A 70,426-nucleotide genomic window follows, 5' to 3' on the forward strand; every position below is an offset into this window, starting at 1 on the left:
TGGGGAAAGAGTGGAAAGGGACGGAGGGGGGCTATTCAGCTGTGGCTGCCATCTAAGAACTACTTGGGAATTTGGTCTGAAACTCCGAAGTCAGCCATGAAGACAGCCCAGAGCCCAGAGCCATGGGTTCTTCACCCCCTCCGCTCCTGTGCCTCCCCTGGTCTCTTCCTGAGAGAACGAGGCACACGTCTCACAGTTCGGTTTCATCACAGGCACAATCCCTCTGCTAGAGAAAGGCCGGCCGGCCTCTTTGCTGAACCTCTTTGGCTCCCCCTTCCCTTTGCTCTGGGAGTATCAAGAGTTTTGCAGTTCTGCAAGCCTTCCGCATAGCTGTTTGCATCACAAACAGCTGTTTGTGACACAAATCGAGGCAAATGGAAAAAGGACTGGGGCGACTAAAACCCTAAAATGCAACTGGTTACAAAACAAGCCCAAGATTGCCTCTTCTTTATCCCCTGTGGTTTCTAAGTAAAATCCAACTGTGAGAGTCCGTGAATATGCAATTCAGATAACCTTGTATTGATGGGAGTCTCCGGAGATCTCTTACCTGTCTAACAGAGACACAGCAGAGCTAGCTGGCAAACACACAGGTGAACGGGCTGAAGAGACAGGACCTGCAGCTGATCCCTATGCCTGGTCCCCCAAAATGTCTGCAAGACAGGCACTTGAGACCATTGATTTTCAAGATTTTCTTAAAAAAAATACAAACAAAATGAACTTGAGGTCAGTACAACTCAGGGAAAGAGGAAAAAAAGGAATTTCAGAGCAAAGGGAAAATGCATCCTTCTTTAGGTGATCACGTCCCCACACTCCCAATACCCACAGAGCAGGAATGTCACTGCACAGCACAGGGGAGCCTTGGAGGGACAGCGCGTACCGAAACTAACAAAAGGATTTTAGTTGTCGCTGATGATTCTGTCCTGGGATGAACAAAATCCACTTTAAAGACAGGGAAGGGGCGTTCTAATAGCAAAGAACTACATGTACAAAACACAGCAGTAAAAACCACACCTTAGCAGAAGTATGTCCTTAAAAGAATGAGGGAGTAATCAGGCAGCTGAACTTCTCGGCAGCTGCCACCCCGCCCCTCCCCCGCCCCCTCTAAACAGTATGGATGCATAACAGTGGAGTGAGTAGCATTTGATTCAACAGAGGAAGACCTTCACAGCAGGGAGGACTACTGTGAAATCACAGGAACTTCTGGCTTATCCCTGGCCCACTGAAGGCCCGCTTCTCCTCCACCTCTGCTCACCTAACATGTGCTGGCTCTGTCACTCTCTCAGTCCCCAGGGCCCAGAAATACCAGGGGGCCAAGGAGAGACCCTCAAATAACACTCCCTCCTCAGCCTTCCAGCTGTCGCAGGTTCACTCACATTCCACCACGTCCAGCTCCCTTCCCACACTCTACACCCAGGTCTGACGCCAACCCTGTCCCCCCAAAGTTTTGACGGGGCTCTTCCCTCTGTTTTCCTCCAGAACGGAACTGTGTTGCCCCTGCTACCTGTAGACTAGAAAGATATTTATTGTTGTAAAACAAGAGTTGGTATCCTTCCAATCATCGAGGCTGGATACTGCCCACACCCCGGCGCTCATACTCACCTTAATTCTCTGCAACACGCGAGGCACAACTTAAATGTATATTCTCCCAAGCACACGCTGAGTCAGAAACGAGGAGAAAGTGCCCCCGCGGCCGGGAGGAGAGGTGCTCTGGCCTCTCACACCCACTCAGTGTGCAGTCTCCTCCCTTGAGGGTCTGCTGCCCACCCTCCTCGGGGACAACCACCAGCGCGAGGGGCGTCAAATAAGCACAATCATCACGGCACTGGTGCCTGTAATCGCTCTGTGCACACAGTGAGAAACAGACATTCTGGAAAGGATCCTTGGTTCCCTGCAAACTGTCTCTCGGACCGGTCACTTCTCGCGGAGAACACACACGCCAGCGTCGCAGCGCTGAGTTCCCATGGAGGTCACGACCTCCCAGCTGTCGATGATGGGGTCGTAGCACTCGATGCTGCTCAGCAGGGAGTTCCCGTCGTAGCTGAGGGGAAAGAGGCGGGACTGAGCTCTGCAGCCACACGGCCCCCTCCCACACAGGCCCCCTCCCAAACAAGCCGTCTCCCTCCCGAACCAAACCCCATCTCCACCCCAGATGCTGCTCAGATCACACCGCCCTGGATGCCTGGTTTAACCCTCACCCTGCAATCGCATAAAGTCTCCCCCGAAGCACCGTGGCCCCGACGTAGCATCGCGGGGTGGTCATGCTAGTGACGGTTGTCCAGGAATCGGTGCGAATGTTGTATGCTTCGACAGAAGAAAGGTGGGCTGTACCATCGAATCCCCCCACCACATAAATATGGTCATTCAGCAGGGCTACTCCCGCACCTGGGGAAGAAAAGGTACAGCAAATGAATACTGCTAAGCTCAGGATCTGACTTCTAGAAACAGAACACTGTCACTGACGGCTAGCTGAATTCCAGAATGGCCGAGGGATGGGGACGGGGCCAGACAGGCCTGGAAGAATCTAGTCCAGCACAGGTTACCCGCCTGTAAACCCTCTTGAACTGGCTGTCATCTTCACCTTTGTTAATTCACGGCCCAACCCTTATCAGGAGAAAAGAAGGAAGTGGAAAAAAGAAGGCAATAAAGGGAGGAAAGGGGTTGTGACTGGCTCTGGAGCACATCTTGCCCAGAGGAAGGGCGCTCTGCTTACTGTGCCCCAGCCTGGGGGCTCAGGAAGCCCCTTCGCCGCACACGCACATTCCCTCAGGCAGTGTGCACCGCGTGCACAGAGCTGGACTGGCTGCTAAGATGCAGGGAGGGGCCCAGATGCAAAACACGAGTAAGACAGGAAGCCTTCGCCCTCAAATTGTACCCCAGTCAAGGTTTAGGCTGCCTTTAGTCTCACTGTATTTAGAGACAACAGGCTGGAGGAGAATGGACCTGACCCATGTTTCCCTCCGTCTCCAGGGAAGACGGGGCTGCAGCCCTGGCCCGATGCCTGGCCTGTGGCTGCACCCTCACTGCACATACAAGGTTTGGACCGCTCCATCTGTTGCCCCCCAAGATCTGACTGGTCTTACCAGAGCGCTTGGTGGCCATCGGTGTGACATTAGTCCAGTGTCCTGTATGGGGATCATATTTCTCAACTGAATTTAAGATATTCAAGCCATCATATCCTCCTGAAAGACAAAGCAGAGACCACTCCAGAAAGAATGGTAAGTCCTCATGCCCATTCCCATTCTGCCTTTCTCGAGTGGTTCAACTAAGTCTTTTAGTTCCAGTTCTCCCTCAAGGGTTCCAATAATCCAAAAAGAAATCTGACAGTACCCTGTTTTCTGCTTCCATGAAAAGGAGAATCCCAGTTAATGCAAAATATACTGCGACAGACCGGGGTTTTAGTGGAAGGACGTCTACGAACTTCATTCTGGTAAAAAGGATCCCACCCCGAGGCTGCCGCCCATCAGTTCTCCCCGCGTCCCAGCCCGCACACCTAGGCAGTAGATGACCCCGCTGGCCACCACGAGGCCTGCGCCTTCCCGGGCCGTCTGCATGTCTCCCAGCATGCTCCACTGGTCGATGTTTGGGTCATACCGCTCCATACTGGTGTGACGCCTGCTTCCGTCAAAGCCCCCAGAGACATAGATCATATCTGCTCAGAATGAACAAGCCACAGCTGTTAGAGAACGAGAGGCTTCTGATAACTCTTTTCTCTACAAATCTCCCACAACTCTTTCCAATGTTTGGGGGCAAAAACAAGTGTTTTTTTAAGGGATAAGTCAATTAAGTCCTTTTTAAAGAGGACAGCACAATCGAGACATGTAAACAGAATGGGGTAAGATGGAATCTTCAGAAACATTCCAAGACTAGATGGGAATTTGCAAAACTACAACTAGTGCCAATTCCCCACTCAGCACGCCGGGACTTGATTTACCAACTCTGTTGTCAGCGTTGAGACACCCATGAGTATTTCTGAAAGCACAAAGGCATATCTGATCTCACCAGTAGCCTCCACATTTCATAGAGAGGTGTGAACCCCGATCCAGCCACCCCGAAATGCAAACACTGCCCTGTGCACCAGCCTACCTCCTAAGGTGGTGGCTCCAGCCAGGCCTCGTCGGACATTCATAGGGGCCACAGAATACCAGACCCCATCTTCGTCTGCTGTGTAGTCTAGACACTCCACTGAGCTGAGGCGGGAACGGCCATCGTAGCCGCCAATCACGTAGATCCGGTCGTGAAGGGACACTGAGGCTACATAGCGTCTCTTCCGAGTGATGCTCTAGGATTCAGGAGAGAGGAGGTACCTCTGTCATTTCAGTCATGCCAGTCTTAGGCCTGCCCTTTTGCTGTCCTTCCTGTTTTTATCTATGCACCTCTGCTGCTTCACCTGTCACTGTGAAGCCTTCTGGGCAGAGGTTCATCTGCTGTCTGGATGAAAACCTCTTGCTTGTTGTGATGCTCTTACAGGTTAAAGCCTTCTCTACATTTGCCTCCTTCCAAGGCTTCCAAAGGACCTAACGTCCTTCTGTTATCCAGTATCCGATTCCTTTCTATTCCATAAGGCACTGGGCTAAAGACCGGTATCCTTCCATAAAGTAGAAAGTGATTACCACCGTGCTATCTAAGGGCCAGGACCCAAAGACCCAAAAAGTTAGGAGAAATGATCAAAAGATTTCCAAGTTTTCTCAGAATTACTACTGTTCATTCAGCACTGAAACAGACACGCCGAAGGAGAGAGATACAAACTTCCAAGTTCCGCTGGACGCCAGTTCAGCTTAGCACAGTTTAACACAGTGTGCAGGTCAACAGGGCACGAGGGGAGCGCCCTGGGAGTTGCACAGGCAGCTCGGGAAGGCGCGGGAATGGTGGCCGCCAGCTGAGTGTAACGTGACACAGGGTCATTAATATTTCTGATGTCTAATTAGTCAGTAACTAACTACTGTACCTAATGCTGTAAGGAACACGATGCTGTTACCAGGCTCTTCTAGTCCAAGGGCTGGACTAGTTATGATCCGGAGCCAGGGACTGCATTTAAGCTCTTTCCCCAGGCTTGGTTCCACCACTACTTACTGGCAAAAAGCTCCACTCCTGAGTCTTGGGGTCATACTTCTCTACCACGTCGATGGGAGACTGCTGGCTTCCGAAGCCCCCAACCACCAGAAGCACTTCGTTGGCTCCTGAGGACAAGGGAGAAGGAGAGAGGTCACTTCCCCATCGCTGCTGGGTAACTCCTCCCAGGGAAGGAGAAGGAGAAACGGGGCTAGGATACCTTGTTGTCTGCAGCGCAGAGAAGCCACCTGAAGTAGGAGATTCATCATACGGCTGCCTAACAGGAAATTATTTCTTCCTGAGAACCCGAATCTCTGAAATTTAAATTTCTGGACAACATTAAAACTCCGGAAGGCAAGCGTGAACACACCCTACACCATTTCAACCCATCTAGACAACTTGGCTGATTTCACAACGGGCCCCAAGTGCAGGCTGGAGGCTGGAGGGGCTCTCTCTGCCCTTCTCACCCTGTAAAACTCAGAAGGGGAGATTTTTTGCAGTGGCAAAGAATGCTCTCCTAACCTTGTCCCCAAAAAGTTGAGAGTTGTGGCTTAGGAACCAAATGATAGATTAAAAAAATCTTTTCCATGACTTTTATTTTTCCAGATTAGCCAACTATACGACCACATTCCCTGCTAATTCATCAAAACTGCCAGGTAATCATAAGACTAGGCTTTTAAAAGGGAGTCTTTTTCTCTACTATTTTCCCAAACAAGACATTTTGATAGCTTTTATATCGTCCCCTTTCCCCTAAGGACTTATTTGGATAATCTTATTCTGATAATGTTTCTTTTGAGGAAGTCCCCCGTGTATTGTTCTACTGGAGAGAACACTTAGCTGGAGCATCTAGGGAAATTCAGTCACCAGGAGGGCATTTTGTTGACCTGGACTTGAAAGAGCAAATGCAGTGCCTTTAAACTGACAAGAAATACAGACAAGCCCCTAATGAAGTCACGGCTGTGACAGTCACCCACAGCTGCTATGACCATCAGGGAAAAGCTCACATACGCTTCACAACACTCAGCAGGAAGCACGCCACCATCACTTACGAAGTATTCTTGCCGAAAAATTGAGGCTGAATCTTGACTCTTATCAAGCGTCTAGTCTAACCACCAGTTTACAGGAGATTCAGGGGACAGAAGAATGTGCTAAATGAGACTACTTGGATGCAGTCAACAGAATCTAGACTGTGGGAAATTCTACAGGTTTCTTTAACAGATAAATTGCAAAGGAAAACCAAAGCAGGAGGGAAAAAACTATGGATTAAAAGAGACTAAAGAGGACTTCCCTGGTGGCACAGTGGTTAAGAATCTGCCTACCAATGCAGGGACACGGGTTCAATCCCTGGTCCAGGAAGATCCCACATGCCACGGAGCAACTAAGGCTGTGCGCCACAGCTACCGATCCTGCGCTCTAGAGCCTGCGAGCCACAACTACTGAGCCCACACGCCACAACTACTGAAGCCTGTGCGCCTACAGCACGGGCTCCACAACAAGAGAAGCCACCACAATGAGAAGCCCACGCACCACAACGAAGACTAGCCCCAGCTCGCCGCAACTAGAGAAAGCTCACGCGCAGCAACGAAGACCCAATGCAGCCAAAAATAAATAAATTAATTAAAGCCCAACAAAAATATGTGGAAAAAAATAGTTTCAAAATAAAATAAAAGAGACGAAAGAGTGCTCTGAACTCAGTGCAATGTGTGGGCCTTGTCTGGATCCTGATTGGAGCAACTGAAGTGTCAAAAACAAAGAAAAATCAATTACGGGAAAACTGAGGAAGTGTGTATGTGTACTTGATATCTGATGAAGATAAATACTTGGTTGTGTGTTTCTTATCTTTTAGAGATACACACGAAAGCATAATATATATGGATGGAATTTTACCCTGTCTGGGATTTGCTTCAAAATACGTAGGCTATGAGTTGATAATTGTTGAAACTGGACAATAGGTATGGGGGAAATCCTTATATTATTCTGTTTTTATACATGTTTGAAATTTTTCTTAAACCCACACATAAAGCATGGACTTTAACCTCCCCCTCTGAGAGGGCACCTGTCTGTGAACTTGCCAAATAAAGTACGTGGCCCCTTCTCCAAGGTGAGCAGCCATCTCCTTTTAGAAAACAAAGCATTTGAACAAAGGGCCCTTTTGTATGATGCAGATTTTATTTCTGAAATGCCTCCAAGCTGGGGGAGGCCAGGGCCTGCGTTGGCAGCACTTCCCCGCCATCTGCCCCTTTCTCCCCCTCTGACTTGAGCAGAGGAGGTGAGACAGTGATGAGTCCCGAAAGCACCCACAACAACCGAGGGGATTTTCTATGCTTCGCACATTAAAAAAAATACCATTGATTTTCAGCTTTAATTTCAAAATCTGGAGGACCAATAGCACTCCCGTTGGCTGCAAGTTTCTCAGTAAACCTCCTGGTAACCCTGCATCCACAGAGGAACGTGGACAAGGTGTCAGCGTGAGTCGCTCAGTGATTTATGGCTCTGAACCCTGAGGCTCCTAGGTCACTAGAGGCTGGGGTGTCCGAACCTCTCTGCAAGGAAGGCCTGTTTTCATTACTTTCCCTGAAAGATCCTGTGTTTTGAAAGACTGCCTGCCGCGTGAGTTTAAGTGGTTAACTTCCCCACTGCAGCCGGAGTTCATGTCAGTGCCAACAGAGCTTTTGATAAGGATGAGAGGGCCAGTGTTTTCACACTGAAAACATGTAATTTTAGTCAATTCTGATGTCTGTTTAGCCTGTGTAGCTTTTTCTAGCACAAAATTGATTTTCTTTTAAAAAGTTTAAAAAATAACTCAAGGGCTAGTATGACTGTCATCCTCACTCACATGTTACCCACCCTTTGGTTAAAAAGATTTAAGAATTTTATGTCTTGTGATTATAAAACATATAATATATAAAATACATTATCAGTGTTAAAAAGCTTAAAAAGATTTAGCTATAATTCCAGAATACAAAGACACAGCGAAGCGTAAGATTATTTCCTTCCAGTTTTGTTTCTCAATATTTATAGAACATCAATGGGACCATGTTGTAGTGCGTCCTGTTTTATCTCATTTTCTCGAGGTATTAACAAACTCCTGTAATATATGATTTTAATATTCTTAGGCATTTCAGGGGTTCGTGATGTGGGGTTATACATCATCGCATATAACCCTATGATGAACACCCTTGAGTATGGCACTTTCCCCGGTCATTTTCTTCACACAGTAATGGGAGGACTGCCTGGTGGAGGATGTGAACCGTAAGGGGTCTTTTGACCTGCAGCATGCGGTGCTGCGGCCGACACGAATCCCACCCCCACCAACACTCCAAGGCGCCACCATTCTGCCCTGTAGCACTGGTTCTGTCTTTGTATTCCTTGATACGTCGGTAGGCGAACAATCGGATTTATTGACTCAGTGCTTGCCTCATCACTGCTAAGCCTTTATAACTACTTCGGCCGAATCTCGCCCCTTATATTTAGCAGGACTCCCCTTCTAGGAGCCGTACACTCAAGTCTCTAGTGTTTCTTTCTTGCATGCATTTTTATGAGCTCTTTGCATGCAAACGACTTTAACCTTTTGCTGTGGCTGCAGCAGATTTATTTTCCTGATTTGTCTTACAGTGTTGTACATGGTTTTTATTTAGTCAAGTACACTGGCCTTGCCTTTTGCAACTTCTTCTATTGCTTTGTGCCTAGAAAGTCTTCCTCCCTCAGAGGAACTCCTAGGGTTTCACTGTTTTTGGACCCTCAGCTGGGACCACTACTCCAGCAGACTTACTAATGTGAGAAAAAGCCAGGGAAAGGGCCGACCAGAAGGAAGCCTGTTTGTTCTCTGCCAAGGAATGGGGCACTTGCCAAGTTAGATTCTTATCTTTATGATGAGGAAAATGTGTCCAAAACACCTGATAAGAGCAGTGTGAAAAGGCGCATTACTCACACCAAGGCGTCCCAACAGTGCCAGTCACTATTTTTTTGGGGGGGGGAGGAGGGGAACGTGTGTGCGCTGGGGTGTTTTGTTGGAGGAAAGTGCAGACAGGCTGCAGGACTGCTAAGAACAGGTTCAGGGACCGACATTTCCATGTGCTCGGAAAAGAAGCCAGTGACAAAGTAGGAACTACAATTTCTATTACATCTTTTATGAGAGAGTAATGGGTAAGATTAACAATTAAAACAAAATCCCCACACATTATTTGGCATTGCTGTTTTTCCTCAGCTGTATATTTAATTTCCTTATGCTGTATGCAAAGAGCCATCATCCTGGTAACTGACTTAGCAACCTCTATGAATAGAGACGGGCAGAGAGGACAGGATGGCTGGAACAATTTACTTCTAAGGTACTAACGTGGAGATGCTAAATTAAGAATCTGGTAGGGAACAGTTTCATTATTTCCTTCCTAGAACTTTTGAAAAAATGACCTCAAAACTATGAGGGCGTGTAGAATCATATTCTAATCCCTCAAGGTCAGGACAATAAGCAAGTTCTCTGAGCAAGCAGGAGCTTTCTGCTGCCTGTTCAAAGAAAAGCAGGAAATGCACTCTAAAGAACCTTCTGGGTTTGGTGGTTCACACAAATTTTCATTGGACTTAGTTCGATTTAAGAAGCAATTATGTACTGGTTGGGACACTTCTGGCTCTACAAGAAAGAAACACATCTTCTGTATTGGAAAGAACTCTAGTTGGTGAATTTAACTCCTTTCATATGCCGAAGAAGAAATGGTAATCCAGAGAAGCTGAAGGACTTGTCGAAGTTCAAACAGCACGTTAGCAGAGTAACAGAACCTGGAGTGAAAAATCAAAGTAAGCGAGATGTCTTACCTCCTAGTGCCAGATTCTTTCCTCTACATCGCTGGCTTACCTGGTACTTCCAGAATATATATTTGTTATCTTCTCTGTAAGCTTATGGTAATAACACGGAGGTATATAAACAAAACCCTAGTAGTTAATATTCCCCCGCAATCTCACTTTATTAAAGGTTTGGTGTTTATCCTGCATACATATCGTGTGTTTATGCTCAGGCAAACGCACATGTATAGGAGCTTTTGCCTCTTTCTTTTCCCCCACTCAGCGTACACAATTAATGTTACGTGTGTCTGACTCAAGGCTTTTAACAGTTCCGTGACATTCCATGGTACAGCTGTGCTATACTTCAGTCAACCATTAACCCCCCTTTACTTGGCATTCAGGTTGTATTCATTTTTTTCTGGATATCAGCGATTTACAGTAAACATTCTTATGCATGTATCTTTCCTCATATGTGCTTACTTCCGTACTGACACACTGTCTCTACAGCACAGATTCCCGGAGATGGGACACACAGGGTGCGCCCGTTTTAAACTCTGGTGACTACCTTGGTCTAATCTGTGGCTCCAGACCTCCTAGTGGAGCATCTTTTAAGCGCACGGTGTTCCCTCACGCGTCCTCCTCTGTGTGCTACCTGTGCGCCTCGCATGCCGGCTTCTGTGGGGTCACTGCTCTTTTCCTTGTTGATACATATGGGTTCTTTTTACGTAGAAATGTTAACCTTTTGTCATACATATTGAGTATATTTTCTCCCAGTCCCCGTCTTTTGACTGTACGTCTTTTGCCAACAATTTTAAAAAACCAAAAAACCCCAAAAAACGGATGCAGTCAAGTAACCTTGAATAGTTCTAGGTTTTTCTGTTTTAGTTAAAAAAGGGGAGTAGAGAGAAGGGAGGTTGCTCTCTCATGGATACAGAATCCCAGTTTTGTAAGATGAGAAGAGTCCTGGACATGGCTTGTACAACCGTGTGAATGTATTTAACACTGCTGATCTGTACACTTAAAATGGAGAAGATGGTAAAGTTTATGTTATGTATATTTTACCACAATTAAAAATAGAAAAAAAGGCTCCCACCCAGAAGTTATACAAATAATTTTCGTATAATTTCTTCTAATATTTTCAGGATTTTTCACTTAGTCCTTCAATCTTTTAAAAAAAATTTCCTTTTGTATTTTCTCCATTTATCTTGTGTTGATTACATATCTCTGTATATAACAAGCAATACAGATCACATTTTGTCATCTCCCAGGAATTAACAGAACAGCATCCCTTTAAAAACAACAATAACAAACAGTAGTATCTCTGGGTGGTGGAATTATGGATGACTCATTTATTTTTTGCTCCTCTGTATTTCTAAAACTTCTACAGATATGTACTACTTATGCCATTAAAAAATGAGATAAATCATCATTCTACTTAAATCTATCAATGAAAGGCTTAATTATCCATTAACACCTTAGCACACGAGTCCACAGTCAGATAAGAGCAAAAATAGGAAGTGATAAAAATGAGATACCACCCCATATACACAGAGTAATTTATAACCTATGAAATGCTATTACTACATACAGTATCTAGGATCCTGGGACAGTGAAATGGAAGTGACGTAACATTTGAGCACAGATTACGTGCCAGCTGCAATGTCAGGCATCTTACATGCGTGATGTCATTGGGCCTCCACAACAACCAGTGTGATAAGACATTAGTGTCCTCATTTCAGAGGCGGAAGTGTCGGCTCAGACAAGTGGACACCCTGCCCAGGCTCACAACCAGCCAGTCACTGGCTGGGCTGGGATCTGAACCCAGGTCTGCCTGCCGACATGACAGCCTCCGTGCACAGCACTCACGTGTGCCGAGAGCCGTTCTCAGCCTTTCACTTGCTCTTCACGACAACCTTCAAGGGAGGAGCTATGATGGCCCCCATTTTACAGATGAGGCAACTGACACAGAGAGGCTGAGTTTCCTGCCGAACACCTGGCAAGTGGTAAATGGGGACCTGCACCCAACCCACAGTCTGGCTTGAGTCCAGGCCCTTGACCACCGCATGCCATTGCCTCTGACCACCCGGGACTCCTCTGCAGGTCACCACGCTGCTGCTTCCCCTTCCTCTTTTCTCTTCACGTGGAGAAGGGCAGAGGTGGGGGAAGCAGACCACTTACTCACTACATGACATTTGAGATATTTCTAATTCACAGGCTCCAAATATACTGAAATACAGTGATAACTTATGTTGCATGATACTTGACAGTTTATGAAGTGGTTTCACACACTTTATCTCATGTAATCCTCCAAAGAGTTATGTGAAATAGAAGGGAAGATATCCTTGGTTTATAGGAAAGAAAGCTCAGGGTGGTAAAGGGACTTGTACAAGTTGACACAATTAATACAAGATGCCAGCTTACCTAGACGCGCCCTTGTCCTGGGTCCCTGCATCTGACTGCGCAGCTCAGGCCTCAGATGAAACTTCTTTGCTTCATCAACGAGGTCCCTGCACTGTAAACTACAGCGGATGAAAGGCTGAAATACAGCAGGTAGGAGAGTGAGCTGCAGGACCACCTCTAATAAAAGCATAAATGGCACATATAAAGCATTAAATTCTTAACACGGAAAACCAGTTTCCAAAGCCCTGTGGTTCCAGGAGGGCTGCTGGTAATAATTATGCTACGGGTTTCCGGAATGATTAAAAAAAGATTTTTTGAATAGACGTTACATGATTCAAAGGTATGTGAGGGGTGTGTGAGTGGACTATAAGGAAGAAATTACAAACAGGAGGCAAAGAATTTGAGATGTGACACTAATCACCGGCATCTTTTCTAATGCGAACGACTGCAAAGCTGTGTCTGTAATTAACTTCCAAAGAGACCAGGGTTGGGCCAGAAGCAGGAGCACACACGAGACGTCAGGGCCTCACCTACACATTACAAATCAGCGGCCCCCAGGGTAGCCTCCAGGTAATGCACATGGTGAAGGTCAGAAAACGCACCACCGAGATCTCAGGCTGGAGAAACACTTATAAACAAACACGATATGATCCAAGTTGATATTATTGGGTTGACCAAAAAGTTCGTTCGGTTTTTTCCTAAGCTGGCTCTAGTAGCACTTAGCTGACTTTAACTTCCTTCGAAACCATTTTTTTTAGATTGTATTGTGACAGCTGTCATATCAGCGTGCATTAAAAAATACTTATCAAAATCGTTGAATTTTTCTGTAGCCATTTTAATACTGAAGATGGAAGGAAAAAGCAACATTCTTGGCATATCATGCTTTATTATTTCAAGAAAGGTTAAAAATGCAACTGAAACGCAGAAAAAGATTTGTGTAGTGTATGGAGAAGGTGCTGTGACTAATCAAATGTGTCAAAAGTGGTTTGCGAAGTTTCGTGCTGGAGATTTCTCACTGGACAATGCTCCACGGTCTGGCAGACCAGTTGACAGTGATCAAATCGAGACATTCATTGCGAAAATCAACGTTATACCACGCGGGAGACAGCCGACGTACTCAGAAGGTCCAAATCAAGCACTGAAAATCATTTGCACCAGCTTGGTTAATTGCTTTGATGTCTGAGTTCAGTATTAAGTGGAAAAAAACCTTCTTGACCATATTACCGCAAGCGATTCTCTACTGAAAGGTAACAAAAATGTTCCATTTTTAAATTATGACTGACGAAGAAAAGTGGATAGTGTACAACAATGTGGAACGGAAGAGATCGTGGGGCAAGCGAAATGAACCACCATCAACCACACCAAAGGCCAGTCTTCATCCAAAGAAGGTGATGTTGTGTATATGGTGGGATTGGAAGGGAGTCCTCTATTTTGAGCTCCTTCCGGAAAATGAAATGATTAATTTCATCAAGTACTGCTCCCAGTTAGACCAACTGAAAGCAGCACTCAACGAAAAGCATCCAGAATTAGTCAACAGAAAACGTGTAATCTTCCATCAGGATAACGCAAGGCTGCATTTTTCTTTGATGACCAGGCAGAAACTGTTACAGCTTGGCTGGGAAGTTCTGATTCACCTGCCAGACATTGTACCTTCGGATCTCCACTTATTTTGATCTTTACAAAATTCTCTTAATGGAAAAAATTCCAATTCCCTGGAATACTGTAAAATGCACCTGGAACAGTTCGTTGCTCAAAAAGATAAAAAGTTTTGGGAAGATGGAATTATGAAGTTGCCTGAAAAAGGACAGAAGGTAGTGGAAAAAAACGGTGAATACGTCTTTCAATAAAGTTCTTGGTGAAAATGAAAAATGTGTCTTTTATTTTTACTTAAAAACTGAAGGAACCTTTTGGCCAACCCAATAAATGCATCAAACTCCTTTCATGCTGGCCTCACCAGAAATCAAAAATAGAGACTAGGTAAGCAAAGCACCTTTTCCAAGGCAATTTGGAACAATTGCTGTTTAACAGAGAAGGGGACAAAACTTATCATCCAATGTTGCTTATGCAAAACACTGAGCAGCATGTAAAATGAAAAGACAACAAAGCACAAAATTAAATTAAGCCATAGACTTTCATTTCTGCCAGGAGACTGACCGGCCAAGCGACCGCCTGCAGACTCCCCGCCCCAGGCCCCCTGGGACATGCTTCCCAGGACACTCGTGCCTCCTCTGAGGTGACCAGTTCTGGGTTCACGACACGAAGCTACAAGAGATGCCCACAGCCCTGAGTCCTGTGTGGCTCACCTCGGCATCTATGACATCCGTGATGTACCTGGGCGTCAGCAGGGGCATACGGACGTACTGCAGCAGGTCCGGCAGAGACTCTTCCCGCCCCTCCCTGGCGTGCTTCACCCAGTTGATGACGGCCTCGAAGACGGGCTCTTCAGAATCCACCTGCGGGTGCGTGACCACATGGTGGGGCTGCTCTGTAACCTTGCTTCCCTTCCCTTCCCTTCCCTTCCCGCCCCATTCCCGCCACCGTTATTTCCCATCTCCCAGAAATAAGCAGGCTCTTGGGAAAACAATCGTTTCAGACACAACTTGCTGAGATCATGAAGAGAGTTATAGTCAAATCGGGTGAAAAAAGCCTAAGAGAGAGAGTCCCTAATAGACCATCAGTCACAAATCGGCTTTTAATTCAGAATTTTCCCCATTCCTGAATTTTTTTCTGGTTATTTCTGAAACTTCAGCAGGGGAAGGGGGAATCTGCTGCCCTATTCGAAACTGGCTCTTTTTTTTTTTAAATTTATTTTGTTTATTTTTATTTTTGGCTGCGTTGGGTCTTCGTTGCTGCACGCGGGCTTTCTCTAGTTGTGGCGAGCGGGAGCTAGGCTTCGTTGCGGTGCGTGGGCTTCTCATCGCGGTGGCTTCTCTTGTTGCGGAGCACGGGCTCTAGGCACACGGGCTTCAGTTGTTGCGGCACACGGGCTCAGCAGTTGTGGCTCGCGGGACCTAGAGCTCAGGCTCAGTAGTTGTGGCGCACGGGATTAGCTGCTCCGCGGCATGTGAGATCTTCCCGGACCAGGGGTCGAACCCGTGTCCCCTGCATTGGCAGCCGGATTCTTAACCACTGAGCCACCAGGGAAGCCCCCGAAACTGGCTCCTAAAATAACTTATACTCATAGGTGTTGTCTAAGGACCTCCATGCTCACTCTCGGACCCCTAAGCCAAGGCTGTGAGCAGGAACTTCCCTTAAGGCATCGTGAAGAGTGCAGGGTCTTCAAAGCACTGTCAATTAGGATTTGAGCAACTACTCTGTATTAGGCACCGTGCTATTTGAGATGACACATATAATTAATCATTTGGGGAACTTAGGTCTAAGCTACATGTGACAGACTGGATAAGACACACCCTAGAAAACCTACATTACGTCCCTGGACAAGCATACGGTACAGTAACACCTAGTACCTCCCTGAAACTGACACCTGAGGACTAGGCCTGTGTCCCTCCATCAGCCCCTAGAGTGTGTCTGTTCTGAGATAACTTTCAGAGTGTGACAGTGCCCAGACAAAGACATCACTCTGTGGACCTCTCTCAAGACTTGAAAACACAGAAAATGTTTCAGAATGTTCATTCATTTGATGGATTTACCAAACACCTACTAGTGCCAGGAATTGTGGAGGGTAATTATACAACGGTGAAGTCAGACACGAACCTTCCTCTTAAGTGGGGAGATAACTGTTAAATCAGAAAAACGAACAATCCCACTCTGTCATTATGTACCACATAGGAAACGTACGGGGGCTACGAGACAGAATAACATGAGATTTCATTAGGCTGACGGGACGGGGAATGCCTCCCTGCAGGAGCAACAGCTTTAAACCTGATGGAAGAGTAGCAGTTAGCGGTAGCCTCGGGGCAGACAGAAAGCACTCGGAAAAGCCCTACAACTGCGCTTTCCAACACAGTAGCCATGAGCCACGTGTGCTTTTTACATCTACATTAATTAAAATGAAGTTAAATTAAAAATTCAGCTTCGGGAATTCCCTGGCGGTCCAGTGGTTAGGACTCCACGCTTCCATTGAAGGGAGCACAGGTTCAATCCCTGGTCGGGGAACTAAGATCCCGAAAGCCGTGTGGTGCGGCTGAAAAACCCCCCAAAACCCCCAAAGTCTGTCCTTAATAGCAATGAACGTGGCCAAAAAAAATTCAGCTTCTCAGTCACACTGGCCACATTTCAAGTGCTCAACAGCCACCTGTAGCTAGTGGCCAGTGAACTGGACAGCACAGACACAGGTCCTTTCCATCTTCACAGGACTTTCTATTGGACAGCCTGGGAAACGACAGAGGCTGGTGTTGCAGAATGAATGAGGGAGGGGATGAGAAAGACCAAGCTGGAGAAGTAAACAGAGCATCAGGAGACTGGATTTCACTCTAAACCGTTAACAGGCTTCAAGTAGGCCAGTGTTGGGCCCCACTGACGTCTGGTAAAGATTTCTCCGAGAGCCGCGGGAGGGCGGTTTAGAAGGGCTAAGAGCTGGGAGGCCAGTTAGAAGCTACTCTGGTCCATCAGGCAAAAGGTGATGCTTAGCCTACGGCAGTGATGACAGAATCTGTGTAACCAACTTTATGGGAGGTCGAACTAACCCAGCCTACTCACGGATTACATGCAGGTGAGGGTGCAGGAGGGCGGTCATGGCTTTTTCAATAAACTTTGGTTAAAGGCAAGGACGACAGGCTAATAGTTCTGAACAGTTGCGTGCTAGACTCTGACACGTTCTAGGTTTAAAGTAGATATATCCATTTAAAATGGGGTTTTTCAATCATGAGCAGAGATCCTTTATCTTACTGAGGACAGAATAAACTAGAATTGCAGAGAAACAGCTAAACTGGGAAGAAAAGCCCCCAACACTAATGCTTCACTATGGAGAAAATATTCTCCATAATAAATTTTCCCAGAGACTTCGTTTACGTATCAGGCACTGACATTCTTATTTAATGCTCAGAACAGCCCTACGTAGTAAGTACGACTAGTATCTACATTTTATGGGAGAGGGATCTGAAGGTCAGGGGTTAGGGGACACACGTCACACAGCCAAGCCCAAACCCCAGTGTGACCCTGAAGCCCGTGTTGTTTTAAACAACGTGACAGGCTGCCTCCATTGTTTCAAGTACTATTGTTTTACATGGTCCAGAGGAAGCGTTAGCCCCGGGGCCAGACATCTGGTTCCTGTTTCTGGCTGGTGTATGAAAGACAAAAAGTGTCATTTGCTGAAAAAAAGCAAAGGCCAGTCTCGCTGGACACTTAAGGAAGACTGTACAAAAGAGTTCATCCTGGCTTCTGCAGAGGTCAGTTGTTTGCCCTCCCTGTTCCATCTGGTTTTATCCCCCAGTCTCCACTGTTCTAAAATAAATGGTTGCTGTGACTACTTCCAGATCTGGTCAAATAGAAACACAGCTCACAGCTCCGTGGTGAAGAGAGCAGACTGTGGATGCAGATGGGCGGTGCAAGTCCTGCCCCTCTTAGCTGGGTGAGGGTGATGACTAATCACAGCGCCAGTTTCCTCCTCTGAAAAATGGACACAGTTCTGAGAACTGAACAAGATTTACAAATGCCGGACTTCCCCAGCAGTCGTCAACGATTAAGACTCTGTGCTCCCAACGTAGGGGCCCAGGTTCGATCCCTGGTCAGGGAACTAGATAGAGCCTGCATGCCGCAACTAAGACCCGGCACAGCCAAATAAATAAATAAGTAAACGTTTAAAGTCGTTTCTCATTATTATCTCAGGAGAGTGAGAGAGGAAAAAAAAATAAAAGAACTCTTAGCCTCTTTAGAGAATCGAATGTCTCCTCACTGGGGAAAACAAACCCAACAGGTAGACTCCTCCCCAGCACTTGGCTCTGCTAGGTGTCTTCCAGAAGCTCCTAACCAGAGGGCTGGAGCGCTGGAGAGGAATGCCTGGCTGCGGCGACACGCACAGCCCCCGCTGCACTCACTGCGGCTCCCAGCCTAACTACAGATCCACACGCAACACCCCCCCCCCCCCCCCCCGCGAAGGACGAAGGCTCGCTCCCTGCTGGGCCGTGCCCCTGGGCGCTCCGGCACACGGAGGCGGGCCCCTGCGGCGTCAACGCCCGGTCCGCAGGGCCCTCTACTTCCACGGGCGCTGATGGGCGCTGATGAGCTGCCTCCGGCTCACCATCTCCAACCTGCTGCCCGGTCCTTTCTGATCCGCCCCCTTTACGATCTAGTTTAAATCCAGAAGGTTTTCTTCTCTCCTCCATGGAATTTCCTCCCCTTGAACAGGCTCATTATTCTCCTGACACTCAGTCATCATTTTTGTCTTCCTGTTTGTCGCCACTACTACACTGTGAATTCTCTGGAACCAAGACTGTCTCTTATGCACTCTTGGCTCCCCAGCACCTGGCATGGCGATGGCTATACGGGAAGACATTCTTGGTAAATGTTTTAAAATGCTTATTCCATACTGTTTAATAGTGATTCTTAACCGCTGGGATCACAAATTTCATTGAGGGAGGTAGCGAACTCCCATAAATAGGCAAATACGTTTGGCACGTAATTTCAGGGACATTTAATGAAACCTCAGAGCTTAATATGGACCCTGCTACAGACGTATAACAACTCCACCTTGCTTTCTGATCTTCTGGCCCAGTCCTGAAGAGAGCTAATGCCAAGCCAAGTCTGTACCTGGATCTCATCACACTTGATGAGCTTTTCCACCTCTCCTTGACTGAGAAGAATGAATTCTTCATGCTGCACCACTTCAGGAAAATGCTTCTGGCTAAAAACCTCAGCTGCTTGCATCAGATCAACACAGTTGTGAGTTTCCGCAAAGTCCCTGATACCCAGGCAGTTAGAAGGGTCCAGCTGGCTTTCCAAGAACTCGCAGCAGGCTTGCTTCACGCCTAGGACAGACAAAAACAGTGAGTCCTTGAGGACACTCGGCCAGGTAGATGGGCCTATATTCTTGGATCACAACATCTCCAGGTTGTATCAGAGGAACCCTGGCTCAACACCTAAGAATCAGGTTAGAAATTTTATGCTTTGGGAATTCAAATCCTATTTTTGTCTTATGTGCTGTGTGGCCTTCTGCAAGGACTTTACAAATATCTGCTGCTGCATTAGAACAAGTACAGCAAGACGAATTGCTTGTATGGACACCACCACAATTAAACAAACATGCCTATAAAACTCTTGGGAATCAAGCTATAAAATCAACTTAATTTAGCATAGGGTACCTAATTTCTACTCCACATGAAGACGTACTCAAAGACTCCGGTGAAGGAAAAATAGGAGATACTGATAACAATCTCATATTTGTCTAACTGAAAAGCTCAGAGTATAAAATTAATGTTAGAGCTGTGCACTAATGCAAAAACTTCACACTGTTTCAATCATGTATCAAAAACTGAAAATAACAGAAACAGAACTGGAGGTGAGGACAGACAGGTTGGGAATTGGAAGGGGGATCATCTCCAATCCTGTGAAAACTTTACACTTTCATTTTTGTGTGTCAATTTAAATTTTTAATAGATAATTTACATGATTCAACAAATTAACGGTACAGAAGGGTTTATGTGAATAGTCCCCCCAGCCTCCCGACCCACCTGGCCATCTAGTTCCCTTCCACAGAGGGAACGACGCTTATCAGTTTTCTGTGTTTCCCTGCAGGACTGTTGTGCACATACATGGAAGGAAAGGCATCTATTATCCCCTCCTCCACTTTTTTAAAAACAAAAAGTAAATGCTCTCTTCCAAAGAGCCAAAGACTCACATTTGGAGGCTACTCCATACCGCACTTGAAATCTCAACTTGTGTGCCATGGGCAGTAAACATGAGGCCCACCGTCTGTCTCCTTAATTTTCACGATTAAGTTTACATCACGAATTTTAAACATCTCCAGAGTCACTGTGGCACGAACAACTTTAGCACCTGTACCTTTCAGCTGAAGCAGGCAGGCTGCAGGGAGCAGTTCCTGGACATTCTCCACCGTCACGTGCACGGTCTCCGTGTACACAAAGTCCAACAGGATTTCCATGGTCGAGGCAGTTAAACCCTGGATATCTACATACGGTTTCCCCTTCTCTGAAAGCTGAAAGTTCAAAGGGTATGAAATCATGGTGGTTATAATTCCACAAGATTAAGGCAGAGTCTCATATACAAGAGCTTCAAGGGACATCAACAATATTAACTGAATATCGGAGGAACCCTGGCTCAACGCCTAAGAATCAGGTTAGAAATTTCATGCTTTGGGAATTCAAATCCTATTTTTGTCTATGTGCTGAAAGATCTAAAAAGAAAGATCGACTATTTTGTTTGATTTGTACAAAGCAAACACGGCATATATTTGTAGCTTTTCAAATGGGGGGAGCTATGTGTAACCCAAGAAGATACAGAGGTGACACCTCCCTGGAATATTAATTTTACTTGTGAATAACTTTAAATGCTGCTTTCATATTAAAACAAATACAGACGTAACACCAAATAGAACCAAAAGTTGCCATGAGCATGCCACTAGTGTCCATGAGCTTTTAAGATGAAATACAAACTTCGCTGAGATTTCATGCTTGTAGATGCCCCAGGAGTTCCAGCTCCAGACCCTCCAGGATGAGCCAGCAAGCACTGTCCTATCTGTCCCTAGACTACACGCAGGTCATCTTGAGAGGGCTTCTGCTGTACCACTGAAGACAGCAGGATTGTTTGATACTTCTTCAAATACTGGGTTGACTCTCTTTGGGGATTACCAAATTACTGGTGGTACATTTAACCTAGACTATATCCTTGGAGTTATGAATATAGTTGAGGCCAGATAATCATAGAAAATGGTTTGGCTAAGGGTAGAAATCTTCACTTTTACAGGATAGTCAACTATCTGAAAACTGATTACCTTACAAAAATTTTACTAGATTGTAACCTTAGTTTAGAAATTCCAATTACTTACAAAATTCCAGTGCACGTCCATTATGAACTAAATCTTTAGCATCAGCCCAGAATAATAATCAGAAAGTATTCTCTACCAAAGCCAAGAACAAAATAAATCCCTAACAATACAAAAAGTCACCAGTACATTATTTTGGAAAAACATTTTACTAACATTTAACACAGCATAAGTATTTACAAACAGAAACATGAGTACATTTATGCCAGGAATTTCTTAGTCAATAAACTATATTCCCATTAGCCAAATAGCTTAAATATGTAAATGAGATCACTATGTAATAACTTAGAGCAACTGTAGTATTTCACATTAATATTTGCTTTACAATTTTTCAGGGTGCCTCTCATTTACTATTATTTCATCTGATTCTCACAGCAACCTGGTAAGGCAGTTAGGTCTGATATTGCTGCCCTTTAAGACATAAAGGATCTAAGGTTCAGAGAAGTTACGTGACTTAACCAAGGCCTCAAGTAATAAGCGACAGATCAAAGCCAGGCCTCCTGCCTCACCCTGTGCTCTTTCAGTTGCACCACATTTAAGGAGCAATTTAGGGATGGAAGAGAACGAACAAGCCATCAAGTTCAATCACTCTGTTCTACAGACAACCTAGTGAGGTTAGATGGTCACCAGGGTTCACACAGAATTACTAAGAGAACTGAACCTAAAATCCAGGTCTCTCCCACCTCCTAGAGAAATGAAAATTAAAAAAAAATAAACAAATGGGACCTAATGAAACTTAAAAGCTTTTGCACAGCAAAGGAAACCATAAATAAGATGAAAAGACAACCCTCAGAATGGGAGAAAATATTTGCAAATGAAGCAACTGACGAAGGATTAACCTCCAAAATTTACAAGCAGCTCATGCAGCTCAATAACAAAAAAAACAAACAACCCAATCCAAAAATGGGCAGAAGACCTAAATAGACATTTCTCCAAAGAAGATATACAGACTGCCAACAAACACATGAAAGGATGCTCAACATCTTTACTCATTAGAGAAATGCAAATCAAAACTACAATGAGATATCATCTCACACCAGTCAGAATGGCCATCGTCAAAAAATCTACAAACTATAAATGCTGGAGAGGGTGTGGAGAAAAGGGAACCCTCTTGCACTGTTGGTGGGAATGTAAATTGATACAGTCACTATAGAGAACAGTATGGAGGTTCCTTAAAAAACTAAAAATAGAACTACCATACGACCCAGCAATCCCACTACTGGGCATATACCCTGAGAAAACCATAATTCAAGAAGAGTCATGTACCACAATGTTCGCTGCAGCTCTATTTACAATAGCCCGGAGATGGAATCAACCTAAGTGTCCATCATCAGATGAATGGATAAAGAAGATGTGACACATATATACAATGTAATATTACTCGGCCATAAAAAGAAACAAAATAAGAGTTATTTGTAGTGAGGTGGATGGACCTAGAGTCTGTCATACAGAGTGAAGTCAGAAAGAGAAAAAGAAATACCGTATGCTAACACATATATATGGAATCTAAAAAAAAAAAAAAAAAAAAGGTTCTGAAGAACCTAGGGGCAGGACAGGAATAAAGATGCACATGTAGAGAATGGACTTGAGGACACGGGGAGGGGGAAGGGTAAGCTGGGACGAAGTGAGAGAGTGGCATGGACATATATACACCACCAAATGTAAAATAGATAGCTAGTGGGAAGCAGCCGCATAGCACAGGGAGATCAGCTCGGTGCTTTGTGAGCACCTAGAGGGGTGGGATAGGGAGGGGGGGAGGGAGAGGCACGAGGGAGGAGATATGGGGATATATGTATATGTATAGCTGTTATTCACTTTGTTGTAAAGCAGAAACTAACACACCACTGTAAAGCAATTATACTCCAATAAAGATGTTAAAAAAAAGAAAAAAAATCCAGGTCTCTGGAACCACTCCTTTAAACAACTTCAATGCAAGGGTATGCAGAACAGTATGGAGGTTCTTAAAAAACTAAAAAGAGAGTTATCATTGTAAACAGAGTTATCATACTCCTGGGCATATATCCAGAAAAGATGAAAACTTTAATTTGAAAAGCTACATGCACCCCAATGTTCATAGCAGCACTATTTATAATAACCAAGACATGTAAGAAACCTAAGTGTCCATCAACAGATGAAAGGATAAAGAAGATGTGGTGTGTATACATATATGTGTGTGTGTGTGTATATATGTATATACACAGACACACACAATGGAATATTACTCAGCCATAAAATAGTAATAACAATTGTGCCATTTGCAGCAACATGGATGGGCCTAGAGATGATCATAGTAAGTGAGGTAAATCAGACAGAGAAAGACAAATACCATGACATTACTTCTGTAAGGAGTCTTAAAAAGTGATACAAATGAACTTATTTACAAAACAGAAATAGACTCACAGATATAGGGAACAAATATATGGTTACCAAAGTGGGGAGAGGGAAAATTAGAAGTTTGGGATTAACAGATACACACTACTATATATAAAATAGGTAAACAACAAGGACCTACTGTATAGCACAGGGAACTATATTCAATATGTTGCAATAACCTATAATGCAAAAGAATCTGAAAAAGAATATACAACACACATGTATAATTGAATTAGTTTCCCGTACATGTGAAACTAGCACAATGTTGTAAATAAACTATACTTCAATTAAAAAAAAAAAACCTCAAGGGGATAGGAGGATGAGTTAAATAGATGAGGAAGATGAAGAGGTACAAACTTCCAATTACAAAATAAATGAGTCACAGAGATGACACGTACAGCATGAGGAATAAAGTGAATGATACTGTAATACACTTGAACAGTGACAGATGGTAACTAGGTTTGTTGCGGTGATCATTTTATATTGTATAGAAATAATGAATTACTATGTTGTGCACCTCAAACATAGTGTTGTACGTTAATTATACTTCAGTTGAAAAGGACAAGACCATTTGACGCTTTCTTGCCTGATGTCAGTTTTTAAAGAAAGACTATAAAATAATCACTGGTGAGAAAAAAATAAAAGAGGGTTCTTTTACAGAACTCCACGCTAATTCCTGAACATGCAGAGAAAGAGTGAAGACAGGACGCACAACGTGTGGTGAGCAGCCAGCAGTCCGAGTCCTCAGTGCTTCCTGCTGGCAGCCGTGACACTCGCCCAGTTAAATAAATACCACTGCTTCTGGTGCTCCTTGGGGTACTGTACAGGACAGGGTCTGTAATGCCGCCCTGCACAGGGTCACTTTAAAATTAGCCTGGGGCTTCCCTGGTGGCGCACTGGTTAAGAATCCGCCTGTTAATGCAGGGGACACGGGTTCGAGCCCCGGTCTGGAAAGATCCCACATGCCGCGGAGCAACTAAGCCCGTGCACCACAACTACTGAGCCTGCGCTCTAGAGCCCATGAGCCACAACTACTGAGTCTGCGCTCTAGAGCCCGCAAGCTACAGCTATTGAGCCCAAGTGCTGCAACTACTGAAGCTCGCGCACCTAGAGCCCATGCTCAGTGACAAGAGAAGTCACTGCAATGAGAAGCCCGCACACCGCAACGAAGAGTAGCCCCCCGCTCGCCGCAACTAGAGAAAGCCCGCGTGCAGCAACGAAGACCCAACTCAGCCAAAAATAAATAAATAAAATTAAACAAAAAAAAGCCTGGATCTGCTGGGGCGACGTGTCAGGCTTCCGTGTTCTCCCTACCAGCCATGTGACTGAGCACTGGTTCAGCATCACACATGACTCTGGCTTTACAATTAGAACATCAAAATGAGAATCAAGCTAAGTTAACTTAGGGTTAAATGCCCTCTACCATTTACAAGCTATAAGGCACTTAACACCTGAGACCTTATTTCTTCATTTGTAAAATGAGACGGTAACAGCTACCCCTGAGGTGCGTGGGATGCGACCATCACCTAACACAGCATCTGCCCATAAAAGGCAGTTACTGCCGTTTTCATGACACGGTCTCTCCCGCTCAGGTCAGCAGCAACAGCCGCACTGATACAACACTGGCGGTTGAGGGGATGTCGTAAAAGGTGTTACTGTAATGAAATACGTCGGCCACACAGATCAGCAGAGATAAACGATATAATCAACAGTGGCGTACTCACCATTCAAGCTGAACAAGAAATGAAGACAATGTATTTAAAATTCAAAAATCAGACTTGAGATACTGGGAGCTGAGGTCTGCAGTGCTCCCCTCCGCTCAGCTGAGTCCCTCACGATTCACCCAGCAGCCTCCTTCACATCTTAGCTGTCTTGCCAGGCAATTACTAAGGCAGTCTTTTTCCTAATACTTTGAGAGCAGTACCTCGTCTCTTGCCAAGCCAACCTGTTTCTAATTCCCTTGTTAAAGGCTTGTGCTCCAGAGCCAGCATATTTTTCTAGGTTATACTTCACACACGCACAGAGTCAGGCACTAAGCCCTCTCCCTCTCATTTGCAATTACTCTAAAGCCTTCACTGGTAGAATGAAGACTGATTTTCTCCACATATTGTTAGAACGAATGGGATGAGGACTGAGGCTCACTCCTCTTTCCTTCCCCCCTCCCTCTTCCCCAGTATTCACTTTAAAATATTAAACTTTAGAAGAAGGAAAACAAATTTAAAAAACAGTAAGTAGGGCTTCCCTGGTGGCGCAGTGGTTGAGAATCTGCCTGCCAATGCAGGGGACGCGGGTTCGAGCCCTGGTCTGGGAGGATCCCACAAGCCGCAGAGCAACTGGGCCCGTGAGCCACAACTACTGAGCCTGCATGTCTGGAGCCTGTGCTCTGCAACAAGAGAGGCCACGATAGTGAGAGGCCCATGCACCGCGATGAAGAGTGGTCCCCGCTTGCCACAACTGGAGAAAGCCCTCGCACAGAAACGAAGACCCAACACAGCCAAAAATAAATAAATAAATAAATTTAAATGTAAAAAACAGTAAGTAAAATCCAATAGCTGGTATTTGTCTTACTACATGCTAGACATTGTTCTAAGCATGTCATATGTAATTTTCTCAAGTAATTGTAACAGTAACCGTATGCTATTGTGTATTACTATCATCCCTCATTCAGAGATGAGAAAACTAAGGCACAGTCAAGTGGCAGATCTTATCCAGAGTCGGCCCATTTAACACCATACTATAGAAATTCACCATTACGTCAAACTTCTACTATTTTATTCAGTGAAATGAGACAACTGTGAAGTAACATGTGTGAGGTTTCACTTGTGAGGAGATGACTCACCACTTACCTCACTGGTGAACATGGCACAGAAGTAATCGCTGCAGGCAGCCAACACAATCCGATGGGCAGGGAAGTCTTTCTGTTCCACTCTCAGTGTCACATCACAGAGGGTATTGCTCTTCCTGAGGGAGTTCATGGAATTGAGGATGGATTTAGCATGAGTATTTGTCATTATGTCTTTGGGGGCCATAATGCCTCCCATCAGGCAATATGGAGAGAGAATGAAAGGGATCCTTGGATTCTGCAGGTACAAGAGAGAAAAAAAAAAAAAACAACAATGAGCATATCTGAAGGACTGGAGAAACTAAATATATTCAGTTAGCTTTACAAATTAAGGAGGCTCCATGGGACTCAAACATCCACAGGTAGGAAGCACTCCTATTCCTGGTATTACCAACACAATCTAGCCACTAACTATCCCGAGTAAAAATGATCTCTTCTTCCTCTGAATTCCATTATCATCGAGTGCCCAAACCACTGGACATTTATTGGAATCAGTATGCAACTGTACTGTAAGTAGAAAGAGACGATACATTTCCTGCCTATCTTCACAAGGCTGCTGTTGCACATGATAAAAGGAGAAGATAAAATTTCTTAACGGTGTGACATCGCTCTTTTTAATATAACTCTAATCCTTAAGTAGATTAAGTAGGTAAATACTTAGAGGGTGGGGACCCTGTTTTATGTATTTTTTTCTCTCCTAGCACGTGTATAATAAATGGTTAGTAATAAAACACAAGAAAAGAAAAACTGCGTATTCAACCTAGGGCGATAAAGGCCAGTATCAGTAAAAATAAACTTTTTTTCTAAAGAAGCACACAAATAATTACTTATGATGACGTCCAACTATATCTGGATTTCTTCTTAAAGTGAAACTTCAAATGAGGACGCAATACCTATAGTGAATAATGGAAACCATGCAAGCTTATTTATGAACTTTCTCTTAAGCTACTGAAGCTCTTCTATAGAAGGGTCTCCCTACTCTATTAGTAAACATCAATCAGCATTAACAAATCAATATTTGCAGTAATTCTTCTATACTGAGAGAGAGAGACTTGCTAGGATAGAAACCTATCAAAACTCTACGATTAATTTCACGGCCATTGCCAGTCACTTGTAAAGTTCACCTGTATGCACCAGTTAAATGAACTCAGTAGTATCAATAGGTTACATATAAAAAAGAATCAATGTAAGAAGTACTTTCGTGGTTGTTGACAGGCTTTAGTCACACTATTTTTGTCGTTGTTGTTTATTTGCTTCCAGGAAAATTTCTGGGGAATGAAATGGGGTGGTTATTAAGAGAGTCTGTCTTATGCGCAATCCAAAACTTTCTGAAAGGATCCAAGAAAATAAAATCAATCTACGGTTTTCAAGAGTCCACAACTCACAACCGTAATTTCATATGAATAGGAAAAACCAGATCCTAAATTCTCATCTACCCCTGTTTATAGTTAGGGTATTGTTCTATGAGCGCTCCAACCACTCCGCAAGACCCATTTTACAGAAAAGGTGATTCATCAAAGCATAAGATGATTTTCAAAAAGATTTCCCTTAAGTCAACTTAGTTTCAACTCTGGAGATGTGAGAAAGGTCTGCACAGACCCCCCTCCCCTTTACGGTGAAGACCTTCTCGGGGGGTTATGACCTGGCTCGGCCTGTCAAACCAACGCGACCCCAACGCGGCTCGGTCTCCCTCCCGGGGTTCCCGACCTCCGCCCTCCGCCCCGAGGTGACCTGGCCCAGGGCTCCCGCGAGCCTCCCGGTGGAGCGGCTGCGCCGCGGAAGCCTTGGGCGGCGTCGAATTGCGGAGGGGCCGCCTTCCCGGCGGGCGAGGAGCGATGCTGTGCTACCCGACAGCCTGCAGGCGGAGGTCGGGGCGCTGCACGCCAGGAGACTCCTCCTCGCCCGGAGGGGACGACGGTGGGAGGGGCGGCAGGGCAGGGCGTCGGCCGACGCCCCCGGGCCACTCACCTGCGCTCCGGCCCGTGGGCTGGGCGCGGGGCAAGCGGGCAGCCCGGGAAGAACCCAAGCGCCGCCGCCCCGACCCGGAGGCTCCGGCGCGGTCCCGGCGGCCGCGCGCGGTGATGACGTCACTCCCGCCCTGTCACGTGAGTGGCCACGTCACTTGACCCGAGGTTGCGCATTGCCGGCTTCTGCGAGTCCGGACAAAGCAGCGCGGAGGGTTTGGGTGAATGGGGGCGGGGAACTGGGGGCGGAGGCGGGTACGGGCGCGAGGGCCGGGGTGCAGCCCCAGCCAGGTGACCGGCTGAGGCGATGTTCCCCAGGGCCGCGAGGCGCGGCGGACTGAGAGGATTCCAGAGATTTCTAAGCTAAGGGGCTGACTGCAGGGAGTGTTTTACCTGACAGGTATTCAGGAGCCCTCTTACATCGAGTAAACCCACGGAGGCTTCCAATTTCTTCACTTCCATTGTCCACAATGGCCTTTTCGGGCCGACCATCGCTGTGGTGAGAATCCTGTGAGTCCTTCGACCACGGACTTCAGCGTTCTCTGCATCACAGTCGGGCCTGTCATCACCGCTGGGTGGTTCTCCTCTGCTTCTGCACTCCGAGACAGTTAAGTGGAAGGAACTTGCGGTCTCTAGAAGCTGCACACTGCGAGGGAGATGGCGAAGGATCTTCTTAGGAGTCCCAGGAGTCCTCATCTCCCCTATTACGCTTCTGCTGCCTTTCACAGCTCTTGGATGCTGAGCTTCTGATTGATTTCGGCCCACTTATCTCAGTGGCTCAGAAGGGAATGAGGTTCCTTGATTCAATTCATGTGAAGGTCCAAACCAGTTGTGTTTGTACTGTTTTCCTCTGTGGGGCCTTTGATTCTTTAGGGATAATAAAACTATAGCCAAGTGGGTAGCAGTCTAATTTTACGTAGTGTTTCCATCTCTCACATCGTATCTCTGATCTAAAATTCTCTGATTTACATATCGTGAGTGCAGGATTGGTACAAGTTTTATGGGGGGCATTTTGGAAAAGTTCACCAAAATGATGAATGCAGATATCCTTTAACAGCGATTTTAATAAATCTATCCTGTGTATACATTCACACATACGTAAAATGATGTGTGTGCAAGGTGGTTTGTAGATTGTATTGAAAACAAGTTTAACGCCCATCAGTAGGGGACTGGTTCAGGAACGTATAGTACATCCATACAGTTCAATACCATGAAGTTGAGAAAAGTGTGCATACTTTGCTATTAGTTGAGTAAAAAGGTTGGGGAAATATAAATAGTCGTATTTGCCTGTATATGTATAAAAATTGCATTTGGAATAATACAAAATAGAGTAGTAACATTAGTTTCTTTGGAGAGAGGAACTGGTTGGTTGGGAGACAGGGTGGGAGGGAGATTTTTTCCTCTATATATTTTTATGCCTTTTGAGTTTTGCATCATGTGAATTAAAAATATGTATAATTTAAATAAAAATAATCCCTTGTTTTCTGGTTGCAGAATAGCACCCAGATGCTTTAATGATATTGCCTAATTCCTGGCTGCTAAACTGAGAGTTTTTCCAAATATGAGAGGGAACTTAATAAAAGAGGCTTTGTTTAGAATATGCGCACTCCTTTTCCTGAGAGTAAAAGATGGAGAAACTGCTAGCAAGAAAGGCAGCACACTGTGGGAACTAGTTCAGGCTTCTGTTTTCTTCAAGGGTACAGCCCTAGCATGTTTTGAGTGCTTAAGTTGTGGGAACACGGTCCTCAAGTGAGAATATTTCTAGTCGTTTGGACACCTGACTCAGTACGCTACAGCCCAGACTGATTCTGAGTTTCTTAAGTCCGTTGTTGGAGGGCTGTGTCTGGATGAGGTGAGTCCATCAGCCAGGTTCCACACATTGCCCTGCCTTTTTGTTTGGACTCCAGGGATGACTCTGGGTGTTTACAGCTACTGAAAGGTTTCAGCAAGGGAAAACAGGGATGTGCTGTGGAACTCTAGATCAAGCACGTAGAATATAGGTCAAATCTCTAAACCAGCTAGGCAGAGTGCATTGCATTTTTGTGCCACCAGAGTATGGCAGAAATGAGACTGCACCTCTTAATTACTGAATGTAATCACAGCAGGGCCCCAGCTGCTGCTTTGAAATTCATCGTGAATTTGCACCCAGGCCTACCTCACGCCTCCCAAGGGTTGGTTCCTGCTCCTGACCAGTGATAACACAGATACTAAGGAAGGCACTTTCTGGGGGAGATGGGACTCCTCTGTGAGCCGCTTTTGCATCAAGGACTTCTCCCAAACATAGGGCTGTGCTGAACCTTTCTTAGATTGCAAGACAATAGATGTTCTATAGCTAGAGATTCGTCTCTTCCCTAATTGTTTACTTATTGTTAGGAAGAGGATAGAGTCAGATTCTTAGCTTTTATTCTTGGCCTTTCTTTAATCAAAACTTATCAGTGTTTCTGTCATCACTTTTCTCCTATATTGCCTGGCACACCGCAGGTCCTCAACAAGTATTTAGGAAGTGCATGAACCATAGCATGCAGTTAGAGAAAGAAGGTAATATTCACCTGCTGCTAGTCAGCAGTTTTGGTAAAGGTAAGGGATAGTGAAATCAGGATTTTTAAATGATCTGAGGCTTTAGAACCTGGGGTTTAAGTCAGAATGATCTGGATTCAGATACTGCAATCCTGTCATCTTGTGAAAAAGTTTTGGTCTTTTGGGGCCTTAATTTCTTCATCTGTGGAATGGGATACCACCACCTACTTAACAGGGTTAAAAATAAAGACATAAAATAACATGAAAAGTACAAAGAAGATGCTCAAGACATCAAAGAAGATGTCTCGCTCAGACTCTTTCCCTGGTCCTGTCTACTGGAAGATGATGAAGCACATACACGTGGGGTCTCACCAATTGCTGTGGGTCTCATATTTCCTCAAGTACAACATGGATGGAGTTGGAGCAGATGTGTTCCGTTTCCTTCCAGTTCTTTCTATACTAGTGGTTGCAAACTCAGATGCCTCCGGGGACTAGGCAGGTGACCACACTGCTGGGTAGGGCCGAGGATGAACCTGAGAGTGCAGCCCTCTGTAAAGACACAGCCGCTATTGGGCCGAGGTTGATTGTTTCCAAACAGGTCACGTTTGTGAATGTTTGCAGCCTGCAGGTCAGCAGTTTGAGACTTCTGCTATCAACTCCCTAAGTACTTTTTTTGTGTGTGTGTGGTACGCGGGCCTCTCACTGCTGTGGCCTCTCCCGTTGCGGAGCACAGGCTCCGGACGCACAGGCTCAGCAGCCATGGCTCACGGGCCCAGCCGCTCCGCGGCATGCGGGACCTTCCCGGACCGGGGCACGAACCCGTGTCCCCTGCATCGGCAGGCGGACTCCCAACCACTGCGCCACCAGGGAAGCCCCCTAAGTACTTTTTTAAACCTAAAAAATGTTTTGCATTAAACAGATATACTTATTATATATGCAGGAAAAAGTGATCACAGTATAAAGAACACCCAGGCATGCACCTCCAATTTAATAAATATAAGCTTTACTTTAGAAATATCCGGTATGTTACCCTGTCCTTTCCCCTTCAGAGGTAACCATTTTTCTGAATTAACATTTCCTTTTTTAAAGTATTTACCATGTTTATACCCTTAAGCTATCATTAACTTTGCACATTTCTGAACAGTACATCAGTGCAATCACACCAGATATATTACTCCAAGTAGCCCCACTCCCTCCTCCGAATCTTGAGATTCAACCATGTTGTCATCACTGTAACTAGCTCTCACTGCTATAGTGTTTCATCGTAAGAATAAACCAAGATTTATTTTTCCACTCAAAGTTCTGGACGGTTGGCTTGTCTGCAGTATGTTGCTACTAGGCAAAGCTACAATGAATCTGTTAGTACAAGCTAAGTTTCTCAAGGGTAATGTTTTTCAGAAAGTGATTTGTGACCCATTGATGAGTTATGAAACAACTTAGTGGGTCAGAACCAGCATTTTAAAAAAATTTATTTTTGGCTGTGTCGCTGTGCACAGGCTTTCTTTAGTTGTGGCGAGTGGGGGCCACTCTTCATTGTGGTGCACAGGCTTCTCACTGCGGTGGCCTCTCTTGTTGCGGAGCACGGGCTCTAGGTGTGCGGGCTTCAGTAGTTGTGGCTCGCGGGCTCTAGAGCGCAGGCTCAGTAGTTGTGGCACACAGGCTTAGTTGCTCTGCGGCATGTGGGATCTTCCCAGACCGGGGCTCGAACCCGTGTCCCCTGCGTTGGCAGGCGGATTCTCAACCACTGTGCCACCAGGGAAGCCCCAGAACCAGCATTTTTTAAATGAAGTAACCTAGGACAGATATCAGATGCATGTCACATTGTATTGTTTCATGTAATGTTTGAATGTTGTAACATGTATACTCCACCATGTCCAAAGTGGTCCTACGGTTCCTCCAGCAGCATCTGGGCTGCTTCACATCCACACCAACAGTCTTAGGACTTTTAATTTGTGCCAGTCTGGTAGGAGTAAAATGGTTTATCAGTTTGGTTTTAATTTACATTTCCCTGATTACCACCGGAGGGAGAGATTTGTTGGCCTAGTTGGATTATTTTTTAAAAGGATCACTTGTTCTCCTAGTTGTACAGACTTGACCCTTAAAGTGAACCCAACTCTGTAACTCAAGAATCTTGATTCCCATCTGGGGACTTCCCTTGTGGTCCAGTGGGTAAGACTCCGTGCTCTCAATGCAGGGGGCCCGGGTTCGATCCCTAGTCAGGGAACTAGATCCCGCATACATGCCGCAACTAAGAGTCCACATGCTGCAACTAAGAAGTCTGCGTGCTGCAACGAAGATCCCTCGTGCTGCAACTAAGACCTGGCGTAGCCAGAAATTAAAAAAAAAAAAAAAAAAAAAAGATTCCCATCCAATGCCTACACTAGCTCAGAAGTGACTACTGCAGGCCTTTTGCATCCAATGAACAGAACTCGTCAGGCTGAGGACAATTTGCAAAGGCACAAAAAGGCATGGAATAACCTCTTGACGAGACAACCTTAATCAGGGCAGTTTTAAAAGAACTAAAGTCTAGAGTATTCATATCATGTGGTAGGCCTTTGACGCTCACAAGGCAGGTACCTATCTTCTAATTACTGAACACTGCAGCACACCCGCTTCTCCAGGAGATGTCTGTGCGCTAAGTGGAGACACGTAGAGCGGTCTGGAGCAGCAGGTGGTAGGAGTTCAGGTAGGCTCATTTGCTGGCCCGCACATGCCAGCCTGTCAATACCTACGATTCAGATTTGTGCCTCGGCAGAATCTCAAATGATTTTACTGGTCTTAATCCTCTGGACTTATGTGCAAATAGCTGAGACCACACATGTTAAATCTTTGAGTGCCAAGTGTCTTCTGTACTCTTTTATTATCATCATAGTCTTTGCATCAAGATACATAGCGATGATAGCAGGTTTCTTTTTAAAGCTTAGTATTAAATATTAAATATCTTTCCCCACTTTAATTTTACATTACTCTGCCAAGAAAACATTAAAACTCAAGTTATTTGAAGCCTGGACACACTTCCATGATTAGCCGGCTGTGTAAAAGTTGGTGGCTTTGCTCTTCCTGCTGTGTGAGCAAGTCCAGGCCCTAGAAAGATGGACGAGGTTATAACTGTTTTTCAAAAGTGTGCTACAAAAACGGATGGCCTGTTATAAGCCAGGTTACAAAGTCAAGATGGGGGTGAGGGAGGGACAGTTTCTTCCAGAAACAGAATTTCTGAAAAGTCCCAGTCCATTTTTCCCCAGAATGGTGGGAGGAGGGGTAAAATCTCAACATGAGCTTCAAAGCCCCGTCTCTGTGAGGGGACAGTAGTTGCCTTACCGAGGGGGGCGCGGCCACGTCTGCCCATCCCCACTGCTCTCAGCGAGGGAACGGAGAGTTTATTGCCCGGTGAGTGTGAAGTGGGCTGAAGCTCGGTTGGTTCTGAATTCTCTAAGAGGTTTCTTCTAGAAACAAGACAACTCAGACTCTTCCTCTCACTTCAGCAAAGAAGTTATTTTAAAAGCACTTGGGAAGTTCCTGCTGTGCCCTTGCGGGGCGGCTCAGAGGAGGGAGTCGTCAGTACAGCCCCCTTCCAGGCCGTATCGGAACTCCTGAAGGTTGGAGACCCCGTAGAAGTGGACGAAGGCGGCTGCCACCACCAGGACGTGGAAGATCTGATGAGACTGGAACTGCAGGGACACAAGAGAGGGGCCTCAGGGGGACGGCATGGAAGGCTGGAGGAAGTAGAGAAGGCACTCGCCTCTCCTCGTTCCTCCCTAAAATTTTTTACACCATAAAAGTGATAGATTTCTTGGAGAAAAAAAATTGTTAAGCCCTGTCAGGGATACGCCACAATGTTACTACTGGTCACTGCCCTCCCCGCCATTCTCCCACCTACATGCACGGACATGCACGTAGGAACTCGAGTGCACCCCCAGACACTACCTGACCCATGTCTCTCACTGCCTCGGACTCCGAGCTCTACCTGTGGGCCGGTCTCACCACCACAGGCCCCGCTGAAGTGTCGTTTCTTACCCATATGTCGAATTTTCCAGGGAAGAAGCGCTCAGGAATCCGCGCGGCGTAAAGGCCGGCTCCGGTGATGTACATCACGGCCATGAGGAAGAACCAGCCCATCTGGCCCACCGTGGTGGCCTTGACAAAGCCCTCCGCGATGGTAAAGTGCATGGTGGGCACGACGCCGCTCAAGCCAAGCCCCAGGAACACCCCTTAACAAAGCGGACGCAGAGCGTCAGGCATGGAAACAGTACCGCTTGGAAGGCCCTGCTATCTCACGCTGATGAGCTACCTTCTGGTGAACAGTACATGTTTATTGGAAATTTAGCGCAAGATGGAGAACACTCAGCAAACATTTCTTTAGCATTCAGAATGGGAAGAAGGCTGTGTAGATGCTCATATAGCTACTCCCTCCTAAGGAGCGCCAAGAACAAACGTCTCACATTCTTCACTATCCGCGAAGCAGCCTAGGCGACCGTGTAGGTCAGAACTTCCTGATGGCTGCCTTGGGTACAGCACCGACATGGTGAGGCCTCAGGTGCTTTGCCAGCCAGGGAGGAGCAAGACAGGTTTCCCATTAAGATCAGGACCCTGACCTCCTGAGGAGACAGACAGACCCAGACTGGAAGTCGTCAGTGGCCACTGGACACAAAGTAAGTAAACGGACGGACAGAACGGGTGCCGGCTCAACACCACCGCCCTACACGCAACCGCAGGGCAGGGACCGCCTCTCCGCTTCTGCAGACGGCCTTGGTAAAGCATCAGTCTGGCACGTGGTCGGCACTTGATGAATACTTAATTAGTTTAAATGAAGGTTAAAACACAGCAGATGTTCAGTCTAAAGGGACCGAAGACTAGCGCTAATCGACGTGTTGCTGCGAGTAATAAAGCTTGAGTCTGGATGGGACAAGAGGAAGATGTTTACGCTCACAGCTATCGTGTTACTTGGTAACAGTGTTTATGCCCAGGGTATTTTATTTACCAAGCCAAGCCTTCCATTCCCTTAGTAAAATAACTTGGGGTGGTTTAATTTCAGCCCCTTGGTTTGAGCTCAGGACTGAGCTCAGTGACCCTCAGGTCACTAAAATGACTGCTTTGTACATTATTTAACTTCCTCAAACCAAACGTAAGAGCAGTCATGTCTACACCTGTAGCTCATTGACCAGGCTGGTAATTATCCGTCCTATTAACATTTTACTGAAATAGTATGAAACCTGGGGGAGAACCGAGCTTTGAAGATGCACGCTGTTTTGAAAGTTCTAAACACCGATCAGGGTCTGAGTGGGGGCCCAGGGTTGACCCCCTTGGGCTCAAGGTCCAAATACCTATGAGGTTTACGCTCTGTCTTCCGACCCACCTGCTCTTGTCTGCCGGTGCTTAGGAGTGGCAAACCGGTCCCACTGGGCCACAATGATGGCAGAGATGCCCAGGACACAGACGCTGGAGAGGTAGATGAGCCGTGGCTGCGGGGAGCAGTAGAAGGAGTAATAGAGCCAGGGCACGAAGCTCCCCATGATGAGCAGGGCGATCCCTGAGTAGTCCAGCCTGAAAAGAGCCACAGGATGAGCGGAGCAGGGGGACAAGTGAAGAGCTCCTAGGGCTTGGTTAGCCAGTTCTCTCTGTTCTCCAGCGGCTCTCAGAGGTGACCGCCCCCAGCCCCTCACTTCCCACTCGATCTGTCCTATATCCTGAATCAAAATCCCATGAGGTCGAGCACTTCTATTTTGCAGTGGAAAAGTCTGAACTGTATCCCTTTCCCCTGGTCGTGAACAGCTACATCCCCCTCACGGACACTTAAATTCAGGAATTCCATCACAGTCCAGCCAGTCTCCAGCTTCCACGCAGGAAGGGCTCTGAGTATTCCCCAGTTCTGATAGGTTGAGTTCTAAAAACAAAACCCTTCAATTGGGAGTATTATTAAGGTGTACTGTTCTGTTTTAGTCGACTTCTTAAAGATAAAAACGTATTCTTGTTACTGGTGTTACTGAGAAAAACAAAATAACTCACCATCACCTCCAAAACCACCACCACCACCACCAAAAAAAACGAGCAAACAAACAGAACTCCAGGCTCAGAACTGGGGAATAAGGAGAGCCTTAGAGGATGGACATCTGGGGCTTCCAGCAATATGTGGGCAGCAAAGATAAGCTTTACTGGACTGGTGGGTCAGAGCTCTAGCAGGACGGAGCACAGAAACTTTGCCACGTCCTGAACGGCTTGGGCCACCAGGAAGCTAGGACAGGACTGGGTACTCGGTCCGAGAGCAGCCCACTGGGACCCCAAATTTCACAAAGGGCAGCACTGCACAGGGAGAAAATATACCCACAACTGGGCTCCATCTGTTGAGGAGGCTGCAGTGAAACTTTTCGTGAAGGATTTAAGAGAAAAGCTTCCTGACCCTCTTATACCCACAGAACAGAAAGCCCTTCCTCTGGCACATCAGGGAATCTTCCGGAGTTGCTGGAGTTCCCGGGACCCCGCCGGCACCTGGATCGCAAGGTGCGAACAGTGCACGGGCGTCCCCTACCGACGCTCTTCTCACTCACTTGGAAAAGGTCCGAGAGACCTTCTCTGAGTGACAGTAGACGGTGTGAAAGAGCCAGGAGAAGCTTAGGCAGAGCACCGCGCCCAGGAAGAACATCCCGAACACCACCTTCTCCTGGAGGGGCGCCATGAAGTACATGTTTGGTCTGAGCATGGTCAGGATTCCCAGAAAGAGAAACAGCACAAAACCTACAGGACGGAGAGGAAAAGGGGAAAAGGGGAACGTGCGATGATTGAAACCAGCACTAAAGCCACAGGTTGAGCTGTGGGCACCGCGGTCGACAGCTTCCGGAGAAAACGGCACCCGTCGCACAAACCCAGACAGGAAGAGCATCCTCGGAAATGCTGGCGTTTTGTTCCTACCGCGGGGACCATGAAGTGGGGGGAGCTGCCTGCACCGGGGACGGTGCTGACCACAGAGGACGTCGTCTCCTCCCGCTTCTAGGCCTCCCACCCCCGCCGTACAGACCAGCGATGAAGGGCCCAGCAAGCTCACTGGTAGTCGAAAGGCACGACGCCAGCTGTCAAACGGTCACAACAGTGTTGTTTTTCTTTCCCATGGACAAAGGCTGTACAAGTACTGGGCATTTAAGGAGACAAAAAGTCTGACTTTCCACCCAGACCACTCACCAAGCAGGTGGGTCCAGATGTTGCCGGTCTCCGTGTGGATGCGGAAGATGCTCCTGAAGCAGGCCCGGAAGGAGGGCATGGGCGGCCTGTGGCCGTGCAGCAGGTAGTCGTTGTCCTTCAGCCAGTCGGGGAGCACGTCGTAGGGGATGACCCTCCAGCGCCCCTCCCACACCTGGAACCACACACTCTCTAAGCGGGGCCCGGAGGACACAAGCCTCCCCAATGATAAGGGGTGAAGGAGAGTGTCAGCCCGGCTCCAGAGGGGTCCGGGGAACGGCGGGGCCAGCCTGGGGCCAGAGAAGCCAAGACACAGCACGAGCGAGGCTGCCCCAGGACCAACGGCTCGTGAATGGCTTTGTTCTTGTGTCATGAGAGTTCACCTGGATATGCTTAGGTAAGTAGATAAGTGTTTCTCAGTCTTTAAAGAGAATATGGCAGGACCTCCTTTCAGCTACTTGAGTTTTAAAATTCAGTAGATGGAGTGAATGAAAACAAGGAAATAGAAATTATATATATGGTTTTAAAAATATACATTTACCCCTCCGCCCCTCTGCCCCCGGAGACTCTGGTGGCCGCCTGTCCATCCTTTCCCCCCTTTAGGTACTAAGTTCTCACTGGGTTGAGCCTATGACTTTTCAGAGCGGGGCTTCTTAGCCTGGGACGTATGGACAATGGACAGTGTTGGAAATCTGGATGGAAAAAGAATTTTTATTTTCAATCACTTCTAACTAAATGTAACATTTCCCTCAGTTGTAAGTATGAGCAAGTCTAGTATTAGAATTTGTGACTCTGTCACCAATAGAAATCACAGATATTTTCATACACGAGTTTCGCAGAAATCAAAATATTGTTTCTACTCGTTAGCATTTAGAAATTATAAATTCTACTAAAATGCATCATAGCTTGTCGTGCACAGTTACCGTATTAATAAAGGTGCCATGCTACTATAGCACATTCTAATATCCTGATGACTGCCAAAGGGACTGACAGCAAAAACAGTTAAGAACTCCTGCTTTAGAATAGAGTTTGAGCAACGCCAACACAGGAGGCAGTAAAAATTTAGCCAGATTCCCCTTGATTTACTTCACCGTAAAGAAAAGCAAGCCCACGCACAGGAGCAAAAGCTCTTCCCCCCAGTGCATGCCTGCCAGGTGGGGGGAGCCCAGGTGAGCCTGCCCTCCCCCACCCAGGACAGGACCTTATACACAAACTCCTCCATCTTCTCCATGGCATGGTGGGCTTGCAGGGGCAGTGTCAGCACCCGCACCTCCTCCTCCTCTTCCTGAGGCACTGGGCATGCCCGCTCTTCTTCGGCCTGCAGGAACGAAACACACCCCCCCCCCAGGAGTCCCCTAGTCCAGAGCAAGCGATCCAGAGAAACCCCAACTCACTGCCCTCTGCCCAGCCGCTCTCCCACACACCAGCCTTGTGGCCTTTTCTCCTACAGCATGACAGTGCACAAGCTTAGCACTCTATAAATGCTGCAGCGAAAGCCCAACGCAGCACATGGGGGACAGACGGATGGAGACTGGCACCCGAGGCACACGGGACTAGCGCACCAGGCCTACATGCTCTGTAAGTCCCAAGAGCCCACCCTTATCGCTAAGACAGCGGTTCTGAACTTGCCCCAATTTCCCAAATATTTCTCTCTTCCAGATCACTGAATGCTCAAAAGAATGAAAAAGACGGAGTTTCAGAGATTCCCCTAACAATTTAAATCTGTGCAGTTCTCTGTTCACTGGCTCTGGGGATGCCACGGCGACTGAAACTCTGCATCCACAGCAGCTCCCAGGAGAAGCAGGGCCTCAGAACTGGTTCCGCGGAAGAAGCTGCAGGCCCTCCTGTGCTGCAGGGAGGCCTGAAACACAGTGTGCAGCTCGACAGCCCTCGCCCCCCAAGGAGGGGCTCCGGGCCGTGGACGCGGACAGCAGCTCCTCCTCCCGGCTGCTCTTTCCCCCGTGATGCTTCCTCTTAGATTTCGCAACACAGACTGATGCAGACCCCTCTGCCCCTCCGTAACGGAGTCCTTGGTTTCACTCAGGGTGGCAATGCTACTGCAATTTTGCTCAGGCACAACGAAAAGACCACACCGATGTGCATGAAGTGCTGCCAGGTGCTTTCAGGAAGGGTGGGCCCTGCTCCCCGAGCCCCGCCCCTCGGTGACACAGTAAGAATGAGATGGAAGAGCAGGACAGGTGCCTGCCCGGAGTGCAGCGTCCACACCAGCCTGCAGCGGCTACTTCCAGAACTCTTCTATGAGAGAGCCTTCTACCTTGTCAAAGCTACACGTTTGTTTTTTTTTAACATCTTTATTGGAGTATAACTACTTTACACTGTTGTGTTAATTTCTGCTGTATAACAAAGTGAATCAGCTGTACGTAAACAAATATCCCCATATCTCCTCCCTCGTGCCTCTCCCTCCCCCCCTCCCTATCCCACCCCTCTAGGTGCTCACAAAGCACCGAGCTGATCTCCCTGTGCTATGCGGCTGCTTCCCACGAGCTATCTGTTTTACATGTGGTAGTGTATATATGTCCATGCCGCTCCCTCACTTCTTCGCAGCTTACCCTTCCCCCTCCCCGTGTCCTCAAGTCCATTCTCTGCGTCTGCATCTTTATTCCTTTCCTGCCCCTAGGTTCTTCAGAACCATTTTTTTTAGGTTCCACATATATGTGTTAGCATACGGTATTTGTTTTTCTCTTTCTGGCTTACTTCACTCGCTACAGGGGTTTTTGTTTGTTCATTATACGAAGCCCAGCCTAATCTTGCCTGACTGCTTCCTTGCTTCAACCACAGACAGGCACTGGCCACTTGTAGAATTTCAGGTCTTGTGCTAATCACTGGGGTATAAGCAACCGCTTACAGTGGGAAAAACAGATAAAAAGAGTTACACTACAGCGTGTTGAGCACTGGGATAGAGAGAGTCCCTTGGGGAGGCCAACAGGCCTAAGGGGAGAGGCGGGCCCTGGGGGGACAACTTACTTTGGTTGGGCTGGCGACGCCCCGCTTGCCCTGCTCCTCTAGCAGGGGGCCCAGCTCAGCCAGCTCCACTGTGTCCGCCTCCCTGTTCCCGGCAGGAGCCCCACTGCCCTGGGCCACCACAGGTCCTTTGTGAGAAGACATCTGGCTGGTAGCTCAATGCTCTGCGGCTTCAGCTTGGGGAGAGGGTGGGGTCTCTCGGCCCCAGGGGGCAGAGAGTTCCCTGTGATGGAAGACACTGAAAGCAAACACAAACACCAAACACGAAGGGTGTCGACAATTTATTCCTCTTACATCTCATTTCTACGAGCCATTACACGGGGACTAAGACACAGCCGCTCGACTCACAGCCTCTCCAGTCCTAGAGGCCAGTTAAGTGCTTCTGTTCTCCTCTTAACTATCACCCTTTACTTGGAACCTCACTAATCTTAAAGAAAAGGCCAAAAACCTAGTTGCTTGCCTCCAAAGGATTTGTTTTTTGCACCGAACAGTCACCACAGAAGAACAGCTACCCACCCGCAAGTCCCTCCCACGCGCACGGAGCGGAGTTTAGCCCACCAGCCCCAGAGCTACTCGGCCCTGCAAAGTCCTGGCCCTGAGACTCAGGAGGCCGACACCTGCTGTGACTGCTGCGAGGCCTCTGGCTTAGACATGAGCTAACTGCCGACGGAACTCGGTGGGCCTTACCTACGAATGCTGACACGCGTGCCTTGCGCACAAAAGGAACTCGGCTGTGGGCTAGGTGCCCAGTGGTTAGTTTCTCTGCCAGGTCTGCTACTTCTCTTATAGGATCACAGCCCGGGTTCGACACCTGGACAGCAAGCTTTCCTCACGGCCGCCTCTCACAGCAGCAATAACTTGCCTGGACGCGGGAGGCTGAAGGCAGGAGGCAGCCCAGCCTTGCCCTCTGTCACCAAACAACCGGCTCAGCAAGCTGTCCCAGCAACCATGGCTCATGACCTACGCCCCACTCAAACGAGCTTTTCAGAGACCTGAGACAGGCACACAGATCCTGTAAGGAAGGAGTCTTTAATCAGGCCCCAGGGAGACGAAGGCAGTATGGAAAGGAGGGGGAAAGTGCCCCAAGATTTCCAGCCCCGCAACAGAGGCGTTTCCTGCTCGCAGCAGGAGGAGCCAGAATATCCACATTTTCTTGCACTGGGGTCATCTGAGCCCCGAAAAGCACAGGGCAGTGCAAAGAGGGCCAGGCAACACCTGCACACGGGGCGAGCTGCATGACAGGGAGGAAACGGAAGCTCGGGCAACCCACACCTTTCCTATGGGCAGTCGAGCAAGGCACCGTGTCCGTCCCCCATGGCTGTTCACCAGACATCCATCTTTGGCATCTTGTACCAGTTCTTTGTTTACCCAACAGTGATCTCAATTCCTTCTCAGGGATTATCATGCGATACATGCAGTCAGGTGAGGGCAATCCTCAAGTTTCAAAACAGTCATGCTACGCTTAACACGCAAGCACAGCTGAAAGCTACTGGCAGAGCCGCCCATAACTCAGCGCACGCAGACCTGTCTTCGGTGTCAACACACAAGCAGTTCCTCTTCCTCCAAAAGTGCAAGGCTCTGACAAGAGAGACGCCAGCCCACAGTCATAGCCAACAACTGAGCCCAAGGAGAACAGGAAATTGGAGGCCTCTGAAACCTCAAGAGATAGGCAACCCATGTCAGCAGAAACACTGGGAAATCTTTCTCAATAAGCTGACCACAAAACATATTTCCTCAAAGTGAAGTACTACTGAATAAACAGCTTAAATAAGAAATAATTTATACTGGGGCGAAAACATAAATAGCTTTGGGCGCCTTGGAGAAGTCTGAAAAGGGGAATATACTCAGCTATTCCAGAATACTGCTGCCAGTATTTGAGGGGTGGCCACTAGGGCTTAAGACAGATATATAGATACAGATATTCTCGGGTTCTGGGATACAACACGACATAGATCACAAATTTATACATATCCCTGATTTTGGTCAGAACACGTATTTCAAAATGAATGAATGAATGAATGAGGCGGCATTCCAGCAAGAAGCATATGACCTATTAGCTTCTGTTGCTAGCTAAGGGTTTCTGGGCTCGTGCTTGTAGGGCTTCCTCCTGTCCCTCTCCCCAGAGTAAGCCACCACATTCACTGAATACTTAACAAATATGTTTAGTGCCAGCACCCTAAGGCACGTTAAGGTACTGTGCCAAATACAAAGTTGAACAAGTCAAGTCACTGTCTTGGAAGAGCCTGTAATCAATGGCATGAGGTAATGTGTGATATGTACAAAACCAGGGCTACAACTGCGCTGCTCCAGGAGGACAGTGGACGGAGAACCCCTAAACGAGGATGGCCACACACTCCGTTCAGTTACGTCGAGTGCTGTCATGGCACCAGTGAGCAAAGTCCACTGTCCAGCTGGGTCTTCTGAACTGTAGCAACACAGGGACACGAAAGGGAGAGAGAGGGGTCGGAGGTCTGCCAAGAAAGAAAAGCCAATAACGAATGCCAGGACCTGAAAATAGCACTTGACAGAGTGGGCCACACAAACAGCTGGGAATTACCGCAAGCAAGCGTTTCCGTTTCTACTATATACCACCAGCCTCAGCCCCGAAAGTGTGAAGACTGACTCTGGGAACCTCAGGAGAGCCGAATGTACTTCAGCTTTCTGCTAGCTTTCCTATCCTTACCTAGGTTAGAGGAAACACATTTTCCCTCAAACTCGCCACACCCAATACAGCCCTTATAATTGGGCCAGACTCCACTGAGTGCATTTTTGATGGGATTTCTTCAATTCAAGCTGATAAATCTTTACCACTAAGCTTTCCAACTGGATAAACCTATGACATTAGAGAATAAAGCTGTGGAGGCAGGGAGGTGCTTGTGCTCCTATAAATAAGATTATCTGGTGCCAAAATAGGGAAAGGACTGATTCTTAATTGCCAGCATTTGCTGGTGACTTTATTTCCCTCACACTTTTGGAGACATTTATTTTGTGAACCAGTTCCCAACTTTTCCAGGCTATAGCACACTCCTTCCCTGGAGTCAAAGGCACAAAACTTCTTCTAGGAGTTTTTAATCTGGGGTCCCTGGGCCCTCACAGGTTCCATGGGTAAGCTCCATCTTACGCCCACATGACTCACATTGTTCTAAAGCAAGACTAGCCTAGCAGTAAAGACAAAGAACATAGCCATCTTCTCCTCTGTCTGCTCTCTTTCTTAGGGAAGGTGGTTTCATAGCACTGCTGGGGGGGTGAATGAGTCAAGGCAAAGGCTTATGTTTGAAAACTATCAAGCAGTAAGGGAGCCTCAGCTTTCCTATTTGATCACAGTGTCACTGACTTAGAGTCTGCAGTGAAAAATCACAATGTAACTTTGTAGCTCTTCTCCAGATAAATCTATCCCAACAGAAGGGGTCTGTTTTTTTTTTTTTTGTTTGTTTGTTTTTGATCCCAGAGAGAGGTAAGCTTTTCAAATGCCATGACAAAAAGAAAAAAAGTAAAGTATACAGGAATATGAAGGCGTTTCGTACCAGTCCTTGTTTTTAATACCTGGCTTTTAAGTAAATTACACATATATGGCCACTATAGTTACACATTATAGTGATAACTTTATACTGTGAAAGCCCCGATGAAACAAAAGCAAACAAAGTGCACGTCTAAAAGCCAATCACTTGGAATCAGTTTGCCTAGAGGGCACTTTCAAGGATCTCTTCAATCCAAGATAGCTAAAACTTTACAAATATTAATCACATCCCCAACATTTCTGAGCAGGAAAAGGGAATCAACTTTGAGTACAGTGAGAGGAACAAAGTCCAGTGTGTGCCATGAGGGATAAATGGACATTAAGGACAACATGTAACAACTTTGTTGAGTATCAGCACCAGAAAACACCCCACCAGTATTAATAAAGCTTCTGGATTTAAAGATGACTGTTTAGTTCACCAGCATGATCACAAGGAGATGGGACAGGAGACTGTAGCAAGAGCGTTAAAGACTTTCCGTTTGGCTTTTTTGTGTGTGTGTGTGTGTGTGTGGTACGCGGGCCTCTCACTGTTGTGACCTCTCCCGTTGCGGAGCACAGGCTCCGGACGCGCAGGCTCAGCGGCCATGGCTCACGGGCCCAGCCGCTCCACTGGCACGTGGGATCTTCCCGGACCGGGGCATGAACCCGTGTCCCCTGCATTGGCAGGCGGACTCTCAACCACTGCGCCACCAGGGAAGCCCTCCGTTTGGCTTTATAGTAAAGGAGTCAAGGAAATTTCTTCGGGAAACAGAGAACAAACTTTTGGGCCGAGAACGAAGTGCAAATGTCTTTTATCCATCTGCGAATACCACTGATTATACACAACACGCGTGGCACTGTGGCTACAGAGAAGGCAAAGAGACCAGTTAGTGCCTTCGCATGGCTGTTGGCCTCTTTTAAGAGGAGGCAATAACTTCTGTTTTCTACTAAAACCACTACAAGGCTAAATGCCATGAAGTGCTGGAGGAATTCAGAAGAAAAGCTCAATTTTAGTTGGAATAATCAGGAAAGGTATGGTGGAAGATTTTAAGAAAGGACCTTGATAGGTAAAGATGCGATCAAGGCATTCCAGAAGGGTAGTGCTATGAACCTAGGCAGGCTTGAAAGAACAAAGCCCCCCAGGGCAGTGAATAATCCACCTTCCATAAGGAAGGTCTTGGAAAGGTAAAATGAGGCCAGACTTAAGAAACTGGAGACAGCCTAAAAGCCTACCTACGGTGGTGCACTTTATCCATTAGCAATGGGGAGCCTACTGGGTTAAGGCTGCGCCCTTGTCTGAGTCTCCTGCCTACTTGCAGGCAAGTGTTTGCTTAAAATTTCTGTTTATCCCCTGGGGATCATGTAATTTCTTGGCCACTGAGCATTGAATGCTTTCAGATTCTACTCAGAAATTAGGTATAGTTTTGTGGAGGTCCACCCTAAGACGGTTGCTGACAGGTAACACAGCAGTTTTTAAAGATTGATTCCCCAAGTATCAACCACTATAAGGTAACACAGGAGTTACTCCTGGGATAAAGAAATTTAGTGGCTGCAAGCTGGGAACTATTACCCTGATGCTGCAACCTGTTTGACACCACCCCGCCTAAGTTCCTACTACTGTATGGACACTACAAAACCTAAGGAACAACAGTTGCTCCATCACCGGTGACGCAACCTTTATTAAGAGAGAAAAGCAGGAGACAGATCCCACGATCACTTCATTTCAGAAAAGAACCAGCCATTATAGCGTTCGCTTGATTTAAGTCAGTGGCCTATATAGTGCCTGCTGTGTTTTCTAGCCTTTCTTCTACATACTGGGGGGAAACTATGGTTAATCCAGCTAAGTACTTAGTAGGCCTCCTGTTGCTCCTCTGACACCTGAAACTATGTAAATGAAATTCGCCTTGTCAGTTTCCCTTTCGCCAACGTAGCACCAGAAACCGAGGAGAAAACATAGCTAATTTCTTCAAACTCGAAGGCTTGACCAAAAATCTCAAACATAGGATGGCATCAATGAGAGATTTATGAGGGAATGAAATTTCGTTTTTCCCTAACGTACTTTAGATTCTGCTCACATTGCAGCTTTTGGGACTACCTTAAACAAAGGCAAATCGTCCACCAACGTCCCCTTCTCCCCCATCAAGGTGGGCGCACCGTCACGGTCTAGGAACCTTGGAGCTCCTCAGGCCACCAAAGGCGGGTACTCCCCGCAGAGAGGCGGTTCCGCGACCCAGGCCTGCAGCCCCTCCGCGCTGGCCTCGCGCGGCGTTGGGACCAGGCTCAGCTCCGGCCTGGCGGGCCCGAGTCGGAGCCCAAATCCGGACGTCTCACCCCGACGACGGGGAGGCACGGCAGCCACCACGGCTGTTGGCAGCGGGGGACGCGGCGCGCACGGGAGGGGCCACGAACGTGGACACCCGACGCGGAGTGGCCGGAGGCGCGGTCGGCTTCGGGCGGGGGTCTCGGGGCCCTCGGAGCCCTCGGGACGCCCGGGCAGGCCGGCTCCACGGCTGCTGCCTCAGGCCCACGCCGAGGCTCCCGGGGGGACTCGCGCTCCGGCCGACCCCTGCCCTCCCATCCGCTCGCCGCGGAGGCCCGGGAAACTTACGGCGGGCGGCGGGCTCTGCTCGGGGCCGCGGACCCCGCGCTACATCCCGCGGCGCTGGAGACGGCCTGTGGCCGAGCGGCCCGAATCTTCTGCGCCCTCCCCGCGCCGGAAGGGGCGCGCAACCGCATAGCGTCACCTCCGCGGGAGCGTCACGTCCTCAGGGCGCTCCGCCCCCTTGGCCCCAGCGAGGCCCAATCACAGGCCGGCCCCTCAGCCCTGCCCCGAGCGGGACCCGCCCCTCCATCTGGCCCCGCCCCCTCCAGCCCGACAATCTTTCCTCAGTCCCAATCACAGGCCCGCTCCCTCGGCCCCGCCTCCCCTCGTGGGGCCCCGCCCCTCATCCGGCCCCGCCCCCTTCGCGGCTCGGCGGCGCCTCAAGTCCCAATCGCGGGTCCTCTCCCCTCGGCCCCGCCTCCTGCTCGCGGGCCCCGCCCCCTCACTCTGCTTCAATCGTAACCCCCCCCCACCGCAAGGCCTCGCGGGGACCACGCCCCCAAGTTGCAAACTAGGGCGCGTGATGCGGAAGGAATTTCAGAGAATTAGACCGAACCCTGCGAAGGAATGCCGAGTTTCCTACCCTGCACCTTGTCCTCTAGGCTGGGCACTTCTTAATCCCTCTTTTTCAACCTCATGGCCCCTCCCTCCCTTCCGTAAATATTTACTGAGCGCCTGTCGTGTGCGAGGCGTGAGGCAGGCAGGCTCCCGGTTACGAAGAGTGCGACGGAGCTGACTGGTCTTCCTCGGGGACTCCCTGCTCCGCCCCGGGCTCCCGCTGCGGCCAGAGGGGACCGCAGGGTGCTGCAGCCCTCGCCTGGGCGACTGACACTTCTCACTTCTCCCAAGGCCGGCACGTGACCAGTCTATTTTAGATGCAGAGAGAAGGTACTTTAGTATGATCCTGTATGGATGCTTCAGGGCAGTGGGATTAATTCTGGTGCTGCTTAAAAGCGTAGCAGGCTCTGGAGTCACGTAGACCCAGGCTTCTGTCCCTGGCCAGGCTCTCACCTTGAGCACGTTACCGAACGCTCCACATCGTTAAGTACCTCGTCTGAAAAACAGGAATAAAATAGTGCTGTTTCACGGGCTGTTTGTCAGCATTGAGATAATTTATGCAGGCTCCTTTAGTTTGATGCTTGGCAAATCGTAAATGCTTCACAAACCTTAGCTATTATGTGCTGCCCGCTGTATAAAACCCTCAGAAACGTGTGCTGTCCACAGTACTGAGTTTGTTTCTCAGCATGGCGTTACCAGGCTCTTACCTGCTCCCAGGCCTCATCTTCCTCCACTTTCCCTCTGGCATTTGGGCCTCAATGAACTTGCCTGGTTCTCCAAATGTGAACTTCTCTCCTGCTCCTCAGGCTTTTGCACATGCTGGTCCTTCTGTTGGATTGTCATGCCCCCGTTCTCTGCCAAAGGATCCAAGCAACTTGCAATTCCCAGTTCTAGGTTTGGCTTTGGATCGAGACAATCCTAGCTTCACGTTCAGGCTCTGCCAGCCACTGGCCAGCTGTATGACCTTCTACATATCCTTAATCTCAGACTCACAGGATTATAATAAGGATTCAATTACACAATGATCATTCAGCACAGCACCTGCTACGAGGCTGTTAACCAAAAAACTTTTTTTCTTCTCTTCCTCCTTCTCAGAATCTTTTCCAAACCCTCCATCTGCACCTTGTGTCTCTTCTATAGTATTAACCACACTGTGTTGTAATTATTTATCACTGTCTTACTCTAGACAATGAGTTGTTTGGGGTCTAAGAACAGTCTTGGTCATGGTTGAATCCTCAGGACCTAGCACAGTGCTTGGCATGTGGCAGGTCCTTAATGTTTGTATACTGAGTGGATAAGGCAGGAACCCGTGCGAGACAAGGAATGAGCTTCTGTGTGGGAAATTCTCTTTGCCGGGCTGCTTCACTGTGTGAGCCCAACAACCCTAGGCAAGATTTTCCTTTTCGGAGGTGAGGTACCCGAGTGTGTCTCACAGAGCCCAGTACACACACACACCAGCTGATCAAGACATGTCTGATGGAATACCAGTAACACAATTTAGTGATGGTTCTACCCTGGGGAGCGTCCACAAGCCTTTCTTCCAGGGGCCCCAGGGGCAGCAGTATACAGTTCCATGCAGAAAAACAATGCCGACCTTCCTCCTGACCTGATGCATGGTTCTGTTCCACTGTGACTAACAGGAGATCTGAAGAGGTGGCCCTGGTGTGACGCTGGGAGGGAGTGGACTGGGCCAGGCTGTTGGAGCAGGAGAAGGGCGGTCAGGACAGATGTACCTGGGGGCCAACTCTGTCCAGGCACCAACCAGTCCGGCTAGGGCTGGCGGTGTCAGGTTACTTTTGAAAGGACAAGGCTTCTCTTCCAAATAGAAAGACAATACTTTGACTTATTTGCCAGGTACCCTGAAGGATAAATGCAGTGAAGAAAGGGCCAAGGGAAGGAAGGAGGGAAGGAGTGGCCAAACCAAGGACCACTGTGAGGGGTACCTGGGCTCCAAAAGCTTCCCTCTCACTTGTATTCTCCTTCCTCCACCTTAAAAGTTCTCCAGGGAGAAGCTGGGCTTCTGGCTCTGCAGAGACAGCTGCTAAGATGAGTGTGGAGTTTGGTGGCCGCTCACATTTCAGCACAGGGTACAACCGCTCAAAGGTTCTTTGGAAGACCCGGGGGAAATTCTGTGCTGGGAAACCCTTCCTCCCAAGATTCTCAGGCATGAAAAGCCTTGGAAACAAGGACCCCAGACACAACCACCTCTTCGGTAGAACACAAGGGCCTTAGCCCCATTTATTTGCATAAGCCAGAGGTTTCTGTCACAGTAACAGTCTTAGATCGTGGGGAGCCCTTTCCCTCCAGCCTCGGCAGGGGCAGAGGGAGACAGACACAGGAACACGTCTTTCAGATCCCTTTCTCTGAGGCCTGAAGAGACCATCTCCTCCTCTCCTGTTGCCTCTAAAAGATTAGCTTTCTAAGTCTGCACCCCCCACTGCACACACAGTCTGCTATGGGTTAAGCACCAAATATTAAATCAAACCCATCAAACAGGTTGCTCTTTAACCAGAGACACAAAGAAGACTGTGATGCCACGAAGGAACTGGCCGGTCTTGGAACAAATGTACGCGCTCCCTTCTTTCTGACCCGTGGAAGAGTCTGCTCCTTGAGCCTGACCTGGATGTTTCACCACAGGGAGACTGGGGAGCCTTCCAGGGAATGACTCGGCTTTGGCCCTCTTCCACGGCTATAAGGATGCTGTTCCCACAGGGACCATCCAGATTCCAGCTCCGGAGAAAGACAAAAAGGCTGACACTGTCGGGAAGGGCACCTAGGGCTTAGAGCAGTTGAGGGCTGACTGGGGGCAAATGCCGGCAGCGGGACCAGGGAAGTGAGGGGATGCTCAGTAGGTAAATCGCATCTTTTGCGAGTAGCCCAGTTTGTCCAAGTTGGGGTGGCAGGCCAGCTGCACCATCGGGGGTGGCCCACAGAGCAGCAGCAGCACATCCTCCCCTGGGGCGGGCAGGTGCTCCTGGATCATGTCGGCAGACACAAAGCCCTTGCTGTAGGCCCAATCTGCGTGGGGAGAGGAGAGAATGACACTCCAGATCCATGCTGGCAGTGGGGTGCAGCGCGGGGCCGGGGTGGGGGGGTGGTAGTCCAGAAAGGCTCCTGAGAGGGTACAGAGCTGTAGCGGCAGCTGGACGGGTCTACTCAGCCTGCTTCAGCGGCGCGGCCAGCCCTGCACCCACCCGGTAAACAGGAACCGCGGGACAGAGTCCAGGACACCACTGTGTCCGTGAGCTCAGCGTCTGGCAGTGTCGGGCAGGGTCGGTTTCACTGAAACCAGAACCCACAGACGGGCGAGGCCCTGATCTGGGGATGTCCAGAAATGGGGAGGGTACCTTCTGGGGGGTGATCCAGAGTGAACCGGAGCGTAAAGCGGTCGGGGTGTCGGGCCTGCAGCTCCTCTAGGTCCTCCCGTAAGATTATGTCCTTTTCAGTCTGAAAGGAAGAGAAGCAAAGTCTTTAGGAACCTTCTCAGGTTCCTAAGCATAACAACATAGAAAGTTCTCTGCTATAACAACTTTCCAACCAGGAAAGAAAAAGAAAACTGAAGTTCTAGGGAATAAGCAAGGGTTTTAGGCAGTTAGGATGAGGGGAGGGAGAGGGGAACAGCCTTTATTTACACAATATGAAGGAATAAAGACAGAATATTTAACAACGGAGACTCAAGGAGCAAGTTTCTATACTCAGGACTAGACTCCTTAAATGTTTTCCTTTCTTCTCTCCTTGCGGGCCAGGGAGGGAATGTGGCTCAGTGCCCTGTCCTCCTTATTGTGGAAGAGGACCCTCTACCCACAGGGAGGCCTTGGCCAGAGGCTGAGCCAGACACTGGGCTAGTTTTGCCCGCTGGTACCATACCTCTCCCCACACAGTAACTCTGAAGTCCCAGGACTGAGAAAAGCAACGCAACCTGGTTGGCAAAAAGCAGAAAGCACTGGGTTGGATCTTCTGGGTCTTTCAGGATGGCCTGGATCAGCTGCAGCATTGGGGTGATTCCTGCACACAGATGCCCCACGGTGAGATGCGGTGGCCACCCTCCCCGTCCCTGCTCCTTAGCTGCCCAACCCTTTCATCTTAATTCTACTCACTCACCCCTTCACTCTGTTTTCCTTTGTGTCCTAATTCTCTACCCTCCCCCTGTGTCTTCACAGCACCTACATTTCTGCAAGATAGGCCCTTTACCCCAAACTCACTAAAATTCACATCTGGTAGGTGAATTGTGGTCACGTGCTCAAAATTCACATAAATTCATATTGCTGAAATCCTTCTAAGGAACCAATCCAAGACTCTCTGGAAGTCCCTCGGAGGCTAAGGCTCCAGTATCACAGATGACTGCAAGTACCTACTGATTCAGTGCTGAGATGCCTGGAGCCCTGGACATGCAGGTTAAGTGCACGTGCTTTGGAACTGAGCAGAGCTGCACACTAACCCTGCCTCTACCCATGTGGAAACGATTCAACCTCTCTGAACCTCCGTGTTCCCATCCGTAAAATGGGAAGGCTTGTACCTATGTCATAGACATATATAAAGAGTCTAGCACAGTGTCTAACCTAGGGAAATGTCCAATGTTAATTTTCTATCTTCTCGACTGTCCTATTCTTAGCTGCTTCTCTGTTCTCACCTAAAATTTATTAGGTTCATTCCATCTGAGGTCTCGGGAGAGCCCACATGATTTGTTTCTCTCATTCTGTCAGTTGAAATAGATTTTGGAGGGTTTCTACCTGATTATAATTTTGTTTTGCAGCAACTGGGGAGCTCTAGGCATTGCTGGGAATCCCCTGATTAAGTTTGGCCATGATTACCAAACCTCCTGAGGGTCACCTGGAAGCTGCCACGGCAAGTCACAATGGTGGGAGGGAGCAGGGGACAAGCACCTGTGCCGCCGGCAATCATTCCCAGTTTCCTGGCCACTCGCGGTTCTGGTGGAGACTTTTTGTTGGGCTGAATGCTAAACATCCCTGAGAAGTCGAGTGGAGAGATGGGTGAAAGAACAGTCAATTCAGGGAAATAAGAAAACAAATGCAGAATCGAAAATTCGCCCCAGGCCAGTTCTGCAGCTGCTGTGGAATCTGATCCTGGAGCTTGGGTGTTGCGCCAGCCCTAACAACAAGACACTTGAGGGACAGTGGGGCCAGGACTGTCTGTCCCATATTATGAGCTACGAGTCAGCTTAGGAACACACAGTGAGTCATAAGCTGACTCCCACAGAGGGTCACTCCCTGCTCAGGGCGACAGGCATGAGGCCAGGTGGGAATCTATTTTCCCAAGTGGCACAGAGCAGCTCTCAGGCTTGCTAATGCACCCAGCTGTTCCCACTGGAAGGGCTGAACGTAACCTCTGGCTCTCTGCATAGCTCGGCCTGAGGGGCGACTCTCTGAGGGAGAGAAAGAGAGGCCCGCGTTTGCATTAGTCATCTCCAGGGCTGTCACGGTGGGTGAATTCATGTGGATGGAGAACTGATCCCTGTGTCAAGAGGGGCTGAGGAACACGCCTTTCTATAATGTCACGGCTGTGTTTACAGGAGGGGCAGCTGGCTCTCACCCACATGCACACACACACATGGACACACAGAACCACACTGTGTGGAGAGGACGCCGGGCACCGGAGACGTGGGAGCCAGGCCATTACCTTTCCCAGCGTAAGTGAGCAACCCACTTGGCCCCCGAAACTCCACCACGTCCCCAGTCTTCAGGCTATCCAGGTACTGAGACATCTTTCCCCCCTCAGGAAATTTGGGGTGCACACCCTTCAGGTAGACCTGATAAGACAGAATGGAAAGTACTTTGTTTGGAATGTCCCTGGTTTCTGGGCCCCCTGTTGACTGAGCCTGCCTGAAGCAGGGCAGGGATGACACGCACGCTCTCTCTTCCCATTCCACACGCTTTCCTCATGTCCACAAAGGACACGCATCTCCTCCTATCAAACACATCTTGGAAGTTTCTACAGATCCCAGAGGGAGGGGGATAAGGGGCTCCTGGGGCTCCTTCCGACTTTCTTACCTTGATGACAAGGTCCACATAGCCTCGGTCCTCATCGCTGGTGACGGGAGTGTATGGCCTGATGACCAGGCTGCCATCGATCCGGGCAGACAGGTAGACATGTTTGCCTGGGGGCCACGTGAAGAGCGACATAAGGGCTACTGTGGAGGTGCTGCATTCCTGTTACCTTTCAAAATAATCTGGGAGGTTTGAGAGGACAGAAGCATCTTGCTCCGTGCTGGGGTCCCAGTGAGCTACCAGGCAGGGAGGATTCACCCCTTTGAGCCCCCAGCTGGGTCCCTCATAAACTACCCTCTGCTGAGATTCTTATCAATGACTGCCAGGACCTTAGTAGTGAGTTGAGGGTCTGGGCAATGGGGAAAAGATTAGTGCTTGCTCAGCGGGGATATAAGCAAATCCTGCAGGAAGGAGGGAGGACTGCTGAGTGTCGAAGATGTCTGGGGGCACAGAAGCCACACCCTAGAGTGGCCCAGGGCACCTCACAGCCTGGAGGATACGCAGCCTGGTGGGGAAAGGGTGATGGAGTGGGGAGGCACTAGGCTGAAGCAGCGCGTTTCAGGAGACCCCAGAAGGGGGATCACCCTATTAGAATACCAGGGAAAGGAGCCCACGCCGCAGTTCTTACCCACAGGCAGCCCCAGAACGTGGTGGGCGGTGGGCAGGGCAAAGCGGAACCTCTTGGTGTTGTGGTTCACGGTCTGGAGGATGGATGACAAGCGTCTCAACAGGCAGGTCTGGTGTCGCCAACTCCCCGGGGCATCCCTACCACAGCCGAGCGGAACTCCGGTCCCCTTCGCTACTCCACAACTCACTGTCTTGTCTAGCAGTCGCAGCAGGTACTTCTCATTGGGGTCCAGGAGCGTGATCCGCGGCCGGCGGGACCTCCGCACCAGGTAGGAGCCCAGAGCCAGGCCGAGCAGAGTCAGCAGCCCCACCCCCAGGGAGGCCAGCAGGACTGGGCTCTGCGGGCAGAGGGGGCAGCGTGACCGTCGCGCCGGGGATAGAGCCCAGGGCGTGGGCGGTGACGGGCCCCTACGACTTGCCCCCCGGGTGGCGACCCCGAACTCCGGCGCAGGAGCAAGCCGAACTCAGGGGGCAGCCTGGGTGGGGTCCCCAGCCCTAGCGTGCGGTACCGGGACCCCGGCATCCAGGGCGGGTGTAAAGCCCTGCGGGGCGGGGTCGTCGGTGAGAGCCCCTGGTCCGGACCTGAGTGCGGGGAACCAGAAGGGGCGGAGTCCCCTGGTGCGGGATACGGAGCGAGGGTCTCACCGGCTGCAACCCCATCTTCAAGAGCCGCGTCCTCCACCTCGCAGCCAGCGCCCAGATCCCACAATGCGCCGCGGGGCGGGCAGGAGGCGGGGCCAGGAGGGGCGGGGCTGACTGGGCGGGGCCCGGTAGGGGCGGAGTCACTCCGCGCCCCACCTCTTTCCTCCGGACTCGGCTCCCAGGTACTCGTACAAGGAGGGGCTGCAGCTCCAGACCCTCCTCCCCAGCCTTCTGTCCCTGCTACGTAGACCGCTTAGCGTCGAACAGGGAGGGAGTCCTGTCAAACGTAGAACCACACCAAGCTGAAACTGGAAATCTCCAAGTCTGCAAATTGCTTAGCAGGGAGGAATCTGGCGTTCGGAGAGAGACAGGCTCAAAGTAGAGCAGGAGGGCCTGAAACTGATCATTGTGTTGTCACGTTAGTTCTTCAAAGGGCAGACTTTCAACCAGAGGATTCACAGCCTGGCCAAGTCTCCTCGGGAATGACAGTGGCATCTTCATTTCCTGCTTCCGTGACTGGTTTTGCTCACATGGCCAGGTCCTCATGCCATCAGGCTCATTCAGGAGCTCCTTTTGGGTCCAGATCAAGCTTCTCATCTGGATCTGGGTTCTCCAGCCCCCGGGGCCAAAGACCTGGCTTTGGGGGCAGACTGGACTGAATCAGAACCTGGACGACTTCCTCAACTTCTTTCTGATTCCTGTCTGCAGATAGATAAGTGCTATGAGACGTGTAATGTGCTTCACATGTAGCCTGTCATAGAACAAAACACTCAACAGATATCAGCTGCTCCAATGACTCTCTGCAGACAGTGATGATGCTCGGTTAGAGATTCGAGCTGAGCCCTGCTGGCAGCAGAGGCGGGGGACAGGAGGAGACGGTAACAGATGCTGAGGGCCAGGAGCCACACATCGGCCGAGATGCCCATTCCCTCTCATACCCAGTTCCCAGACGGGTTGACGTTTGCTCTTTTTTTTTTTTTTTTTTTTTTTTTTTTGCGGTGCGTGGGCCTCTCACTGTTGTGGCCTCTCTTGTTGCGGAGCACAGGCTCCAGACACGCACAGGCTCAGCGGCCATGGCTCACGGGCCCAGCCGTTCCGCGGCATGTGGGATCCTCCCGGACCGGGGCACGAACCCGTGTCTCCTGCATCGGCAGGCAGACTCTCAACCACTGTGCCACCAGGGAAACCCTGAGGTTTGCTCTTGATTTCTCCTGAGGCCTCTCTCCCTAGCCTGTAGATGCCCATCTTCTTCTCACTGTGCGTTCACATAGTCTTCGCTCTGTGTGTGTCTGGGTTGGCAACCTTTTTCTGTTTGGGTCAGATGGTAAATATTTTGGTGGCATACGACCTGTGTAGCAATTATTCTGCTTTGCTATTGTAGCATGAAAGCAGCTATAGATAATACATAAATGAATAAAAGTTACTACGTTCTAATAAAATTTTCCTTACAAAAACAGGTAGTAGATCCTCATCCAGGATTGCCAGAATCCCTCAAATAAGCTGATACGCAGCCCCTTACAGACCCACAGAAAAGTACTCAGAGACTGTTCTGGGAGGCCGTCCAGACTCTCCAGTCTGGATTTGGACACAGAGAGATACCCCCAAGTGACCCAAAGGACACTGCTCAGATGACGAGCACTGACCTCCAGCCTGCCCACCAGAGAAGTGACCTGATTCCTGCCCAGGCCTGCACGGGGCCCCATCCGCCACCATCCAGCCACGTTCCAGGCCAGCTCAGAATGGTCTTCACCAGACTGGACAGTGCGTGGTGAAGCTCCAGGCTCAGAAGAGCCCCCTAATTCCAGCCTCCTGAGACAAGCACCCTTCTCAGTCATGTATATGTCTAAGAAAGATAAAAATTCCCATGTTCCATGCATTTTGTGTGGACCAGTAAAATGAAAGCAAAGTCTTAGGGTGAGGTTTCCATTTGAAAATTCCAATAAGAGCTTTTTCAGCTGACAAAAACATTTTTTGCATTGGCCTGGTAATTCTTCTTTACCTTGTTATTTTGCTATGGCTCTCAGTCAGAAGCTATATATATTTTGTTCAGCTGTTCTAGTCGTCTTCACTGAGAAGTTTCAAATTACCTAGATTACTATTATAAAAAAATTTTATGTATGACTTGAAAAGATCTTCAAGACACAACCATTAAATGAAAATACTCAGGCTTCAATACAATAGATTCACTACAAAATTATTAGTTAATGCAAAAAAAAATCTACACATTTCTACTCAATGTAATTACAAATAAAGAAACTACAGAAGATTCTGTTACTGGTGGTTTGTCTGACTATGAACCCTGTAAAAACTCTTCTGATTAAAACAACTAAATATGTGACTCTGAAGGACATTGATTGTCTCTGTGTAGCACTGATTTTTCTCTTAGGTGACTTTCTGCTCGGCTTCCCCTTTGAGCAAAGTGACTGGAGGGAGAAACTTCCACAGTAGGTAAGACTTGGGTTTTGGCCTCAAATAATGTGGAGGTGACTGATATATGGCCAAATGATTTTTGACAAGTTGCCAAGACTTTTCAAAGTAGAAAGGGTAGTCTTTTCAACAAATGGTGCTCCCAAAAATGGCTGCTGCCACTGTCTGTGTCGTGAGGGTGAGCTGTAGGTGCCTCCTCCCTCTCCGGGAGACTCCAAGATCAGGAGGTAGGTGTGACCCGGGATCCTTTCAAATTACTGCTTCTGTTGTGATTCCCGCAGCATGTGGGATTTTGTGGGCATCTTTTAAGAGTGGAATCTCCATTTCCCACAGTCCTCTGGCTCTCTGGAAAACAAGCCCGACTGGTCTGCAAAGCCCAACTTTCTACAGACTCTTCTTCCCAGCACAGGATCCCTGGGCTTGGGAGCCTGATGTTGGGTTCATACCCCTTGCTACCTGGGTGCCCCTCAGAAATTGTAATCATTCTCCCATTTGTGGGCCACCCACCTTGGGGGATGGGTCTTGACTCTGCTGAGATTTTGTCCTTCCTCCCTGTCTTGTTGTGGTGTCTTTTTATGTCTTTAGCTGTAGAAGATGTTTTATGGTAGGTCCCATCCTTTTTCATGAATTGCTGTTCTGTAAATAGTTGTGACTTTGGTGTGCCCATGAGAGGCATCAAGCTCTGGGTCTTTCTATGCCACCATCTTGGACAATCTCTCCACTTCATTCTTAAATCATATTATTTAATTTTTCATAGTATCCTATTTGATTTGTGACAGTTTGAAATTTCTTATAACTCATGTTTACGTGTCTGTTTTAAAAAATTGAATAGTGCGTTCATTCATTTTGAAATGAAGGTAGTGACCCGTGAATTTCCATACCTCAAAAATCCAGGATAGGACAAAAGCCTTTTCTACCTGTGTTACCCTCAAACTCTGCACCCCACCCCAGCCTGGGTAGTAACTTCTTGCACCCATGCTCACCCTCTGTTTTTGGACTGTTAACCATCATTACATCTGTATGTGTGTTGACAAAGTGAATTATAGTCTTTCTAGGTTTTTTTTTTGCTTTAGGGAATAGTCCTACTATGAATGTACGTTTACTGGTCTGCTGAAGTTCAGATATAAACCTGTCAAACACATTACCAGAGTTGGAATTGCTTGTATATACACTTTGATAAATTTTAGAGAGAGTGGTAGAACAGAATTAAATTGTATTTCAAATCCCACAATATTCTCACACCATGAAAACCCTTCCCTTTCTTAATATATTTGTGTGTGGTTTATCTTTATGCCCGTACTATATTTCCCAGAGGTGGGTAAATGTTATGTTTCTTGCTAAAACATTTGCTCTGTTGTTCAAAGTCAGGCTTTTAGTGCTTTTAGCATGATCATATTTCCATGAACTTGCAAATACAAGATGTTCTCTCACACTGTCTTTTACTCCCTGCTTTTTTATATTGCCCTCCTAATTCTCAGTCCTGGTCTTTCTTTATGCTCTTCATCAACCTGGATAGATTATACTATTTTCTCCCTTATTCAAGACCAATAGAACAGAATAGAACATCCAGAAATAAACCCTGATATATGGCCAAATGATTTTTGACAAGTTGCCAAGACTTTTCAAAATAGAAAGGATAGTATTTTCAACAAATGGTGCTGAGAAGTCTTGTTGTCAACATGCAAAAGAAGGAAGATGGACCCTTACCTAACATTATATACAAAAAATTACTGAAAATGTATCAAGAAACTAAATATAAGACCTAATAAGATAAAAAGTCTTAGAAGAAGACACAGGACAAGAGCTTCATGACATTGGATTTGGCTGTGTTTCCCTCAATATGAAACAAAGGAACAACAAAGCCACAGCTAAGAAAAATAAACAACTTGCAGTACCTATTTTTTTAACAAATGTGTATCAAAGAAACATAAACAGAATAAAATGTCAACTCACAAGATGGGAGAAAATATTTGAAAGCCATATATCTGACAAGAGATTTCTATTCAGAATATACAGAGAACTCCTACAACTCAACAAAAAGCAAACACTCTGATTCAAAAATGGATAAAAGACTTGAACAGATGGTTCTTCAAAAAAAGATGTACAAGTGGTGCTGGGAAAACTGGAGAGGGACATGTAAAAGTATGAGATTAGATCACTCCCTAACACCATACACAAAAATAAGCTCAAAATGGATTAAAGACCTAAACGTAAGGCCAGAAGCTATCAAACTCTTAGAGGAAAACATAGGCAGAACACTCTATGACATAAATCACAGCAAGATCCTTTTTGACCCACCTCCTAGAGAAATGGAAATAAAAACAAAAATGAACAAATGGGACCTAATGAAACTTCAAAGCTTTTGCACAGCAAAGGAAACCATAAACAAGACCAAAAGACAACCCTCAGAATGGGAGAAAATATTTGCAAATGAAGCAACTGACAAAGGATTAATCTCCAAAATTTATAAGCAGCTCATGCAGCTCAATAGCAAAAAAACAAACAACCCAATCAAAAAATGGGCAGAAGACCTAAATAGACATTTCTCCAAAGAAGATATACAGACTGCCAACAAACACATGAAAGAATGCTCAACATCATTAATCATTAGAGAAATGCAAATCAAAACTACAATGAGATATCATCTCACACCAGTCAGAATGGCCATCATCAAGAAATCTAGAAACAATAAATGCTGGAGAGGGTGTGGAGAAAAGGGAACACTCTTGCACTGCTGGTGGGAATGTGAATTGGTACAGCCACTATGGAGAACAGTATGGAGGTTCCTTAAAAAACTACAAATAGAACTACCATATGACCCAGCAATCCCACTACTGGGCATATACCCTGAGAAAACCATAATTCAAAAAGAGACATGTACCAAAATGTTCATCGCAGCTCTATTCACAATAGCCCGGAGCTGGAAACAACCTAAGTGTCCATCATCGGATGAATGGATAAAGAAGATGTGGCACATATATACAATGGAATATTACTCAGCCATAAAAAGAAATGAAACTGAGCTATTTGTAATGAGGTGGATAGACCTAGAGTCTGTCATACAGAGTGAAGTAAGTCACAAAGACAAAGACAAATACCGTATGCTAACACATATATATGGAATTTAAGAAAAAAAAATGTCATGAAGAACCTAGGGGTAAAACAGGAATAAAGACACAGACCTACTTGAGAATGGACTTGAGGATATGGGGAGGGGGAAGGGTAAGCCGTGACAAAGCAAGAGAGAGGCATGGACATATATACAGTACCAAACGTAAGGTAGATAGATAGTGGGAAGCGGCAGCATAGCACAGGGAGATCAGCTTGGTGCTTGGTGACCGCCTAGAGGGGTGGGATAGGGAGGGTGGGAGGGAGGGAGACGCAAGAGGGAAGGGATGTGGGAACAGATGTATATGTATAACTGATTCACTTTGTTATAAAGCAGAAACTAATAAAAAAAATTCTTAAAAAAAAGTGTACAAATGACTAAGCACTTGAAAAGATGCTCCACATCACTAAATGCATGTTTATATATTTGTGTGCATGCATACACACACAAGCACACACACACATACGCAAGCAGAAAACAAGTATTGGTGAGGATGTGAGGGAGTTGGAAGCATTGTGCTCTGTCAGTGGGAATGTAGAATGATACAGCTGCTTTGCAAAAGAGTACGGCAATTTTTCAGATATTGAAAAATAGAATTACTACATGATCCAGGAATTGTACTATGAGGTATACCCAAAGGAATTGAAATCAGGGTCTTAAAGTAATATTTGTACTCCAGTGTTTAGAGCAGTAATAATCACAGTAGCTAAAATATGAAAGCAACCTAAGTGTTCATCCACCAGTTCCTGGATAAGCAAAGTGTGGTATACCCATATAATACAATATTATTCAGTGTTAAGAAGGAAAAGATCTAGAAATATGCTACAACATGGATGAATCTTGAGAAAATCTAGCTACCAAAAATGCCATTTTTGTGACTTTTAGCGAGTCATAACAATACAACTACTTATTTCAGTTATATGGGGCACTTAGTGTAGTCAAAATCACAGAAATTGAGAGGGTAATGACGCTTTTCAGGTGGTTATGGAACAAAAAGGAAAGTTATGTGTAAAGGATATTGAGTTACAGTTTTAAAAGATAGAAAAGAGTTAGAAAGATAAGAGGTGATGTTGGTTGCCCAATAATCTGAATGTATTTAATATCACTGAACAATGCACTTTATAATAAACATGTTATATTTTATGTTATTTGATTTTACCAACATAAAAAATTGGGAAAGAATGTACTATCAGGAAAAGGAGTAGACCTGGGATAGAGCAGAGAGTAATCAGAAGGGTGAGATACTGCCAACGTTGAAGAAGAAGAGCTGAGAGTTTCATTGGCCAGAAGAGACTTTATAAAAAAAAATATTACTCTGAGGGTGTATTAAATAGATATCTGTGGGTGTCCTGCTATCTCCCATGGGTTATCTTAAGGAATCTTTAATAAAGTCCATAAGGCTTGCTGAGGCTTTTTAAAAAACTAGATTCCCTATGGGATAATTAGAGGGTGGTACTTACGTCTATGTCTAGGCTGACAGATTTTGCAGGGAAGACGAACTTGAGAACAGTGGAGACCCTGAGAGTGTAAGTACATGGAAATTAGGAAAAAAATAATAAAGGGAATTAGGAAAACTTTTGACTTCGAAGGTCATGTATTACTGAGTCAGACCTGAGGTTTCTAAGGAGTTATATACACAGTTGCTATTTGGATTGCTTGTTGATGAAGATCAGTGGAAAAACTAGAGTCGTTTCCAAGTGTAGGTAAGATATAATGAGAGGATGGAGGTGGGAAGTAGGGAGGCCCAGAGAAAAGTGGGAAGGTCATACTGGGCCAAGATGGTGGTAATATCCAGCAGAACGGATGGTAGGGCAGACTGTGGATTCATCTTTTTTATTTCGGCTACCCACCTCACCCTTAATAATTCTTTGGGGATATTTCATTGCTCTGTGATGCAGGTACAGAATTCAAGTGAGGAGACTACACCCTCACTGTCCAGCTGTCTGAGTCCTCAGTGTGCTTCAAATGATGGAGAACTATTGCTTCTTTATGAGAAGAATTAGTACCTCGTAGCTAAGCTTAAGCTGGAGCTTATGCAATATTGATTCCATTTTATATATACTGTTGGCATGGAGGTTCCTGCTTCTCTTTTTTTGACCATTATGAAATGAATCTATATTTATCAATATTTGGGTATATCAGATAAATACATTAGGTAAAGGAATCCTATATATTGCTCCCTGCATAATTTGCTTCTTTCTTGTTTCTCTTTTACCTTTACTAGATTAGCACAGGGAGAGACCTTGAAATGTTCTAATCAGGAGAGATTAATTTCTTAAAGAAGAAAACATTTTTATCCACTTTCACATTGAGGATCAAGGGGAATGACATCAGTGAAAATGTCACAAACTCTGGCTTGTGTCCACCCCCAGAAACACTGACAGGTGGTAAAAACCTGTCAGAAATGATCTTATCAACACATGTAAGTTTTCTTTTCTTTTCACCATGTAGATTTATCTTTCATTGAAACTTCACTTACTACAGGATGTGGAGAATAAACAAGGAAGTAGAAACTGTGTTTCCTGATGAGAGAATCACTAAGTCACATTAGCAGTGCTGGGCTATGTCTTACCAAGACCGTAATTAAAACAAACAAACAAACAAAATACCTTTTTTTTTGTAAGTCAGTTCTGACATTTCATAGTTAAAGACAAAGTAATAGATACAGACTTAGATTTACTAGAATTGAGTATAATTTTGATTGTACCTGTGTTGAATGTATGAGCATGACCTGCTACAATATTTCATTATACTTATTTCCACAACTGACAAATTCCATTTTCCACTACTGATATGTTGCCTGTAAGGAATGCATAGGTCACTAACCCCAGCTGGTCACAGGTAAACTCTGCTGCATGGATTATTGCATGTTTTCCTGCTGTAAGACCCTCCATTCTCAAGTATCATGCCTGCAGAGTATCTGGGCTCTTCTTTTTTCTGGATAAAGGTTAGACAATCACCTAACTTTATGAGAAATATATAAATTGTATTTGCATATTCTTCAGTTTATTTATCTTCTCTTTCAAGTCCTAAGTGCAAATAGTAAAGTGATTTACAAGAGCTATGTTTATGCTCCAAAATTAGCAATAAATCATAATACAATTGTAAATGCATTATTGTGTGATTAATATATAGATACTTATGTAGATGCAATTTTAGTAATGCTTTGTGGAGATCCTCAGAATCTAAGTATTAAAAAAAAAAAGGAGTTCTTGAAACAATCAGGGAATTATAGGGAACTCTTTATGTCTATAATTATTAAATTGAAATAATGTATTTTCCCAGAAATAAACTAGGCGTAAAATTGTAGCAAAAAGGTACAGGAAATGAAACCGCATGTGAGATGGCCATACAAGAAAAAGACTATTTTCAGAGAATAATGAACAGTGTGGAGTTCAGCAGAAGGGTAATACAGATTCAGAGAGTAAATCTTTGGAGAGCCCAATTATGAGTTCCTCATATTTCATCCTTGGAGAGAAGGTAGTCATTTGAATTAGGATGTTATAAGGTGACATTAACATACTTAAATACTTTCATTTAGAAATGGCAACTTAGAACCAGAATAAATGAAAGAGAACACAAACTTCTGTTTCTGTTGATTTTTAAAGACCTCAAGTGAGTGTTGATAATTTAAAAATACATGGTGTCTTGAGTAAAGTTACATGGAATTTGAGATCTGTAAAAAAGCGTTTCTTTTCTGTAATGCTTGGATGCTAATTGGGCATTTTTGCAAGAAAGAGATTTCAGGATGCAAATCTCACGTCTCTAAGGTGGGAAGTCAGTTCCTAGTGGAACATTCTATTAAACTTGCGAGAGTGGAGAAATATTTCTTTGCAGGGAAGAGGTCACGAATCCGTTTTTAACAAAGTTAGTGGTTTATAGTATACCGAATGAGCAAAATGACTATTTCTGAACTTTAAGAAAAAAATACTATAGTTTTTATGCATTTATAATATGAAGCTGATGTAAAATATCAAAAATACTTTACTTTGAAAAACAATGTAATTAACTTGACATGATTTATATATTGAACCTGTGGTACCTACACACAAAAAACTTCCATTTAAAAAATTTTTCTGCATTTAAAAAATATTTTCAAGTATAGATGATTTACAATGTTGTATTTTTTTGATACATCTTTTTAAGAGTATAATTGCTTTATAACGTTGTGTTAGTTTCTGCTGTACAAAAAAAGTGAATCAGCTATATGTATACATATATTCCTCATATCCCCTCCCTCTTGACCCTCCTCCCGACCCTCACTATCCCACCCCTCTACGTCATCACAAAGCACCGAGCTGATCTCCCTGTGCTATGCAGCAGCTTCCCACTAGTTATTTTACATTTGGTAGTGTATATATGTCAATGCTATTCTCTCACTATGTCCCAGCCTCCCCTTCTGCCCCCTGTGTCCTCAAGTCTGTTCTCTACATCTGTGTCTTTATTACTGCCCTGCAGTAATAAATAAATAAAACACAAGGTTCGTCAGTACCACTTTTCAGATTACATATATATGCATTAGCGTACGGTATGTGTTTTTCTCTTTCTGACTTACCTCACTCTGTATGACAGACTCTAGATCCATCCACCTCACTAGAAATAACTCAGTTTCATTCCTTTTTATCACTGAGTAATATTCCATTGTATACATGTGCCACATCATCTTTATCCATTCAACTGTCGATGGACATGTAGGTTGCTTCCATGTCCTGGCTATTGTAAATAGAGCTGCAGTGAACACTGTGGTACATGTATCTTTTTGAATTATGGTTTTCTCAGGGTATATGCCCGATAGTGGAATTGCAGGGTCAAATGGTAGTTCTATTTTTAGCTTTTAAGGAATCTCTATACTGTTTTCCATAGTGGCTGTATCAGTTTACATTCCTACCAACAGTTCAGGAGGGTTCCCTATTTTCCACACCCTTTCCAGCATATATACAGTGTTATGTTAATTTCTGCTGTGAACCAGTGATTCAGTTATATATATATATTTATTCTTTTCCATTATAGCTTATCACAGGATACTGAATATAGTTCCCTCTGCTATATAGTAAGACCTTGGGTTTATCCATCCTATGTATAATAGCGTGCATCTGCTATTCCAAAATTCACAATGTTTCCCTCACCCCCTTCTTGACAACCGCAAGTTTGTTTTCTGTATCTGTGTGTTTGTTTCTGGTATGTTCTTTTCTGAGGATTACAGTGTACTGAGTCGAGATCTCTGTGCTATATAAGTAGGTCCTTATTGATGATCTATTTTCTCTATGGAAGGATATGCATGCTAATTTCAACCTCCTTGTTTATGCCTAGCCCCATTCCACCTTTCCACTTTGGTAGTCATAAGTTTGTTTTCTAAATCTGTGACTCTGTTTCTGTTTTGTAAGTTCATTGGTATCCATTTTTAGATTCCAACTATCAGTAATATCATATGATAAGACTCTTTCTCTGTCTGACTTATGTCACTTAGTATGATCCTATCTAGTTCCATGCGAGTTGCTGCAACTGGCCGTATTTCATTCGTTTCATGGCTGAGAATTATTCCACTGTACATAAGTAGCACATCTTCTTTATCCATTGTTACCTTCCAAGGACATTAAGGTAGCTTCCAAGTCGAGGCTCTTGTAAACAGGGCTCCACTAAAAGTTGGGGTGCCTGTGTCCTGGAGATTTATGGTTTTCGCACGATATACGCCCAGGAGTGGAATGCCTGTGCTCTGTAGCTCTATTTTGTGGATTTATTAGGAAACAACGTACACTTCTCCAGAGGGGCCGTTGGCAATTTACATTCCCACCATCAGCGTAGCAGGGCTCCCTTTTCTCCATGCCATCTCCTGCATTTCTTGTTTTTAAGTTTGTGAGGGTGGCCATTCTGACTGGTGCAAAGTGATACCTGTTTGTACTGTTGATTTGCATTTCCCCAGGTTTGGGTGGCCAAAAAGGGCGTTTGGCGTTTTTGGCCACCCGAATCGTAGGCGATGTTGAACAGTTTTTCATCTGTTTTCATGATGAGTCCAATCTACCTCTTGAAATACGGTTCCTGCAATTCTGCCTTGTTTTCAAGTCTTTTTCAAACACTTACACCATTTTTCAACGCTAGGTGTCATTTACAGTCCTGCAGGTTTGTGCATTGCAGTGCCCCTGAGCACAGGTTTTCAGCTTGTTTCTGGAGCCGGCCACAAAGCGGCAGGATTGCCTCAGGCCCCATTCTGGTTACTGGGGCAACCTGAGCCTTCGGGCAATTCCTCTTCTTGATTGGAGATTAGAGTGGATTGTGCCATCCAAACACCTAGGGCTCGTGTCTCATTCCTTCCCCTCCTTTCCTCTCATGCCCTGGACAAATTCGAAGCAGCGCAAACCTGCTGTTGAGGGTGCCGACTTCCCCTGGTGGGGAGACTACAAGGAAAGAGGCTGGGGGGGGAACCCCACGAGCAGGAGATGTGGAGATGGGGTGACTTTTCCAATCTCCTCCTGCCCAGACAGTCCACCACCCTCTGTGTGTCCCCAGCATGTTTCAGCTGTAGGTAGGCTCCCTGCGCCTGGAGATTAGGGACCCATGCAGCGGGGACATGCAGTTCCACTCCAGCGGGGCTGCATTTGCTGACCCATCCTCACCAGGTTGCTCAGCCCCACGAGTGTCCAGCCTTCCGACCCTAGCCAGCTCTGGGTCTACATGACGTGACACCAGGTTGAGTGGTGGCCCCTGAAAGAATTTACTTAGAATTCCTCTCTGTCTCTCTCTCTTTATTTTTATTGTTTTTCTTTTCTTTTTTTTTTGGTGATATGTGGGCCTCTCACTGTTGTGGCCTCTCCCATTGCGGAGCACAGGCTCCGGACGCACAGGCTAAGCAGCCATGGCTCACGGGCCCAGCCGCTCTGCGGCATGTGCGATCCTCCAAGACCGGGGCACGAACCCGTGTCCCCTGCATCGGCAGGCGGACTTCCAACCACTGCGCCACCAGGGAAGCCCTCTCTCTTTATTTTTAATGTGGAGTATAGCTGAGTTACAATGCTGTGTTTCTTTCTGGTGTACATCCACTTGATTCACTTACAGAGAGACATCTATGTATTCTTTTCCAGATTCTTACCTGTCTTATATATTCTTTCCCAGTGAATACAGTGTGTTGAGTCGAGTTCTGTGTGCTATACTGTATCTCCGTGTTGATTACCTATTTTGTCTGTGGAAGGGTATGTGTGCTAATTTCAACCTCCTGGTTTAGGCCTTTCCTGACCTCACCTTTCCTGTTTAGTAGCCAGAAGTGTGTTTTCTAAACCTAGGTCTCTGTGTTTTGCAAATTAGTTCATTTGTATCCATTTTTAGATTCCATCTATAAGTGATATCGTATGAAAAGTCTCTTTCTCTGTCTGACTTATGTCACTTAGTATGATCCTATCTAGGTCCATGCGAGTTGCTGCAACTGCCCTTACTTCATTAACTTCATGGCTAAGTAATATTCCATTGTACAGAAGTACCACATCTTCTTTATCCATTTTTTCCTTCCAAGGACATTGAGGTTGCTGCCAAGTTGAGGTTCCTGTAAACACAGCTTCCTTAAAGGTTGGGTACCTGTGTCCTGGCGATTTATGGTTTTCACACGATATACACCCAGGAGTGGAATGCCGTGTGCTCTGTAGCTCTATTTTGTGGATTTTTAAGGAAACTCTATACCTTTCTCCAGAGTGGCTGTTAGCAATTTACATTCCCACTATTAGGGTAGCAGGGATCCCTTTTCTCCACTCCCTCTCTTGCATTTCTTGTTTTTACACTTTGTGAGGATGGCCATTTTGAGTGGTGTGAAGTGATAGCTCTTTGTAGTGTTGATTTGCTTTTCCCTCTCGTCTGGTTGCCCAAAAAGTGCATACGGCTTTAAGGAAAACTCCTTAAGCCCTTTTTGGCCACTGAATCATTGGCGGTGTTGAGCAGCATTTCATGTGCTGTAATGGCGAGTCCAATCTACCTCTTGAAATCATGTTCCAGCAATTCGGCCTTGTTTTCAAGTCCTTTTCTTAAGTACCCCGAGACATTTTTAGACATTAGGTGTCATTTACATCGCTGCAGGCTTTGTGAATTGCAGTGACCCTGAGCACCGATTTTCACACTGTTGTTACTGACCACAAAACAGCAGGATTGCTTCACGCCCAATTCTGGTGTCAGGGGCATGCTGAACTTTTGGGAAACACCTCTTCCTGATTGGAAATTAGAGTGGAATGTGCCTGTCCAATCACCTGGAGCTTGTGTCTCATTCCTTCCCCACCCCCTGCTTCCCCTTTATCACCCGGAATTATTACAAGATGTGTAAACCGGCTGTTGAGGGAGCCTCCTTCCCAAGGTGTGGAGACTCTATGGAAAGAGGATGGAGGGGGAAACCCCACCCCCAGGAGATGTGGAGATGAGGTGACTTTTCCAAACTCTTCCAACCCAGATGGTCCACCACCCTCTGGGTGTCCCAGGCATGTTTTAGCTGTAGGTTGGCTCCCTGTGTCTGGAGATTTAGGGCTCACGGAGTGATGACAGGGCAGTACAGCTGCAGTGAGGCTGCATTTGCTGGCACATACTAACCAGGTCACTCAGCCCCACGGGTGTCCACTGTTAGGGACCTAGACAACTATGTGTCTGCAAGATGTGACACTAGGTTCGGTCACTGCCCTTGAAGAATTAACTAAGAATTTCTCTCTCTCTCACACTCCCCATCTCTGTCTTTTTAAATTTATTATTATTATTTTTTGCGGTACACGGACCTCTCACTGTTGTGGCCTCTCCCGTTGCGGAGCACAGGCTCTGGACGCGCAGGCTCAGTGGCCATGGCTCATGGGCCCAGCTGCTCCACGGCATGTGGGATCCTCCTGGACCGGGGCACGAACCCATGTGCCCTGCATCGGCAGGCGGACTCCCAACCACTGCGCTACCAGGAAAGCCCTGTCTTTTTTAATTCTCTTTTTTTTTATAGTGGAGTATAGCTGATTTGCAATGCTGTGTCTCCTTCCAGTGTATATCCCCTTGATTCACTTACAGAGTGACAGCTATATATTCTTTTCCAGATTCTTACCAGTCTTACAGATTCTATTCTGGTGATTACAGTGTGTTGAGTCGACTTCTATGTCCTATACAGTAGGTCCCTGTCGATTACCTATTTTGCCTGTGGAAGGGTATCTATGCTAATTTCAACCTCCTGGTTTATGCCTCCCCCCACCCCACCTTTCCCCTTTAGTAGCCATAAGTGTGTTTTCTAAATCTGTGACTCTGTCTGTTTTGTATGTTAGTTCATTTGTATCCATGTTTAGAATCCACTTATAAGTGACATAATATGATAAGTCTTTGTCTCTGTCTGACTTATGTCACACAGTGTGATCCTATATTGTTCCATGGGAGTTGCTGCAACTGGCCTTATTTCATTCATTTCATGGCTGAGTAATATTCCATTATACATAAGTACCACATCTTCTTTATCATTTTTTTCCTTCCAAGGACATTTAGGTTGCCCCCAAGTCGAGGCTCTTGCAAACTGGGCTGCACTAAACGTTGGGGTGCACAAGTCCTTTCCATTTATGGTTTTCCCAACGTATACGCCCACGAGTGGAAGTACCGTATGTGCTGTAGCTCTATTTTTTAGATTTTTAAGGAAACACCATACACTTCTCCAGGGTGGCTGTTAGCATATTACACTCCCACCATCAGCTTAACAGGGTTCCCTTTTCTCCATGCCCTCTTCTGCATTTCTTGTGTTTACACTTTGTGAGGATGACTATTCTGACTGGTGGGAAGTGATACCTCTTTGTAGTGTTGATTTGCATTTCCTGCATGTCTGGTTGGCCCAAAAAGGTGTAAGGGTTTATCCTTAATATTGCTTCAATCCCCATTCTGGTTACTGGGGCAACCTGAGCCTTAGGGAAATTCCTCTTCCTGATTGGAATTTAGAGTGGCGTGTGCCTGTCCA

The 70,426-nt window shown here is 46.7% G+C and overlaps 3 protein-coding genes across 6 annotated transcripts; all 3 read right to left on the minus strand.

Annotated features, from left to right (window-relative positions):
- Positions 1–674: 674 nt before the first annotated feature.
- Positions 675–29,074, minus strand: KLHL12 (kelch like family member 12). 3 transcript variants are annotated; one of them, XM_082612085.1, is made up of 12 exons: positions 28,757–29,074; positions 26,404–26,643; positions 20,185–20,338; positions 18,934–19,151; positions 14,529–14,678; positions 12,247–12,361; positions 5,071–5,177; positions 4,084–4,279; positions 3,491–3,649; positions 3,081–3,179; positions 2,196–2,382; positions 675–2,038 (listed from the first exon to the last, which is right to left on the minus strand). In XM_082612085.1, exons 1-12 carry the CDS (start codon positions 29,057–29,059, stop codon positions 1,912–1,914), a joined length of 2,055 nt encoding a protein of 684 aa, XP_082468211.1. In that variant the 5' UTR covers positions 29,060–29,074; the 3' UTR covers positions 675–1,911. The 3 variants fall into 3 exon arrangements, with proteins under 3 accessions (XP_082468211.1, XP_082468210.1, XP_082468209.1); XM_082612084.1 differs by lacking the exon at positions 28,757–29,074 and adding an exon at positions 28,368–28,482 and having other exon boundaries at positions 26,404–26,637; XM_082612083.1 differs by lacking the exon at positions 28,757–29,074 and adding an exon at positions 28,131–28,299 and having other exon boundaries at positions 26,404–26,637.
- Positions 29,075–33,701: 4,627 nt separating this feature from the next.
- Positions 33,702–47,246, minus strand: ADIPOR1 (adiponectin receptor 1). Its single transcript, XM_082613814.1, has 8 exons — positions 47,134–47,246; positions 41,033–41,267; positions 39,249–39,365; positions 38,051–38,222; positions 37,423–37,609; positions 36,234–36,421; positions 34,895–35,088; positions 33,702–34,548 (listed from the first exon to the last, which is right to left on the minus strand). The coding sequence occupies exons 2-8, from the start codon at positions 41,171–41,173 to the stop codon at positions 34,420–34,422; spliced, it is 1,128 nt and encodes a 375-aa protein (XP_082469940.1). The 5' UTR covers positions 41,174–41,267; positions 47,134–47,246; the 3' UTR covers positions 33,702–34,419.
- A 2,647-nt stretch (positions 47,247–49,893) lies between these two features.
- Positions 49,894–55,066, minus strand: CYB5R1 (cytochrome b5 reductase 1). 2 transcript variants are annotated; one of them, XM_082612992.1, is made up of 9 exons: positions 54,963–55,066; positions 54,506–54,655; positions 54,319–54,391; positions 53,694–53,800; positions 53,323–53,452; positions 52,569–52,652; positions 51,605–51,690; positions 51,033–51,132; positions 49,894–50,703 (listed from the first exon to the last, which is right to left on the minus strand). In XM_082612992.1, exons 1-9 carry the CDS (start codon positions 54,975–54,977, stop codon positions 50,531–50,533), a joined length of 918 nt encoding a protein of 305 aa, XP_082469118.1. In that variant the 5' UTR covers positions 54,978–55,066; the 3' UTR covers positions 49,894–50,530. The 2 variants fall into 2 exon arrangements, with proteins under 2 accessions (XP_082469118.1, XP_082469117.1); XM_082612991.1 differs by having other exon boundaries at positions 54,900–55,042.
- Positions 55,067–70,426: the final 15,360 nt, after the last annotated feature.

This window comes from Mesoplodon mirus, assembly GCF_964341445.2.
Source record: "Mesoplodon mirus genome assembly, chromosome: 3".
Classification (NCBI taxonomy): Eukaryota; Metazoa; Chordata; class Mammalia; order Artiodactyla; family Ziphiidae; genus Mesoplodon; species Mesoplodon mirus.

What these genes read in the sequence shown, in the direction of transcription:
- KLHL12 (XM_082612085.1), bottom strand. Translation starts at nt 29,059, where the DNA reads ATGAGGACTCCTGGGACTCCTAAGAAGATCCTTCGCCATCTCCCTCGC. An exon ending in GGCTCCTGAATACCTGTCAG is followed by an intron (nt 26,644 to 28,756) that starts GTAAAACACTCC and finishes TCTCTCTTGTAC; the next exon opens with CTGCAGAATCCAAGGATCCC. An exon ending in AGACTTTATGCGATTGCAGG is followed by an intron (nt 2,039 to 2,195) that starts GTGAGGGTTAAA and finishes CTTTCCCCTCAG; the next exon opens with CTACGACGGGAACTCCCTGC.
- ADIPOR1 (XM_082613814.1), bottom strand. Translation starts at nt 41,173, where the DNA reads ATGTCTTCTCACAAAGGACCTGTGGTGGCCCAGGGCAGTGGGGCTCCT. An exon ending in GCACCGGCAGACAAGAGCAG is followed by an intron (nt 35,089 to 36,233) that starts GTGGGTCGGAAG and finishes CGCTTTGTTAAG; the next exon opens with GGGTGTTCCTGGGGCTTGGC. An exon ending in CTGGAAAATTCGACATATGG is followed by an intron (nt 34,549 to 34,894) that starts GTAAGAAACGAC and finishes GTGTCCCTGCAG; the next exon opens with TTCCAGTCTCATCAGATCTT.
- CYB5R1 (XM_082612991.1), bottom strand. Translation starts at nt 54,977, where the DNA reads ATGGGGTTGCAGCCGGTGAGACCCTCGCTCCGTATCCCGCACCAGGGG. An exon ending in TTCTGGTTCCCCGCACTCAG is followed by an intron (nt 54,656 to 54,899) that starts GTCCGGACCAGG and finishes CTCTGCCCGCAG; the next exon opens with AGCCCAGTCCTGCTGGCCTC. An exon ending in GCTCACTTACGCTGGGAAAG is followed by an intron (nt 52,653 to 53,322) that starts GTAATGGCCTGG and finishes TCGACTTCTCAG; the next exon opens with GGATGTTTAGCATTCAGCCC.